The following is a 72089-nucleotide window of genomic DNA, read 5'->3' on the forward strand; positions in this document are numbered from 1 at the left end:
TATTTTGCTTGTTTCCTGCTTTCACTGACTCTTCTGAAAACCAGAAAAAAATGCATATCCTTGTGTGCAGTGTACTATATATGATGTGAGCATTTTCTGTACACAAACTGACAAAAAAAACCAGCCAGAGATGAGATCTTCTTGGGGCAGGCACTACCACTCTCCATTCCAAAAATTTTGCAACAAACTTGCTGCTCAGAAAGGGGAATGGATTTTCTTCAAGCCACTATACCACTTCCCTGTCATAGCTGGCCCTACTGCAGGCTAAGAATGATTCAAGAATGACCTTCACTTGTACCCAGCTACTATGCAAAATTAATTGGACTACTTAAATTCAACTAGCTGTGCTTACCCAAAGCTCAGTAAAGTTCAAGAAACTGATAAAACCTCAGAAAAATATGCAATTATAATCTGGCATTAAACAGTGAACTCTAGACACAGAAATAAGAAAGGAGCAATTGAGACATTTATTCAGTCTAAGAAGATATGCTGAAGACAGCAGCTGTTCATCTAAAGACAATTAGGCCAGAATATCTTTTAATTCCTAAAGAGATTAAATGGGAAACTTGAAGGTCTGAATATCAACTGAGCAATTTGCATGTAGTCACTCATGAAGTCACTGCTGCTGCTAGGTCAGTCTGTGGGGAACTCAGCATGTGAAAATCTCATTAAATGCTGTTTGGGGATGGACAAGGCTTTCTGACCCAAGAAGTCCTGTTCCTTCTTGAGGCTTGGTTATGTGCTCTACCATATTTGTTCTCCTCCCACTCTGTATCTTTTCCTTAAGAGACACAATGCTCTTCAAGATGGAGCTACTGACTGCCAGAAGGCTTCTCCAGGAAGGTGCAGCATCCATTAGAAGCCTGTACTAATTGTTACTCCCAGACACCCTTTCCAGGTTTGTAAAAGAAGCAAACTGATCCCAAGACAATACGGAGCATTTCACAGTCTCATGCAGTAAAGAAGGGATAACAGAGAACAGCCACTGTGTTAAAATAGAAATCCATCACTTTGTAGGGTCAGTGGTATTTTATGGGACTTTTCATGCCTGGAACAATTAAAAGACAGCTACAGATTGCCATATTTATTCCTTACCATTTCCAAGTTTATGATCAATTGCCTCATCTTTTTAGGTCAGCAGTGTTTGCCATGTACTTGGAAAAAAGGTGTGCAGGGGCAGCCAGAACCCGTGATATGTATTTAGAGGCTGAGGGTGGTTCTGTTATAATAATGTGATGGAATTATCCATCACATAAAGTAAGTAAAAGTATCTCTGACACACAACCCTGATCTGCAGCCACATTTGTGGAAGGCAGTATAAACACACTGCAGCCATTGTCCTGACAATTTATAAGAGGAAATGTAGACTTTAAAAGGAAAGGGAGAATGATCACATGGAGCAATTGCTTTTTGGATATTTGGGCCTGATTCTTGCTGAATTAACTTCACCACTCCACAAGCTCTGCTACTGCCAGATGTATAAAGTGGCTTTGGTGATTGCAAAGAGATTTTAATTTCTGCTGAATGACTGTAATTTGTTCAGTTCACTTTGTGTTTTGAGGCAAACAAAACTCACCTTTGCAAAAACATGTCTAGACAAGTTGGGGGATGAGCAACACAATCAGGGAGGTTTTCTCCATCCCTGTCCTCCTGCCTCTCTGGGGAGACTGTGCCTCAATCCCTGGCACATCTCAGCGTGGGTACCTTGGTGCAATGTTTTTGAGAGATAACGATATCAAGGTCGATTTTAGGAAATGGAGAATCAAAAATATAGGATTCTGTGAATCCTGTGACATATTTCATCTCTGATTCAACTATGTGGCTAATCCCAGTGAAGCCTCTGGAAGTCAGTCGATACAGGCAGCTGTGATATACTGAGCACAGAAGTCCTGCATCTAACACACCCTCTAACAGCAGTGCACAGCTGAAGTTTTTGATGAGTCAAAACCTTGGGACTTCAGGCAAATAATGTGCATTAACCATGCACATTATTCATCTTTATCAATTGAATCAACTAAAGATGAGCTTGAGGCAGTCCTAAAATTAGTGGAGAAGGTAGGTAAAGAGAAGAAAATGTATTGACATTATTCTCTTGGTCATATAAATAAATAAAATAGAAGAATTGTGATCTTTTTCTTGCCCTTCAGGCTGTACCCAAAATGCAGTTGCATCAAGGGTGGATTACCCTGACATATATTGCCAGCAGTAACACATGACAGTTGCTAGCAGGGAAAACAAAAAGAAGTTAAAAAGAATTGCAACATGTTTTAGAGCAGGCTTAGAGGAAGGGCTGACTTTCCCAGACTGCTGATATCCAAGACATTCTAGAGCTCCTGACTGCAAATTCCCCAGTTAACCACAGTCCTTTGTGTTGTTACTGACTCCTCTGCTGAGATTAACAACTGTTATTTATCTTTGCTGAATTAACTTGTACATTAAAAAAGGAACAGATCAATTAAAATTAACTAATGGAGGCAGGATTTGCCCTAACTTAACAGATAAAAATTAGATCAACATGACTCCACAAAAAAACCCCCAAAACACCTATTTTCCATGGAGACTTGTCATTTAAGATTGTTACAGCTTAGTGTAGTGTCAGCTGCACAAACATCACAGCATTTTTTTTTTTTTTGTGTTGCATCATCCCTCGACACCAAGTGCAGCCTAAGGCTGCCATAAACCAGCAGGCATGACCAGCTATTCATTGTCTTGGATCATTCATTTCAGTGGAGAATGCAGGATGTTCTGCTGGCACGAGAACCATTACCTTCAGTACAATTAAGGGTGACTTGGCTGTCCTCTGGGAGAACCCTGCTTCGGTGTTCATAGTAGTTTAGAATTACATCAAGCTACCATGGCCATTGTCAGCCTAGCAGAGTGTTTTACAGGTCATTTTCCCAAAGTTAAATGGCTTAAAATTGAAAAATAAGAAGTCCAAGGTTGCCAAAATTAGTTGTCAGTACTGGGATGTAGCCCTGATCTCAAGAGTTACTAACAGGAGTGCGTGCCACTGGTGGAAATAAGGCTTTTCCATGACTCTGCTCCAGGATTGTACCAGACATTATCAGTAGGCCACCCGCTGCTGAAAGTGGGATTAATTCTTACTATTGAAAAGGCCTTAGGGAGTCCTTCTTTCATGGATTTCCTCTCTCTGGAAGTAAAGCCCACTGCCTTTTACTCTGTTTAGAGAGAGAGCATAAAAGACAACGCTCTGTCTTCTCCTCTACAACTATATTTTCTATACTAGAAGACAGCTGTCATGTCTCCTTGCATTTTCTTTTCTGGCATAAACTATAACAATTCATTCATCTGCCACTCTTAGGCCACATCATTCAGAAGCCTTTTGCAATTCCTCCACATCTTTCTCAAAATACAGCTTCCCAAACTAAACAGTATATCCATGCTGAATAGATAATTTCCAGGGATCCCTTTTAATGTCCTAACCAAATGCTTGGTTTTCTTATTGTCATAACCTAAAAGTTTTGACTTGTGGTTATCTTATAAACCATGACAAACCCCAAGTCCCTTTTTTTGGAAATAGTACTTAATCTCTTTTCCCCATTCAATTTTTATGCAACAGATTAGTAATTTATGAATGCAGACACTCCATTAGCTTTAAGAACTTTTCTCAGTTTTTTCCATAAAATTCCAAATTCCATTTCCAATTTGCATGCACTTTCACATGTCTGTCATATGAGAGTTTAACAAGCACGTTCTCCACCTCATCTTCCTATTACCATTTCACACAGATCTAGAACCCAGGACCAATCTTCAAAGATGTTGCTCTCATCTTGGCAGTAAACCTCAGGTAGCTACAGTTTGGGTGCACTTGGCTGTAGCTCAGCTCTCCCTCTAGCTGTTCTCATTTATTTAACCCAAGTGCAAGGCCCCTGGAGAAAGGTTCATGACATGAACTTCTCAGTTTTGTGAATCTCCATAGCCAGACTGTCTTCTTTTAAGAGGGTAACACTTCACACAATCCAAAACAACAGGGCCTACAAATAGTTGCATTTACACCAGGTTTGTGGAACTATCCTTGCCATTTCTTTGCTGGTCCTAGACATATTTATTACCACATTAATAGGCTGGCTTGAGCACCTTCTATTTCATAAATGAACATAAAGTCTACAGGACAGAGCCATGATGAAGAATATCTCATTGCTGACATGCTCATTTTTTCAAACAGCAGTTTGAAATCAGTTGCATATCTACCAAACCAATGATAAGCCCTGACAATTCTCCATGTGAGTGGCACCCTCACAGAATATTTAAATGAACACAGCTAGAATTATAACATCAGCAATACCTTTGACTCAGTATTATAAACAGAATAAGGACAATCTTTGTGACAGAAAGTGTATAACTATGACATATACTAGACAGGATTCACTAAGAAATATCAAATGAGAATAAGATGTTTTTCACAGCACATCATTATCAAAATCACCTCACACTCCCATTTTCCTTCTCTCAGACACTGCCATGAGCATAGGATGCTGTCTGAAGCCCAGGTGTTACCTACGTGTCCAGGTGTCAACTTTCCACAAATCAGTTTAGTTTTGGCTATGTGTTACTGAAATATTTCAGGGAACAAACCTGCACTCATATTGGTCATTTCCTGGCAGGGGAACTGGAAGACAAGTTCAAGGAAACCAAAATTATCTGTAAGATGAGAGTTTGGTTTTCAGCACATGATGAACAGAAATGCCCTTGACCATTTCCCAAGATGGACTTCTCTCCAAACCACATGATCATTTTTATTGCTAAGAGTTCATTGTATTAAACAGGAAACATCAACTTTTTTTTGTCAAGATCTGATAAATTCCCTCAGTCTGTTGGGGTTATTTTCTGTCCTTTGCTTCCATAAGAAATTAAAGAGTCATCTGCCTTGCCACACTGGCTGTGGCACTCCAGCTGGACTTCAAGCTTGTTTATGCTACGTACATTTAAAACAAACTTGGCAGATGGAACGGTGGGTTCTTCCAACATACACCTGCCTCAGGTCTCCCGAGCTGTGACATATGGCTTGTAGGTAATTGACTGCCTCAGAAAATGATGCAAGCAACAGCTTGGCCTTGAGTTGGCCCAAAATTTTTACCAGTATTTTGAAATGCTTGTGTAGGAAAATGGCATCTTTCCTATTTCAAAAAACAAGCATGCCAGAGACACTTTCATCAGATGCTTTTAAATTTGCCATTCACAATCAAACCCTGCTGCATTTGGGCAGAGGGTATTTTTCCACATCAGGTGGCCATAAATGCCAGCTAGAATTAAGAAAGATGGTACAGGAACTTTGGCCTTGATTCATCGCTTTGTGATCCATTTAATACCAGACAAATTTCATCAGAGTTTTACAATAACCTGCCAGGAATTAGTGATGGGTAATATTAATACTGCAAAGTGAAAACTGAGCCCTGTAAAATTAATCAGTAATTCATCCATGTGTTGCCAGAGCAGGAGGGAACCATAAAAATTTTAATAATAAACCTAAATTTCAAAGATGCCCCATTGTTATAATGCTAATGCAAGAACCAATTTTTTCAGGTCCCCTTGGATTATTACAATTCCACCAGCTGATGACCAGGACAGGTTACAGCTCTGCTGGCTATTCCTACTGGTGCATGTGCTGCGCAGCGGGCACACTCCCAAGGACCAGAATGGGGCCAGAAAGGCAAACCAGCATAGCCCCTGCTGGGAAGAAGAGACCTGGTGTGGCATGGCTGAGCAGCCACCATGCAGCTATTGCAGCTTGCTCAGCACTGAGGTGCTGTGGGACATCACCCTGTGACTCCACAGACACATGCTGTGCCTCTGCTCTACACAGTTTATTGAAAAACAAATATTTTCTAACAGCTCAGGATTTGGTGAGTGAATTTGGGGTGCTCTTCTCTAAGGTTATCTTTTTCTAACAGAAATCAGTTCATCTGTATCAGCTTCATAACAAGTCTCATTCTTATTTTCAGAAGGTCTTGTGTCATTATGTACTACATGGACTATAGCAACACACAGATATTCTATATTTATTTGCTTAATAAACAAACCTTTATCCATAGCACAGAACTGATATGAAATGGCCTAGTTCTTTTTTTCCTGGAACTATTTCATGTCAGTCTCCGCAGCCCCAGCTGACACAGTGATGGGGAATGACCCTGCTTTACTCACCACATCAATTTACTGTCACCACTTCCGTTGCTTTGTTATTTTTCCCTTAGCTGCTTGTCTTTTGTAGTCTTTTAGTTCACTCATGTGAAAGTACTGGGGCAGTCATTCCAAAAGAGAAATGGAAAGCTGTAATCAAAATGAGTGGGATGTAATTTATCTATCACATAGATTGTCATCAGTAGTTTTGTGCAAGGAATCCACAGAAAAAGAGCTTGTACTGATACACATGGGTTTCTCAATTCCAAGACAGTAATGATTATTGGGTTTTGACCTCAATTTGGATTTTCATTTTCCTCTTGAGAAAAAAACCCTCTTCATTTTCTTTCCAACATACTCCCTGCCTTGCTCATGAAGAGCAAGGCTGAAAATGTAAATATGTTCAGTTTGCTTGTTCTTGAAGGTTTGATGTTAGAAAAAACTTGCTGATTAAAGTTCTTCTTCTTCTCTAAGTATTTTCAATGAGTCTCACCTGCAATGCTAGAAAGCAGTGTCTGGAAAGCTTTATAAGCCATATAAAAAATTGGCTCCTAGTGATGCAGTGTGAGGGTTTTTTAGCTTTCTGAAGGACCACATGAGTTTGACCTTTCTGAAACAAGTTACTACCTATGTCCTTTGATGTCACCTTTCTGGAAAAAAGATAGCTCAGCTGTGTAAGAAGGTCCTTGGTGTCAAGAGAGATGGCTGACTGGCTTTCCCAAATGCCCCTAATTTGCAGTTTTCTCCCCTCTTTCCACCTGAAAAATGCAACTGAGTGACAGGAATACTCACAAGCAAAACCATGGCTCACATATATAGGCATATGGATACATCTACAGATATCTATAAACATATACATATTTATTGACAGGGGTTGATGAATCAAGGAGCTCAGTAGAGGTGAGGCTGCTGCAGCTCCATGTCCCCAGAATACACAGTCCCAGTATCAAGAAAATAGTTAAGGAATGGAGTTTAATGAGAAGTGAGGCCAGGCAGTGCTGATCAGGTGCAGGGCACAGCCAAACAAGTGTGCTGACCACCACTGTTCACACAGAAGTGGCTCCTTTTGTCTTCACCTTTACACATTTGTTCCTGCCCAGACCACCTTGATCCTTCCCATACCCCACCTCCCTGAACAGCCCATAAAAAGTCTTGTACCATCTCCTAATGTGCTTCCTCAGCATCACACAGTGTCTCATACCCCATCAGCAGTGAGCCTGTCAGTCTGAAGAGTGCTTTGGAGAGCCTCTTCCTTTGGCTTTTTGGCAGCCCCTGAGGCTGAGAATTCCCTGTGACAGCCTGGGAGGGCTCATATCTCTCCCTGGTTTCCTGGGACTCCCTCCTCTGCCATGTTGCCCAAGGACACTCTAGCACAGTGCACATCTATAGATTTACCTGCTTTTCCTGTAGGCTGCTGCTGCCACTCGGATCATGTGCAGTACAGGAAGAGTAGTCAAGATCTTCCTAGTATCAGGAGAACTGAATAAAATTTGTAGTGAGAGAAGTCAGCATTCTCTGATTCTGCACCCCCTTTAGAAGCTTATCTAAACCAAATTTTAAGAGTTTTCAGTTAGTTCTATGATAGCAAATAAACCTTAGCAACAGTAAGTTCACCTTCACTTTGCTTCACTTACCTTATGATGTGCTTATCTTCTTTTCTGAAATAAACTTTTAATTAGCAGAGTGACCTTGTCTAGGTCACTTCATCTCTCCGTGTTTCTCTTCTCCCTTTTGTTCAATTAAGACAATAAAACAATGCAGCCACATGGGTATTGTGAAACTTAATTAAGTGATGTGTGTGGGACACTCAGGTTCTGCAGAGGAGAGCTCCATAAGCATAGAAAATTAATGTTAGGATGAGTGTTGCATAATAACCTGACACAGCATCTGTAAGTGAACAATTTTTTTAAGAATCACTTCAGATTTTCTTATGCTTATTGCTTATTTCTTTTGCTTTTCTTATTTCTTATTGAAATAAGTTCTGCTGCAGGGCCTTCAGTGTTAAGTGGCCAAAAGCATAAAAGAGAGGAGTAGCTTGCAGTCCCAGGTTAACTGCTCAATTAAATAGAATAGCTTATAGCTGGAGTTAGTGATCTTGAGGCTGTTTTCCATTCTGAATGAGTCTATGACAAGTTCCACTCAGTTTAATGCTTAGGTTATGTATTCTCACCTAATATTCATCTAAATCTTCACATTCTTCTCAGCACTACCATTGGAATAGCAGGTGCAAATTGACCCTAAAATCTGAGCAAAACAGAGCATCAAACAACCTGAAAGCTTTTTAAAACTGATTTCTTTTACAAATCTGGTCAAGGTATATCTGATGATCTAGGTATACCTATTAGATTTCCATTTCAGGAGTATCCCTGCCACAACTTCTGTCAATGCACTTTGTTCTCAATTGTCTCATGCAAAGCTTGGGTGAAGCTCAGTAGGTACAGACATAAGAAAGAAATTAAATACCACACCACTCAAAGAAAGAATGGTGTTCTACATAGTAAAATCAGAAAAAGAGTGTGTGAAGTTTCCATATTTTTGTAGCTTACTATATGTATTCTATATTATTTTTACAAGATTTTAAATGATTTTGCCATGAGTATCTAGCTGTGTAGTTGAGTAACTTCCCTGATTATGACAAAAAAAAATCACAACCAAGAAATGAAGTTCAGCTTTTCAACGTAAGGCATAGCAGATGCCAGGATTCTAGCGATGCCATGGTCCTTAGAAGCCAGGTGATGCACAGTTAATTTTTAGACAGTTACCAGGCAACAGCTGGGACTAACAGAAGGCCACGAACAACTCCTTAAATTTACTTTCCTGAAGCTGAGCTGCTGGATTTATATTTCAACTATTTTTCCATCAGAGGTCTTAGCCATTGAATAAAGATCATGCAGTACATTGGTTAGATTAGATAAGTGATTTTCTTTAGCAGGTCTAAGTACTCAATAAATCTGTTCCTTTGTAAGTATAATATAAAATTGCTCTTTCCATTTTCATGTGCTTAGAGCTAAGAAATTCTGAAAGAAGTGAAGAAAAATCTCAGAGCCATTCTGTGATATTGCAAAAAATATAAGCCTGCGATTTTGCTTTTTGTTTGGATTTTCTTTTACCTGTCATTTCTGTTTTGACATGTTTCCCAAACTGCTGCTATCAAGCTTTCTAATAATTAACATTAAAACATGAATGATGGTTTAGCACACAATGAAACATTCAGCTATGCTACAGTTTTTTTCTAATTCATCCCCTTGCTTTCACCAACAAACAACTGAGTTTGATATGCTTACAAAAGAGAAAAAATTGCATGTTTGCCTGGAGTAGGAGAGAACTCAACTTGAGGATCAAGATGTACTTTCCTCTATTATTGTTCTATAGTAGCACTAATTTGTCAAACTGTCTTTTACATGCCAAAACCCACACTTCATACTCCAAGTCATCCAGAGTCTGAGATCAACATACAGAAGAAAAAATTAAATCAGAACAAATGGAGGTTTCCTTCTATTTTAACATTTCATGATTTAAAAAATGGTGTTTCATGCAATCTAATTGCTCTTGTGCTTTTAGTATATAATCATCATCACAATATCTCTCTGACAGCACCGTCAACAACTGCAGCTCCTCACCTGACGAGGTTTCTATATCCAGCAGTGTGAGCTCATCTCTAAGAGGAACAGCATTAAACCATTGCCACAAAAAATGTGAGCCCAGTGTTTCAGATGAAAGACATGAAAATCCATATCATTTTTCCTCTTGAGGAAAATGGAAGCTAGGAACAAGGAAAGACTCTAACTTCCCTACTTCACATACTGTGTATTACCACTCTGCTACATGTCACTGTCTGCAGGTCCTCAGTACCGTGATTTTATTTCTACTATTATTTATGACTCTTACTGCACTAGCTTCTACACATAAACTATCCTGTTCACTTGCAAACCCAGTGTGTTCAGCACTGCAGGAACACAAAATATCATGTTGTCAACTTGTGGGGTTGAGTCATTGCAAAGGGCTTAGAGAGCCTGTACCTACCTCCCAGAGGTTCTTTTGAATGTTTCTGTCATTAGTGTCACTGTAAAGCACAACCTGCTGCACAATATGTGGGATGCTTGAAGGGCTTGAGTGCTATAATGCACAGGAATTGGCTGCTTTGCTAGGCATCTTATTCAAAGCTAAGCTGAGATGATGCCTCTTACTCCAGTTTTCTGTAGCACCTGGCATTTTACAAACATTGATCCACTATGCCTAACATTTCCCTTATATAGGGATGTGTTAGCAATGCCACAATGTGTGGCTCAAAACTGAAATAGGCAGTGGTTTAAAAAAATATTTTACTGCCTGGAAGTCAACATCCATGAAGCTGACCATGAGTCCTTGAAGATCAAGCTCTGGCTTTATAACTGGTTTGAGCTGACCTAAATCTGGGCTGTTATTTAAAGGGATAGCTCTACCTTCTGCTCTCTGGCCCCTGCCACATTTTCTCACTTGTGCCAACACAAGATGTTGTGTGGATGCACAGAAGGTTGGATCAGGGAATTTACCTAACTGAAAATACAGAAAAGAAACAACCAGGCAGATGGTTTAGTCACATCAAATGGACCATGGAACTGATCTCTCAGGTTCAATGCCCCTGCATTCCACTTTGGAAGAGCTGCACTTGAGGTAGCTGGGGGAGAAAAAGCTGAAAGGACTCTTAGGTGTGCTGTGCCTGTGTGACATGGGTTGGATGAGCAAAACCCTTACTGTGCACGGAGGGTTTGGGCTCTCCCTGCCAGAGTGGCCCAAAGCTCACACACAGTCCATACTGGAGAGCTCCCTTGTGCACTCTCAGCAGGAGCACAGGCTCAGACTTGGCTAACAGGAGCAGTAAAGGGGGCACTGGTTGCACATTGAAGTGGGGGAGAGGCTTGGGGGAAAGTAGCCCTCCATCTTGGCTGGAACGGCAAAGAGATCCTTTTGCCTGCTCTGCTCTCCTGCTCTGTGAGATGGTGAAGTTCTCTCACTTCTGCTTCAGTCCATCAGCACTGAGGATCACTCTGTCATCCCTTCTCAAATAATCCATGCTTCCCATCACTCCCCACCTTCCTTTCTCTTGTACAAGTAATACAGGCGTTCTCCTTTGCCACAAATGTCCCCTAAGCTTCCACCTCTTCACCCCTTCTTACCGAGGCCCCGCAAGCTTCTGTGCCTGGGATTGCTCAGCATTCTCCAGCTCCAGGCTGTATTTTTGATCTGCCAAACTCAGGGCAAATCCAGAGCACACTCCAAATCCTTCTATCTATGTTGACTGGAATGTGCTCAAAATGCTTGCCAACATTCTGACTCAAACTCTAAATGGCCACCCAAGAATGGAAGGGGTCCTTCAGCACTCCTATAAGTCACAAAGAAAGATGAAAACTTGAATAAAACTTCTGTGAAAAAAATTGCTTTGTCCGATTAAAGCAGATTTCAACTAATTGGAAACAATACACTGTGGGGTTTTTAAAATAATTTAACCAAAATGTTCCCCTTTGGCTATGTTTATCATTGAAACACAGCCATTTTATGAAACAAAAAGACAGCACTTGCCCTGGTTTACAGCCAATATGCTGAAGGCTTCAGAAACAGTTTTATCATCATTTAAAACAAATGACATGGCTGAACATTTTTAGAAAACGAAGAGGAACTATGTAGGACCCTTTCAGTAGATGAGTCCTCTGACCAGTTCACAAAATTTTTTATGCCCACGTGGATCTGAACTAGTTGGTTGTTTCTTTTATTCTTATACTACTAAGGAAGGACAACAACTCGAGGGGGGAAAAAAGATGTCATCAATCTTCCATTTTTTTTTCTCTTACTTGTATAGAACACTAATGAATTTATTTAATTTCTACCAGTCTTTCACACTCTATTGTGATAAGCATCTATTAGTTTTTGGAAGTGGTCATCTCTCTCTTCATAGCGCAGAGATGCACAGCATCCTTCTTAGGACAGAGGCCAGATTCACCTTTCCTAAACTGTAACATTTACTTAAGTTGCCTGCCATCTGAGCCTGAATCATTCTTCTGATGGTTATCTCGTTCCATTAACTACAAAGAAAACACAGGTCAAAAGCAATCAAAACAGACATCTCACTGCAGCACTTCCTTAGGGAGGAGGCACCAGTGTCTGTGGGTACTCTCTTCAGGCTTTGTGCTCTTGTTTTTGTGTGCTTGTATTAGGTAGACTAGACTTTGGAATTTGATGATAAAATGGCAAAGTCTGGGTTGGAGGAAATATGAGAACCTAAGGGGTTTGGGAAATTATTTTCCAGCAGAAAAATCTTTTTTAAAATGAACTTGATGTTTATTCATCTTCAGAAGCCTTGGAAGGCATTCAGGGTCACCTACACACTGGGAAAGGATGTTACTCTTTTATTCCATTGTAGCACTGATTAGTTGTGTGACCTTGGGCAGATAACTTCCCAATTCCACGTCCTGTGCCCCTGTTCACCTTTTAACTCATCTGTCTGTTTAGATGATGAACTTTCTTCTACATGTGGTGTTATACCATAATAAAATGTGACAAGGCAAATCTGTGTCATGAAAACCAGGGTTCTTCCAAAGAACCGCCCTTTGCCAAGGCTCTTCCTAGAGAGGGTTGGTTGGGAATGTTCTCAGCAGTAACAGGACAAGAGTTAGAAGGAATTCAAGACTGAAAGCTCTCTGTGGCCCGAAGGTGACTTGGAGGCAAGGCAAGCTTTGGGTAAAGGAACTGTAGAGGATTAGCGGCATGTATTGCACAACATCTCATAGAGTCCCAATGGAACCTATGCTACAGGACTGGGAAGCAATGAACACCCACTGATTTGCAGAGAAAAAGAAATGAGGACTTGTGATGAGTGGCTGTACAAAGTCTTCAGATTCAGATAAAGCTTTTAGATCCTACCACGGGACATTTTAAGAAACCACACACTCTGTGTGTGTCATGCACAGACTGAGGCATCACACCTGATCAAAGAAATTCCATTTACCTAAGAGTCTCTGCACCTCTAGCACTACCCATGAAAGTAACACAAATGTAATTTTTCAGTCCAGTCCCCTGAAATCTGAATAGTCTTATTGTCAGTGGTTTTGGAGACCTAAATGTCAGTCCCCACCCCTTATAATCTACAAAAGTGAGATGATGCCACCAGTTTTCCTTCCCCTCCAAAGCTATGTAAAATCTATCACTTTTCTGTTGGTCTAGACTCTGGAAATTCAGAAACTGAAAGGAGAAATAATTTTTAAACCCTTCCAGGCTATCAGGAGCTGTACTGACTCCAGACTACAATAGGAAAGTCTTACAGCTGTGTTGACCAGCTCTGACAAGAGCCTGTAACACTTTACTCTGAAATTGGTTCCAGTTCCCCAGGGACAATTTCTTTGAAGCTGAGTGCCATTTGCAAACACGGACTGTTGCACCGTCCTTGAAAAAGGCACATGGAAATACACCTCAAAACTTTATGAAGCACTACAGTTTGCTCACATTAATTTTTGAAAATTCTTGGCATAAGAATGACCAAATGTGTTGATATGTGATCAGTGATTAATGAACTGCTCACCAATGAAAGACAGGTTCTTCATTCTGGTACAGCAGAAGTCAGGGACATAGGCTTGATGAGTTAATGATATTTCTTACAGATTTGTTTTCTGTTATTACATGGCTACAATACTCTATCATATATGAAAAACTCATGCATACAGAAAAATTCCATGAACACTCACCCTCATAACAGTTGTCCTTTTAAAACATTTTTTTAAGTGCCTGAAACAAGTTAACTTGTTTATCACTCAGATGTTAAATTTGGCAGTTAGTGTCAGAATTTTACAGCTTGTCTACATGAATAAGTTAATTTCATGATCATCTAGAACAGTAGCTACATTAACGTTGTGCTGAAATTCAGCAACTCAAGTTCTTGTCTTTTAGATTAGTTTTCCTGTAAAAATGATCTAAAAATCTCCTTGAGTGTGTTTCCTCCATTAACTGCCCACAATTCAAAAAAGATGATACAAAGCACTTGAATTTTAAACTGTCCAGTTAATTTAATAGAAAAGCATGCTATTTCCTATTAATATTCTACATGCCTACATTCTCTAATAAGCAATCCAAAGCACTGCAGGGGCAGTTAGGAAGAAGAAGCCTTGGTACACTGGATCCTTTGAAATGAGCAGATTATTCTGACATGCTCAAATTTTACATGATGCACTTAAAAGCTTGTTTGTAAGAAGCTTTCAGCACAGTGCTCAGTGAAACAGAAAAATTGTCATCAAAATTAGAATAAAACAGTGGTATTTAGGATTACATAAGAAAGCATTATTATTGCATCAGCTTCTGGTTTTAATGACAATATCTTTTCTAGAAGAAGCTTGTTGGCCATTTGGTCATCCTACCTGCATTTCTTTCCATCCCCATCTCTACTGTGACTACCTTCACCTCTCTCCCTCTTCTTTCAGGCACATGATTTCACGGTGGCACAGATGCCACATGGCTAAAGCTTGCCCAAGCACTCCAGCATGCAATGATATGCAAGTCAAGAATTGAAATTGAACTTTAACCTATGAAAAGAGCAACGTGTTCTCTGAAACTGTAATTATATATTTTTTCTAACATTACTTCAATCACTAATTGCTGTGGATGACCGAATGAAGTAGCAAGGAACAAAGGAAACAGGTTCAGGGTAAAAAGAATATGGCCTTGACATATTGAGTCCCATCTCTTGAACCCCATATAACCACACAGTAATTATCCAGGTCAAAAGCAAGTACCAAATTCCTCTCCATGGCACAGATCCCAGAGTACTCTCTACCACACAGTCAGCTTTAAGCTGCAGTTACACAGAGGAGCAAGTATGTCACCAGTGACATAGAATAATTGGGGCAGGGGGAAGGGGAACTTACTAGTGGCTAAATAGAACTGCTAGTCAGGCTTTAACAGCTGTGCTGAATAGAACAAGGACAAAGAACTCTGACAATGTGATGGTCTCACCTAGGAAAAAATTCCTCTCTGACCCCAATCTGGTAATCATTTTATTCACAAGTGGAGGACACGGTATGCCTAAAGAATACCACAGGAGATCAGTTCCCTTTGGACATAAATCCTGCTTATGGCTATGATCAATGTCAAATGCATTAGAGAGAGAAAAAAAGATTCTTTTAAAGCCCAAATAATCATCAAAGTAGAAATCTGTTTGTTCTTATAGAGTACAGATAAGCATTCTAACATGGATTGATAAGCAGTAATGTATCACAAACACAGAGCCCACCAGGCCAGTTTCAGATCCCTCAGATGTCTCAAGAACCACTGGAGCAGTAGAGTATCTCCAGCAAGCTCTCACAAACCTGATAGTGTCCCTCATGTTTTACTTCATACCTGCCTCACAGGAGCTGTACCAACAGACATTTTGTAAGGGACACTCAATGCTTCACTTCAGCCCAGGTAAATAAAGCCCCCTACATTCTACCTATCTAGCATAACCCATTATCTCTCAGAAGAAGATGTACTGAAAAGAGAGCAGGACTCATGCAAACAATAAAATACCTGCTTGGATTTCCATTCCAGGTCAGAAAATATTAAATTAATCCATGCAAGATAAGGAACCATCAGTCAAAAAAAAGCTGATAAAAAACCATCCCAGCACAGCATTAGACACAATATTTTTCTGGCTGTGGGGTTAACATTACAATAAACTGAGGGAGAATTTAAACTCAGCTGTCCAGCATCTGAGGATTCTTTTCCACTGTCCAAGGCTGATGAATCTCGTCCAACATCTGAAGAGAAGCCCATGCTTGTGAGTGCCAGGCACAAAAAGTCATCAAGTCCCTGAGGATTTCTGCTTAGGTTAAATAATTTATTTTACTTTAAACTCTTCTTATTAACTGCAACTAAATAACTTGGGAAGTCTCATCCAGCCCAACAGTTCTTACAGCACTCATTCTCATGCATGTCACCATTCTGCCAGGTGACCAGTGCTAAAACAAGAGGCCAAATAGAGCAGTATCAGATCTTAAGGACTCAGTGGTGCTGGACCTCCACAGCTGACTCAAGAGCAGGACTACAGTGGGTGCAGAGGATTTGCTGGGAGGTGAATCTCAGAGATAAATAAGAAATCTGGAAGACCAGACTGGCCTTAAGCAGAATATCTGTATTTTTTCTTCACCCACACAAATGACTCTCCTGGTGTGGTACCAGATGTGCTGGCAGCTGGTTTCCAGCTAAAATATGCAGCAGCCAAAGTGAACTGACCAGCGACTTCAGTCTCCTGAGATGTGAATGCATATCACCTGCCTTCATTTCACACTAAAATGTGTTTTTTACATTTATTAGTGATTTACAGGCCAGTGTCACCATTACTCTGTGTCTTGGAGAACAGCCCATCATGTGTTTCTACATCCAAGTACAGAATCCTTTTGCCACTGCTGGTAACTCTGCAGCAGACGTACAGCTTGTAAGATGTGTCCTTTGTGAGCAGTGACAAAATTGAGGTCACTCTCATTATAGAAAGTAATCTTTAAAAGAGCATATCACTGTCCCGTGGATGATGACATTTACAAGTGTTTTGCTGTTTCTAGTGAGTGAAAAATATCACATATACTGGTAATTGTAGTGGAAATACACTGCTGCTGGAAAATCAAAATCCAAGACAATATAACCTCTGCCATGAGGCTAACAGCAATACATCGTCACACATGAGTTTCATGCCCAATAAATCCACTGGAAATTAAACACAGCTGACAGTATTTCAACAAGTGTTCTAATTCTCTCATAATCAAGCACATTAACAACACACCATATTCATTTTCAGTGGCTTCAGCTTTCCAGCCTTGCATATTAGAACAATTCAACACATCTGGGACTGAATTAATGTCACAAACAATTTCATACACTTAGAATGATCTTCTCACTTTGCTTTACATAGAAGACAGTTCTCAGAGCCAATGGTCAGTATTACAACAGCCAGGGGCTCAGCCACTTGGACCATGGGATTCACTTGGAGAAACCTGGTCCTGGGGCTGGTGGGGTCCAGCTGTTGGAGAAGGGGAAGAGCCTCTTCGTTCATAGACTTGCCAAGTTGGTGAAGAAGGCTTTAAATAAAAGTTAGAGGACCCTTCCAAACCAAGTTATTCTATGACTACTCTCTTCCTTGTTTCAGTCACCCTTAGAACTGAAGAGTTTCCATTAATTAGAGGCATATTCTCTGTGTTTATAGCATCATTTTTTTTGCCTGGTATATGTGAACATAATCACTACTCCATGGAGCTGATAGTTGAAATTGTGCAGATAGCAGACCACTTCTTCATAAAATTATTATAGATATTAATAGGAAAAAAGGGCAGAGCAAGACAAAACCATAAGGAGTAAATACATCTGTTTTGCAATGGAATCTGGGATAGGATATGAGGCTATGCAAGACTATAACTGCTCTTTTAATAAGTGTATCAACTGTAATACACAATTGGGTGGGGGTGGAGAGGGTTTTCACTAGATCAAATGCTGAGGAGATGTATATAAAGCTACTTCCAGTAAAAGATCTGGACACTGCAACTTTTGAGTCTTGCCGTCTAGTGCATTAGCCTGGTTAGGCTTCATCAAACAAAGGATTTATGTGGCTAAAGCAGGAAATAGTTCCAAAGGCAGACCCAAATTCCCGCACCTAGTTGCTGCTTAACCCTGGACAAATTTAATAATCAAGATGATGCCTTATGTTTCCTAAGTACCAGAGTTTGCTGCTCCTTCTTTCTTCCCATAGCCATGAGACACTATCAGTGGCCCAGAGTTCAACAGGAAAGCAAAGAAGAAGTTTCCCCACCATTTTTGCTTTTATTGTTCATTTCACAGCTTCCTTTCTACTTATCACTACACCCTCACTGCACAAAGGCTTTGACTCTTTCAGTAACTTCTACCTTTCCTCCAAAATGCAATTACTTTAGCTGTTAAACTGACCTGCACCCCTCAGGAGTTAGGAAGCAATTTCTGTATCCGTCCATGAGGTTACCTGATGGAGCAGATATTGCAAGAGTACTTAATGCCTTCCTTCAGACTACTGAATTTCATTCCCATGAATGTATATCTACTAACAAGTCACTTTTCTAGAACAGGTGACCATTTTCCTCCAGTACGATGCTGGGTAATATCTTTTTCTCTCTGTACAGCAAACAAGTAAATGAAGAATGCAGATTCCTTGGGCTCATACAATTGTCAGGACACTTGCATTTAAACTTCAGGCTGTACATGTACACATCCTGCTGCTCTGTGACATCTCCAAGAGCACACAGAGAGTGCCACTAGAGGACTTTTTAGAGCACTACTATCCTGTCTCTACCTAGTAATTTGTTAAGTTTGGTCTTTGATCTATAGAAATGTTGTTTGTGAATCTCACAATATTTTTAGCTTATCACCAATCTTAATTGTTGTTTAAAACCCTGCATTAATCCACTGATATTCTCTTTCCTGAAATTACCTTCTTTGCACACTTCTTAACCTTTCAGTGGATCTCTTGAAATGAACTATGCAGGTGAGGAGACTTTTGGAGGCAGCTTGTACCATTATGCAGCTAACAGCTCTTGTCAAGTGCATTGCAAGACTTCTGTCAGTCAATGTGTCAAGCAGTAGAGAAGGTGTGCTATGAGAAAGCAAAGAGAAACCCTCACCTCTGGGAAATGCTAGCCTTGTAAGAAAAGTATGGAAATGGTTTTCTTTCAATTGTCAGTTTCTGTGCAATATTACTGCAAAATAAATATTTTCCTTTATAAAATAAAATATATTTAATGGTGAAAAAATTATTTTGCAGATCAATAGATCGAAGCCTAAAGGAAAGTGATAAAATCATCTTGTCCAATCTTCTGTAGAAATCCATCTCAGGAATATCATTAACCAAAAATCTTTGCGTCAACCTTATAACTTCTTTAAAAGTAATGACATTTTAGAATAACAGTTTGAATGATAAGAATCTTCCACAGCTCAATTATCTCTACTATCCATACAGCATCAGCTTCTGCACTGTCACATCAGGATATTCTATCCAATTCTGACCAATTACTTCCCATGAAAAACATCTCTCCCATGTAGGATTGTGCACAAACCACCTTTCAGGGTTTTCTTGGGTAAACAGAACAGATTGAGTTTTTTAGGTTCTCACTAGAAGGCATACTGTCTGCACTATCCTGTGGCTGTTTTGTGAATTATTTATCAACTGAAAAATTGTGCCAACTTGCTTCAGTACTTTGCCTTGTTACTATCTGCATACCCTAGGAAACACTCATTGATAAGCATGAATGTTATTCTCTTTCTCTTAGGGCAAATCAGAATGAAAATTCCTTCTGAGATAAGGCTGAAAGGTAATTGTTTTGGGGCTACTTCCTTATACTCTTATAAATATCCACAAGTTTCAATAACTGATGATACTTTTTCATTTTCTTTACTAACACAAATGAAGCAGCTATAAAAGAACAAATAACCCCAAACTTTTATGAAAACCTCATTCACTTGAAAGTTAAATGTTGGACTTCAAGAAGAGTCATCAGACCAAAATCTGCGTGAGAGAATTTGTATATGAATTTTAAACATACATATACATACCTCTATATCTATCTATATCTTTATATAAACGCAAAAAACTGGAGACCGTATTTGCCCTCTGTCTGTGTATGCAGCTCACTAAGGAGCTCTCTGATGGAGACATTTGAGCAGAGAAATATTTGGAGGCAATGCATAAGATTTTTTTGTTTGTCTGTTTGTTTGGTTTTTTGTTTTTTGTTTGTGTTTTTTTTTTTTTGTTTTGGTTTTTGGTTTTTTTTTTTGTTAAAGACGTATTGAAGTAAGGGGGAACAGTGAAGGGAGGCAATGGTAAATCTGTAAAAATTGGGTGGGGGACTTTGTGTGAGGCAAAATTCCATAGTGACTACAAACATCTCATTTATTTAGCTGACACCTTCTGAGTAGGTACATGGTTGCATATGTAGCACTTCCTCATAGTTTTCCCCCAGGATACAGTTTTGTTTGCACTCCCAGTGCTGTGAATTTATAACTGAGGCATCATTTGGGTTATTGCATGTCATAGGAACTGTATTTTCACAGATGGCTCACCTTCCTTGCCAGATGTCTGTTTTCTACAATGTCCTAATAACTACTGCATATGCTAACTTCATTCTGTATATTATAAAAATATTGCCTTTAAGGGACAAATCTTGCATTTTTCAGCTATTTTTGTAATTACTGAAAAAATTACAAAAGCATGAATTGGATTCACCCAGCACTTGCAAGCTGGAAATCATCTACCACTCCTAAAAAATGAATGCTTCTGGGCCACTGGACCTGAAGCAGTGGAGGAGGCAGGCAGGAGACGTGAATTACTGGATTAAAATCCTGTTTATGACAGACTGTAGATAATTTTGCAGCTATATGCCTCCACATCCCATTTTAGACTTAGAAATCTATGATTCACCTTCTGAACAACTATCACAAAAACATCACAATTATCAAACAAACCCTTAATTTATTGCTTCAAAAGATTACAGTCTGGAAAACCAAAGGAAACAGACAATGCCTGGGGGGCTGAAGAAGGAGCATGTAAACAGCACAGATGGGCTTCAGAGATATTGTTGAGCAGCATTGCCAAGTCCAAACATTTCAAAACTCTGAGTCAGGCACCAAAAAAGCCTTGAAATTTACTTACAATTCACGAGATGTGAAAAATAACTTTCACTAACGCCTGCATTATAGTGCAGGCACATTCCCTGTCCAAGCGCCTGTCAGTCGTCCTCCCCCAGCAGTTTTTGGGTCCATTGGCTAATAGCAGCTATGTTTGAGGGAAGAGCAGAGAGCTGAATGTTGTTGGCTCCTTAGAATAGAGTGGGTGGCTGGGCTGGGGACCAAGGAGAGGAAGGCAAGGATAACTGGGGCTTTGTGTGCACTGGCCAAACTGCCCTCACCTGTGCAGCTCTGTGCATTCCACCTGCAAGCCAGGCAGGACAGGATGGGAGCTGTAGAATTTGTGTGGATCTGGACATGCAGAGGAGCAAGGGGATGTTTGGGGAAAAACATGAAGGATCTCATTCAAAAGGTAGAGGAAGGATGCAAGGCAACGCAGCTTTATAGCACAGGGTGTGAAGAAAGCTGTGGGCATTGTGGCAGCGAGGTGTGCCAGAGCCCAAGAGCCAGCTGGAGCTCCACAGCCACAGAAGTCTATCAATATTTTAGTCTTAGATGTCCATGGCAGGGATCAAAGCATGTGGTCTCATTAGCTCTTCCTCACACAACTGTTCTGAAGGGTTTAGTGCCCCTGCACCCTTTCCCAGGCTGTTGGATGCCTCCTCCACAGCACAACCAGGGGCTGTTGCTGCCTTGTGATTCCCTAGCTCATTTGCCACACATTCATGCAACTGTACCAAAATTTGCTCCATAGTAAAATAAGTTAATGAAGGTGAAGTGGTCTGGAAGAGTGGTAGAAGAGAGCAGGGAGGCAAATGGAAACCTCCTCACGCTGAGATGTTACTTGAGCCAAGGTACCACGAAGTAAATCCTGGAGATATTCCTTAACAAATCACCAGCAAAACCCAGCAAAATCTTTGTTTCTGAAACTTGTGTTTTCCACACGCGTGATGGGAGGTGAGTGTTTTCCCTTCCTTTTCATGCTGACAGCTCATGCTATTGCAAGTTCACCAGCTCCATCAGCCTGAGGAAATCTGAATTCCTCCCCCTGGCCCCCCACTGCAACAACCAATGCACATCAGCAGAGAAGAAACACGGCTCTCTGGTGGTGAAGTCCCCAGGCTATGAACACGAAAAGATTTGTCAGCCTGGTGTCTTTCAGCAGCACACCTTTCTCACATGGGTTCCAGCATCCTGTTGCTTACTTTATTTTTGACATATTTTGAGTTTCTGTTTTCCAGAGCATTAGAAGAAATTTTTTGAAAAGAAACAAAAAATGTCTAATTGGAGCATAGCAATCTCAAGAGCTTCTCTGGAAACTGTAAAAAGTTTTTTTTATAAAAGAAAACTTATAAAAGTTTAAGGGATTTTTTACTTATAAAAGGCATTACATACAGATCTGATACCAAGAGTTGTGTAATGCTGTTATGTTTTCTCACTTTCAAGTATAGGGGCTGAGGAATGTGCCCTTAGACCTGCATTATGGCTACAGTGCTATGCAAACAGTCCTACTAACACCCGTCTGTCACACCTCACCCACCTCTTCCACTCCTACACCAGGTTCATCCTCATCCCTTCATCTCAGGGAGAACTGACCTCAGAGAAGCTCTGTCAGATAGGTAATGGCTCATAGTCAGCTCAGTTCCAGCAGCAGTACATAAATCCAAAATAACTCAAGAAGCGAGCAGAGATGTTTTGAACTTGCTTCATTGTAGACAGGTAAAAAGTCATGGCCATGTGAGGATTTAATAGGTATCTTGCTTTCAGTTGGGATGCAATCATTGTTTACAGATTTTTGCAGTGACCCCATATGATCATCTGGACTATTGTCCTCCTTTATACATCAAGTTTACCAGATTGAACAAGCTCTAAGAAGTGTGCTGGAAGTGAAGGCTCCCCTATGCCACTGCTGAGGCCTGTGCAAAGGACGATTTAATAGAAACTCTATTTCTATAATGAAAACAAATAGACATTAAAGAGTTTAACTGGAGTTCATAAACAAGTACAGGCTGACAGCAGCAAAGTAAAAGGATCTGTCTAAAAGCATTCAAGACCACATGTAATAGGATGGATTGTGATAATCTGATTTAAAAGAAGAAAATGCGGACTGAGTGACTAGCCATTACTAAACATTCAGTTGATCTTGTCTCTCTCACAGCTTTTACATATATTTGTATATTAATACTCATAATCATATCCTCTCCCTTATTTTGTCTCCTTTTTACAGTAACTGATGCTTTTCCTTACAGTAGTGTTCCTGTAAATGATAAAAAGATAGAAAATATAGATATAAAAGAATGATGATTTCTCAGCAGTTCCAGCCTGTGGTCTTGGGTTGGCAGATTAATCAGGAAATGTGATGCTGTTCCAATGCCAGTAGACTGTGCTGGGAATTGTGTTGGTATTTCTCAGGCTATTTTGAAGTCTAGCACTTTCTCAAAAACTTGTGTCTTGCTGTAGAGTGGTTGGGCTGTGGGTAAATGTGTGACAAGCTGGACCAAGATGACAGCAAAGTCCTACAGAATCTTAGCAGAAATCAAACTAAGTGATGACTTACAGTGAGGAATTTCTTAATGTCAGACATAGGCTGAGATTACCCCCTTAGGAGGAAGAGACAAGCCTGGCCAACACAGCCTATCCCTAGTGGCAAGGGCAGACAGACAGGCTTTCTAGTGGAAAGTCAGATAGCAGGATGCAACAAAAGCAAAAGAAAAGTGAGCAAAAGCATGTCACATATAGGCAATCCCATGTGATCCTTAACTGTATGGATGGTTAGTGAAAAGACAGGAGAAATCCATGTGACCTAAGAAATACTGAGAAGTCAAGAGTCTGATGACACTGGCAAGGGATAGACAGCCAGCAGAGACTGAGATCTGGTATTTTCTTGGGCATAGTCGAGGCCCCACTGTATTCAAGGAGGTTGTACCATGAATTTCATTAGTGATGGGTTTACTCCCAAGAACTAGCTTTTCCTATATTCCTATTACCTTAGTCAGCACTGTGTTTAAAACCGTACAAGGCTGTTTTCTGCACTGAGAAAAGAAGTGCCATGTGTGATGAAATGGTAAAATAAACATTAGTTTTCTTGGCTCTCCTCCATAATACGTATTCCACTTCAAATTAAAAATTAAATTGAGCCTCTCGGTGTGACTGTTCAAGCATCTTGCCCAGCCATCCGTCTCCCAGCTGTGCAGTGTGCCACTTGGATCTCACTGCCAAGTGTAAGCACTTGAACAATCCAAGCCAGGTGATTACAGCATAAAGACTCTTCTAATTTGTATTATGCTCTGAGTATTCTTTTATGTAGATGATGCTCAATTTATTCATTTCAGGGCTGTATATGTGCAGGCTCCAACTCTGTTTAATAGATTAGTTACATTATTATATAAAAAGCTTGGAAGCCGAGAGCCTCACAATGTGAGTGACAGAGCCAGGAACAAAATTAAGGCACTCCTTTAGAATCCCAAATTCACCCCACAGCCCTTCCTGCTTTTACTGTATTATATAGCTAACATTTTCACCTTAAAACCTACTATACTGGCCCTTGTTTGCAGCACTCATAATCCCCTGGGATACCGTTTGAAAAGTTTTAACCTGTACTTGGTTACTGACTGTGTACTAAGGTAAAACCATAAAAGCAAAGCATGTGTTTGTTGCAAATTCTTTCTATGATTTTAGGTTAAAATTTTCCTTGATTGGAAGTGGTATGAAAAACAGAGGTCAAATAATTACTGTGAAAAACAACAAAGAAGTCTACATGATTTCATTCTGCTACACAATGTCAAAATCTTTCCTGTTTATATGTCTGCATTTTGCAGTATTTGCTTTAAAGTCTTTGTCCTCTTAGAAAAGTAAGATAATGAACAGATTATATTGCTCCATTTCAAGGAAGGAAACAACAAAGAAAAGCCAACTGGAACACTGGATTATATGAATAAAGGCAATCTTTACTGACAGGGTTCTGATCCAAATATTTATTTATTTCCTAACTCATACAAAATTGATGCTTGTAGAGGTATTAGGTTAAAAGGGTTGGAAAATTAATTCTTCTAATTATCCACAGAGAACATATAGTACTGATGAAGCAATGAAAACCTCTTTGACTTCTTGAATAAGAAATACATTGCACATAATTTACAGAAATAAGATCTAGTGTCATATAGAAAATGACATTTTAGAGCAACAGGATCAGCAAGGACATCGATACTTGTCTCTGCTGTGGCTGGAACGGGTCGCCCTTCACCCAGGTTCACCCAGTGGAAGGGGAGGCTTCCCTTCCACAGCTCCACACAGGAAAGCCAACTATTTCCATTGCCAGGCATTTCACCTGTTTGCTTGCCAGTCACCTCTCTCCTCAAGGCTCATACACCATCCAGTTCTTGCACGATCGTAACACATTTTCTACACTAATGAGTTGGACTGGATTCAGACCAGAGACCTACATGTAAAAGACTAAAAACAGAAGGAGGCTCTGTTCTACTAGAAATTTATTTTGCAATCAGATGGAAAACTTGGCTTAGGGGAAAAATGTTGGATATCTGAAAGAGATGAATAAGTCAATCCTGGATAAAAGTAGTTCTAACTTTTAACATAAATGAAAGTGCTATTAAAGGTTTGTATATGTGTCATGCCAAATTCTACAGAGACGAGAAATGTAATGAAACAGTATCTAAGTCATTATAAATTTTGCTATTTACACAAAAGAGGAAAAAGAATATTTCCTTCATAATTTGTCATGTTTTCCTTCATACCTTGCATACTTATTAAAATGTAGGGTTTCAAGTACCCATAGAAAAAATATGAACGTGCAGAGAGAATAACCACAAGAAAGAAAAAAAAGCAACTAAATTCTATAACTGGATTTAAAATAATTCAGTCCTATATAAAGAGTCAAATGCTGTTCTTTTTTCCTCCCTACATTAAAGTTGTACTCATATTCATAACAACAGAAGAAAAAAAGCACAGTTGCTTCATAACACTGGACACGGCTTTCCAGAAACAAGATAGCAATTACTCAGAAATGCTATGGAAAACATTAATCACAGAGTAACTTGCTATTTACATTAAAGATGCAGCCTCTAAAATTAATTTTAAATAAAAAACCCTTCTTTTTCGTCATAGGACAGTTTTGTCAGTAACGTGACGTCTCTGTTCTTTGCTTTTTGTCCAGCATCATTTCCTTTGAGATATATATCCATAAACTTACAGATATACATCTGAGAGAGATGTATCAAAAGTTAAAACATGTCTGGATGGAGAGCCCGGCAAATTTTATCTGAAGCTACATTTGCAGCAGACAAACCCCCAAAGAAAAAAATGCCAGAATGATATATTTGAATGAAATGACATTCCCTGTCCGTGATCCATGTAGGAACCTAGGTGCCTCAGTCCACAGAAGCAGAGCTTACAGCAGCAGGGCAGGTTCCCCAGGGCCACCAGGCTGAAGCACCCAGCCCTCGTGGGAGGCAGTGGTTCCCATCCCTGAAGACTGCTAGGACAGGAGCAGAGCAGGGTCAGCAGTGGTGATGTGGAGAGCTGCCACGCTCCGTGCAGGCTACAGATGGGATCCCAGTCCCTCGGCAGGCCATGCAAGAGCTGGATGAATCCCCAGGGCAGCTGCCATTCCTGAGGACAGGAGTGCAGCACGAGGCCTCGCCGATGCTCCAATGCAGTCCCAGCACGGCCATCGCATTGCCCATCAGCTCTGCTCTCACTAGGCTCTACAAAAGGAGTCACTGCTGTCGTGCTTCTTCCACGGAACAACGGCTGAACCCGGCAGGAACTATTGAGCCCCTCAGCACTTCTTATTCTTACACATGCGGGATGCTAGCGGCCAACCAGCTCCAGTTCAGAACCAGGAAAATCCAGCCGGAGGATTTGCCCCCTAACAGAGCGAAGACAGTCTGTGCCTCCATCAGTCAGCACTCAGCTGCCCAGTCGTCATTGTCACTCGTGGAAACCAGTGCAAATTCACAGGAAAAGAGTGTCCGCATCAAGAGGGTAAAAATCCTTCCTCGTGTTCAAGAAAGGTACAAGCATTTACCCAGCATCTCTATCAAATATCGTAGAAAAGGTTACACAAAAATATTTAAATATATGGATACAGATACATAGATATTACACTTGCATAAAATATGTATATTCAAAACCCTTTGGGCAGTTTCACATTTAGCTGAAAATGTATGCTTTAGAAATATGAACAATTTTCTACTCTTTTCTAGTTTAAGTAGGAGGGGAAAGAAGCATCAGCCTTATTAATACTGAATGCTAAGTGCAGAAGTTTAGCTGTAGCTGTAGGGTTTTGAAGCAATTGATTTGACAGAACCTCCAAGCATAAACTCTGTTTTAAAAATCCACATCTATTCCCTAGATTGCTTATTGTTTCATGAAAATGAAAACCTACGTGTCCTGCTTGTATCAGCTAGATCTCCTGAGACCGTTCAATTAAACCTCATAAGCTTGCTATACCTCAAGATAGGGCTGTGTACTGGGAATATGCATGAACCTTATTGCAGTAATTCTGTGTGATAATAGGAATTTACAACTTCTCATATCTTGTCTAATTTAACTTTAGAAATAAAAAACCTTAGATGACACCACAAGAAGCTCACAGTTCTGCAAAAATTAAAGTCAGTATGAAATTTTACTAATAGACCATATAATTTACACAGATTTACATAAATACAGAGATATTAAAATATTAAATCAAAGCTAATTAACAAAGGATAGAGTTTTACATGATAATATTTTAACTCTAGTCATACTTTCGCAACTACCTTCAGTGGCATGAGATTATATAAATAATACATATACCTGTATATCCATAATATATATATAAAGATATATATATCTATCTCTCCATCCTTCTTTTTTTCTTCAAAAATAGGGCAATTTTATAACTGCAATGAGATGTGACAAGCAGTACACTTCTGGGGAATTATTGCATGCCTTGAGTGCATAAGGCAGAAGGAAGAGTATCTGACTTCAGACACTAAAGAAGTGGAATCATCAACCAGAAACGCACTGGAGTGACTTGGAACATCTTATTGCTTTTATAAAACTCGAAATTATACACTGTCGGTTTGGGATGGGGTGGGGGGTGGTTTAAAGGCACAAAATAAAGGGGAAAGTAATACCTCTCTATTTAGTGGAGATCAGCGGTCAGGAAGCTCCATTAGTGCTCACTGAACACTCCTCATTGTCCTAAATCTATTCCCTGTGGTGCAATACTGTGCCGCAGTTGCATAAGGAGGTTAAACACAAGAGTTCATGCATCCTTTATTAGGGGGAAACAAAACACAGCCGATTTCCTTGCCCAGCAACAACGAAGCACCCATTATCAGCAAGAGCCAGCCGTGGCTCCCGCAAACACCCCTGGCTCGGCCGGCAGCTCTCCACGCTAACCTCAGCGGGTGGAGCGGCTCCTTGGGCTCCCTGCTACAGCTCTTCCCCAAAACGATGGAGGCACGGATCCAAACTTAACAGCAATTTCCCATCACACCAGGAAAGATCAGGAAGCGAGAAAACTGGGTACCAGAAATACTGCCCTGAAATCTCTGCATTTTGGGGGTATTATAGGAGTATGGAGGACTTCTGCCACTCTCTTTCCCAGTTTTACACTGGTTAATGACATTCACCCACAGATTACAGCTCCAGACCTCCTGGTCTACGTGTCTGGGATTTTTTTGCAGTCAGCCACCCTGGCAGACAGTGTGTACGAGAAGAAATACAAAGGATACAGATTATTAAAAGCTGTGGGCTATTACTATATCCTCAAATCACTTTAAATGATAGAACAGAAATTTAAAAAAAAAGAATAAATCTCTCGGGATCACTTTTTCTTTGCTGCAATTTTTAGATGTTAGTATGCACAGTAGAGGGCTGCCTCTGCCACGATATCGCACTGTATGTTTCAAAGTTTGGATACGGCATGCTGTTAAGGCACCTTCAAGTAATGGTCATTGATTCGATCCCTAAGCAAAGACACATTTTCTGTAAACCACACTGCATCCTCCAACACACACAGCACCAGCAGCCACTCACACCCGCCAGCCAGAGACAACAAAACTCTCTGTGCTTGCTAGGGATAAACTACACCACTTCACAGCAGCCACTTCAGAAACAAATATCTGCCAGGGTTTGGGAGTGGACGTTTTCAACTATATTATTTATTTCCCAAGGAAGGGCATAGGATAAAATTAAGTGTTGTCTGTCCCTAATTGTCTACAAGATTAGGAGGGTTGAAAATACACATTAGCCTAAAAAAGTAGAAGCAAGGTCTGTACTGCTGCAGGATTCCTAGCTGGGAGACAAAGCTGTAAACGCAGGCATTCAGTGCAGGGTGCCTGGTGCAGAACCGGATTGTTTCAGGACCAACAGGAGGTACACAGACAACCTCCCCTGGGAGGGCACAGGCAAGTTACTGCACATTACCCCTCCCTTCCACACAGAACAGCAATGGGTTTGGATTTCATAGTTCATGGCATGGGGAAGGGGGTGCTTTTCAGGATGAAGGGAGCTGATGGGAGAGGAAAGCTCAGGCACAGCTCTATGCAGACAGCTGACTCCATCCTCCAGAGAGTGAGTGGGTCACTCAGTGCTGCAGCTGGGGGCACAGGGCTGTGGGGTCAGAGAGTGCTTGCAGTTAAGCCCAACTAGGGATGGCCATTTCTACACCAAGCAATATCCAGCTCTGGAAAGGAGTGAGAAGGGTGGGACGGGGCATAGATCCCAGCACAAAAGCAGAGACCACAGTGTACCACCAGTCTGCTCCGACAGAAGGGTCCCAAGGCACCCACCAGACCTGCCTCTCCCCCCACAGCCCAACCCACACCATGTAGCAATGACATAGGGCGTGGTGGCAATCCCAAGAGCAGTGGAAATCCCAATTATCCCTGTACTTGGGGTAATAATGTCCAGAGAAAAGGGACCCCCTACCCCTGACCCTCTCGTGCAGGTGGATGACTCGATATTGAGCAGCTGTGTGCAGCTCCTTCTCCAGTAAAAAGGTGCATCCTTTCCTCACACAGTCAATGAGAAACGCAATGTGATCTGTCATGCGCTTGGATCATGGGCTTGTTCGTTCATTTGAATTAGCAATGCTTTCTTCTTCTTCGGGGACTAGAGTAATCACTCAGGTATTTACAAACATCAATCAGTGCCTTCGCGAGGTCTCCCCCAAACCATCATGACAAAATCACCGTCTGCAGGAGCCCCACGCCAGCTGTGTCCAAACAAGCCTGTGCTTGCTGAGAGCTGGGGGCTGCCGAGGGAGAGGAGCGCTGGATCTCCGAGTCCTGGGGGGCTCTTCCAAGCCGGCTGTCTCTTCCTTGGGGGGCCTCTCCCTGCACCACTGTCCCAGGGTGCTGGCTGCTGCTATTGCTGCTGCGGGCACAGTGGTCCCGTTCATACTCCTCCTGAGCCTTTTGCATTTTCCGCTTCTTCATCTTCCTCTTGTGGATGTGGAAGGTGGTGAGGGAGAGGAGGATCAAGCAGAAGATGAGGGTGACCAGGACAATTAAAACCAGGGTGGATGAGAAGGACTGAAAGAGTTGACCCACTTGCGTGATGCAGGTGCTGCTGGTATTTAAGGTGGCAGATGTCCTGTTCAGAAGACAAGGCGGCAGGGACAGCCTCAACTCTTTGGAGAGCTTGGCACTCATTGAGGAGGCTACGGAAGATGAGGATCTTCCTCCCCTCTCTGAAGACGTCTAAATTTCAGTCGGTGTCGGGCTGCTGGCGGGCGCTAGCTGGAAATGCCCGGGGTGCGGCCGGCTCAGCCTCTCGCTCGCTGTGAAGTAGCCGAGCAGCCTGCAAAGGGAGCCGGACACATCAGCGCCCCGAGGCACCCACCCCGCGCAGCTCCCCCGCCCCGAGCGCGGCTGCGGCAGCCTCCGCCCCGCGCCCCGCTCCGAGCGGCCCCGGCTCGCTGCCGGCACGGGGCCCCGCGCCGCCGCTCCGACTTGCCCAGTTCCTCGGCACCGCCCGGCCGCTCCCCCAACTAGTTGCCGCGGGAAAGGAAGCGAGGGAGCGGCGGCCGGCTGCCGGAGCCCCGCGCCGCGGCGGCTCCGGAGCCGAGCGGGTCCTGCCCCGCCGTGCCGGAGCCGCTGCCCGCCCCGGCCCCCCCTTTACCTGCGCGGCGAGGGAGCGCCCGGGCGCCGCGGGCGCTGGGGGCTGCGGCAGCGCGGAGTGAGCGCAGGAGCGGAGCCGCCGCCGCTTCGGGGAGCGCCGCCCGCAGCTGCAGCCGCCCCGGCCGCTGACGTCAGGCCCGGCCCGCCGGCCGCGCCCCTCACGGCCCCGCGGCGCCGGCACCGCCCGGCCCGGCCCGGCCCGCCGCTCCCGGGCCGCGCAACGCCAGCCCTCGCTGCCCGCTCCGCAGCCGCTTCCCCGAGAGAGCCGGACGTGCCGCCTCAGGCACCGGCTGCGGCCGGCACCGTGGCCCCTGGCCCCCGGCACGCAGAGGCGGCGCGGCCGGAGCGCCCGCACCGAGCCAGCGCCTTGGCCCCTTGGCTGCCGTGTGCCCGCCGGCAGCCGCGTTCCGCCGTGCCACAGCCGGGCACCCAGCCCCGCCGTAGCAGCGCCCCGTCCCTCCGCACAGCCAGCGCAGCCGTCCTTGCTCCGGGAGGCTGGTGTCGGTCTGTGGGAGCGAAGCGGTGCCAGGCACTCCTGGTGGGAATATGTGTGAAAACTTGCCTCACCAAGGCTAAGTGCATCCCAGGCGTTCTAGTCAAGAGCAAACAGGTATGAGCTGCCCATTAATGCACCAGAAATCGGATTATTTCTAAACATAAGAAAATCTATTATTTGAAAAGTACTTTCAGAAGTGCTCACAGGGCAGAAAAAAATAATTACCATTAGGATGGAGCTCTTCACATTTCCAAAAGGAACAAACTGATGTCATTGTGTCTGGCAACATGGGACAAGATCAGAGGGCCAGGAGGTTCCATCGGTTCCATGTTGTGTGCTCTAGACTAACCCCATGTGCTGGAAGAAGAGTTGCTATAAAGCTCTGGTGTAAGTTACAGGACTATAGGGAGAAAGTATCCATCCTTTCTAGTGGCTAAAAAGCCTGGAGGAAAATCTGTACAGGGTGAGCTGTGACATGAGTTGGAAAAGTCTTCAGTCAAGAACAAAGATCCGTTAGATCTGCTGACCCTGATGGCCGAGAGCCTTTCACAGGGGTGGACAGAAGCTTGCTAGCTGAGCATTTAAGCACTTTGCTGCTTCAAGGCAGATTTCTTCTGTACCGTCTCTTGTTTCTGATAAGCAAATGCACCACAGCTTGTGAAATTTGGCCAGGCACTATTAACTCTGTGATTGTTCTGGAGAAAGATTTACACCACACAGAATGAACTACATTAAAGATGGTTGGGATAAACCAAATAATTTCCAACTTAATGCTTCCTCTAAAACCAGAGGAATAGGGGTTTCCACTACTCCTTCCCCTCCCCAGAATAATACAGCTTGATGCTGGAGGGGTGCAAAGCTGCACAGAGAGGAAAGATGTTCAGTCCAGTACGAGAGACAAGCCCTTGCCCACTGCTCCTCTCACTCAGCTCCCTCAGGTGCATAGCTGGTGTCATTGCTAAAACACCTCATGCTGTGGGGTTGGACTAGGTGAGTGTTAAAAATCCATTCCAACCCAAGTTATCATATGATTCTATGATTGTCAGCCCAGCATTCCTTGCACACGTGTCTAACCCCTCTCTCTCACACACACACATCCGTAGCCTCACTGGCATTCTGCCTGCACTTTTTTCCTTCCTCCTTGCCTTCCTCCAACGTGCACGTCTGAGGTCTGCATTAATCAGTGCTCTGTACTCGCTGCCTTAGAGGAGAAAACAACCACCACAGGCTGAAACAGCACATCAATCCTCAGGCCATTCCCTCTGTCCTCCCACTATTCTTTGCAAAGCTGCAGCTGAAAAGGGGGGCTGCAAAACAGGGTGAGGGACACGGGGACCACTCATCATGGCCTGTGCCACTGGAGAATGCTTTTGATCCCACAGAGAAACAACCAAGGTATAAAGCAGTAGTGCTGTGCTCCCTCACCAGGCTCCACTGAATCCTTTAGCCTAAACTGAAAGTGGGAAAAGTACAGCATTTAATCCCAAAAGCATGTGCAAGTTTGTGAAGGTACAGCAGTTGATCTGAGACTGCTGATTAGAAGTTGCTAGATAATTAGATATAATTCTTTTTAAAAAACCCAAACAGCACCATAAGAATGGCCTTTTGCACAGAAAACAGTATTAGGAGATACAATAAAGTTATGAACATACCTTAGAATGTCAGCCCTGTTTATGGCAGAAATAACCAAATTGGGGATTAGATGAAGTTCAAAACCAAGGAATTTTCTAACTTGAGATGTGTTTATTGTGAAAGTGAATAGCTAGGACTACTTCTTTATTGAACTAGAATATATTACTATGTCTTCAGGTTTTACATGTTGGGAGAGGCAACACAAAGCTACTGCAAGTTAAATTACCTTAAATAAATAAAAAATCCTTTTTGTATTAATTTTACCTGTTGTCCATCGTCTTCAATTATTCCCATTATACCTTGCTTTTAGGATTAGAAAAGAAAATGTGTCTTGTGTATTAGTATCACAATTATTCCGAGGTTTTTCCTAAACTGTAGAGAGTGAAAAATGGGTTCAGGGGGTGGACAGTAGTACAGACTTCAGCAGATGTTTAACTCCTTCCCTGCTGTGGCAGCCCCTTCTCTGTGTGGTCATGTACAATTTTGCAATATTTCTGCTTCAGCTAAAATGAATGAAAAGCAGAGATTGTTCTTGCTCTTTCTGGCAACTAATTTTGCAATGTTTAACAAGACAGTCAGAAGAGAAGCATTGTAAACTAAAAGGGAAATAACTCTGCCATGATTTTACATATACCTTGGTATTCTGGTTCACATTGGCTGTGAGCCAACCAGATGGATGAAATACCCATGAGCATAATACAGAAAATTCAGAAACCAGGGAGGAAAAAAGTCTGTGTTTATTCCTTTGCTCTGATTAACTATTATAATTATATTTGAATATATAAATTAAAAATATAGATGATGTGGTCATGAAAAATCCTTACTTCATCTGGCATGAAAATAAAGGACACAATATCATCAAGAGTGCCCTCTTTCAAGAATAAATTGGTCATTAGTTATAGTGAATTCAAGCATCCCATATAAACAGTATGACATTTATGGGGATTAGCTTTCTTGCTCAAACAGGATCAGCCAATGTGTGATAGAGGACATTATATTAAGGGGATAGATTTTGAATTTTACAACAAGGTTTGTACTCATTAGAACCTTGATAACTCCCTGTTTTCTCTTGGTTCCCATTGTTAAGAAGCAGACAGCATACATTGTTCCAAATCCCACAAATGGACTTTCATACATGAATTTTTTTTAGTCTATAATTAGAAAAGCTGTTCTTGCAGATACTAATTCCTCAGTCCCTGTATTACAAGGCCCTTTTTCCAGTAAGGCACTTGCCTAATGAGATAACCTCTGTGAGCAAAGGCTGTTCATGTAAGTAAAGGTTTGATGGTTCAGGCCCTTGCCTATTAATGACCCTTCTTGCAAAAAAATTTATTGTCCCACCAGTGTTTAAATTTAGCACCTGATTGCATATAGAATAATGCATGATCCCTTTTTCACCAAGATTGATGTCATCATTTGCCAGCCAGCCCAAGCACTCCATGAATGCCAATAACCCTGGTGATAATCTGCAATCTCCACATGGGATTAGGGCCATCTCTGTAGAATTCTTCCAGGACTTTACATGCTCCCACTACAATAGGTGAAACCCACTGATTTAAACATGGCTTGAAAGCCTAGTACTGTAGATAGAATGAATTTTATCACCAAAATAAAATAAATTTCTGTTTCATATGCACTGGTAGGTCAGCCAAGATCCTGCAAAGATACTAGAGGTGTCCTTTAGAGATTCTGAGCTAGAATAGCTTTGCTATGGCTGACAATTCTGCTTCCCAGGCTACCCAGCTCAGAAGCAGATATTCTTTTTCTTTCTTTCTCCCCACATCTTTTAGAAGAAAGTAGTCTGGATGATATGGACTCACAATTATTTTAGTTTCAGGAGATGATTCTTTATGAAGCTTAAGGAAAATTTTACATATTCATTTTCTATTCTTACTTTTGAAAAATATTCTTTTCTTGTTCTGGTAAAGAAGAAACCTCCCACATGTGATGGTGAGAATTTAAAAAAAGAAAAAAAAGGATGCATGTGATGCCGACCAAGGAAGGTTACTAGGCTTTTGCTGAATTCAACAGCGTGTTAAATGGTACTAGGAATAGAACATCTGTCCAGACTATGAAGAAATCAGTAGACAGCCTTGAGCTTGCCTGACCAAATACACAGATCTATTTATAACATCAGAATTCCAAAGCTGCACAGGCATACATCTACTAATGCCAAGTGGATCTGAGTAAAATTATTGCAAAGGGAGGAAGGAAGGAAGGACAGTATTTTAACGGTAACTATGCACTAAAAATTCACTAAAATTTACTTTATTTGTTAGCCAATACATTTTAGAACGGCAGGGTCAGAGTAATGAAATTTAATAAAATGCAATATTTTTGCTTTTCTTAATAGTTTCTTAATGGAGATATCAGGGAATTTGAAGGAGCAGACTTTGATTATATTTTTAAATGGAGTGGTTGGTGAAACATCAACTGACTGTAGCAGTGGGTATCACCGAGAGAAAAAAGAAATTTTTACCACTTAGTTAGACTGGAGTGAGGTTTAAGTATAATGATCCACAATTTAAATCTGACCACATGTTAGCAGCCCCTCACATGCTTCCCCTAACACGGTTTGAATGCATTTCAGAGCCAATTCCACACACCAGTCCCTGCAGCTTTTGCTATGGAATAAAGCCCTTATTCAGTCAAACCCTGTGCAGGGTCAGCCCCAGCCCTGGAGAACACTGGGCTCCTGCAGCCTTGAGCCTGCATCCCTCCTGTGTGAGCCAGGGCACCAGTGGATGCCCAGGGGCAATCTCCAGGTGAGAAGAAGGAACAACCTCACTTTCCCTAGGTCATCCCATGGGCCAAAGGCAGAGCAGTCCTCACATACATTCATGTGATCCTTCTGTACATTTACTGAGTGTAGAACAGCAACACCACGAAAGGGACACTCAAGGTAACAGCCTGGCAGCTGCTGTCTGCAGACAGAAGGCTGGAAGTGAAGGGCCTTGAATTTGGGTCTTTCAGCTCCAGGCAGCACGTCTCAGCCTGAGACAGGAAATTTTCTTCTTCATTCCATGCACATAACAACCCTCCCGCTCCCCATAATGTCCTGGCTTTGTTCCAGGGAGGAAATCTAAGAAAGCTGGGAAAGTGTAATGGATGACAAAGCCATTTACCTCTAGCTCTACTAGAAAAAATCCATGCTCAGTCAACTCCAGCTCACTGTGCTGTTCATCAGCAATGTACATACCTCAAATTTTGCCCAAGGCCTTTTATATATATATATTTTTTTTTTTAATAAACTACTGTGTGATGAAGGAAGTTAGCAGCACTCATTTTTATTCTGCTCTGCTGTTAATCTCCTGGGCCCTGAACATCCAAGGGACCTTGGTTTTATCCCCACTTTTCCACTATTGCAATAGTAAAAGAAATTCTGATACCAGCAGCTGGAAATGCATTTTTCTTGCATTGTTGCATAGCTGAAAGTCTTTGTGGGCAGCCTTGTTCTTTCAATTTGTCTGACACCCTGCTTGTAGCCAGGATTTTAACCTCTTCTCTTACAGAATTTTGAATGAAGTTTAGAAATTTTAATTAAAAATAAAACTATTTTTTAAGCTTTGTAGTACTACAGCTTTTTCCTTCTGAGGCTGTAGTTTGAGGTGGGCAGTGAGAATCTTAATTTTTAGTTAGAGTATCATCCCAAAAGCTCACAAGCACAAAATTTCTTCATGCCCATACCTTCTAAACTAGGACCACAAGTGTGAAGGTCCTATTCCATGAGGTGCTGTGCCCTGTAGTCAAATCCAACCCAGGCTACATATTTTACCCAGGAAAGGTAAAATTAAGAATGTCATTACCTGCCTGTTGGATTGGATCAAGCGCCTTGCAGCAGCAGCAGCCCCTCACAGGTGCTTCTTTCCCTCCCTCCCAAAAACCCATGTGGTAAACGGAGCTGCCCAAGCTGCAAAGCCCGTGGTCTGTGCCATGGCAAGAGCCCTCCATCCCATGAGCTGCATGATCACCTTGTAAAACAGAAAAGGCCCTGACAGACAGATGAGCTCAAGGTTTTCCCTCCATTGTCCCTGGCATTTACCTGCTGTCATGTACGATGTGCTTGTGAATAATCCTTTGTACAGAAATAGCATTGTTTCAGAAGGGCTTATTTTACCAGTGGTAATCAGCAAGAAAGCAGTTGTTTACTGGGATTTCATTTTAAACTTGCTTCACCACTGTGTTTATTAGACTCTACTGGAGAACCATGTAATCTTTTATTACTGGGCTCTTCGGTTTTCTCTCTGTGTCTTTCTGCTAAGTTTTATTATACTCTTTGCCATGTCAAGTCTGAAATTAGACTGAAAACACACTGGGAAAGCAACAGAATGATCTGATTTTAATCAAGAGGTGCTCTGAGAGAGCATAAAACTCTCTCCAATATAAAATAAAACCAACTGGAGCATCTGGAAATAAGGAGAAAATATCATTGCAATAAACATTCAACAAAGTTAGCCAGTTTTTTTGAAGCTCTACAGGAACATGTTTGGATGTAGTAATGTCCTTGCATGATAGCAGGAGGCTGATTAGCTGTTTTGCACTCCAAGAAAGTATTGATACCATAACTTTTCTTTGTGTGCTTAGGTAAGACTACGACAAGGAATCCTGTTTCTTACTTCTTCTGACCTTTACACTCCTGCAGTTAAATTAGGTCTCTAAATAATTGCTATGATACAAATATTTTTCCTTGCCTTGAGGAGTAAAGCTTAACTAATCTACCTCTCAGCACCTTTGTGGGTCACACTGGAGAAGCATCAGTGTAAAAAGGAAAAGCTTGGAAAGCAAAGGGAAGACTGAGTTGACAGAACAGGGAAGACTGAGTTTACAGGATGGGGAAATTTGGCAAAAACATTTTTATAGAAGAATGCATTTTGTAGAACATAGGAGTGCAGGTGGAGCATAGGAGGTACAGTGCAAAAGTGATGGTCATAAATAGCTATTATTTGAGGAGAAACATATAAGTGAGAAGAGAGATTTCAAGAAATTGAAATTGCATAACAGAAAATTATACAACATAAAAATATCATTTGTCATTTGAATCACAAGCCTATACACACATAGTGTGGTTTCAGCTGCTCTAGTTAGAGGAATATGTAATAATTCTTACAAGAATACACATTTAAAAACTCCATAAACTGTGATAGCATGACAAAACAGAGAAATGTTATAGTATTTCCCAGGTAGGCAGGTATCATCTGCCACTTTCAATCCTATGTCTGTCATATTTACTCCACAGTTGGAGGAAGAGTAGGACATTTACCACAAAGTGTGTGTTGAAGTAAGGCATAAACTCTCAGGAACAGGCACCAGGAGAATAGGATGTCTTCCTAATGAGGGGAAACGTAGAGGCACATCTGAGATGGGATAAAAAGCTGTCTTACATGAAGTTTTTTAGGAAAAGAATAAAAGGGGAAGGGAAGGGAAGGGAAGGGAAGGGAAGGGAAGGGAAGGGAAGGGAAGGGAAGGGAAGGGAAGGGAAGGGAAGGGAAGGGAAGGGAAGGGAAGGGAAGGGAAGGGAAGGGAAGGGAAGGGAAGGGAAGGGAAGGGAAGGGAAGGGAAGGGAAGGGAAGGGAAGGGAAGGGAAGGGAAGGGAAGGGAAGGGAAGGGAAGGGAAGGGAAGGGAAGGGAAGGGAAGGGAAGGGAAGGGAAGGGATAGACTGTAACTTGTCGAATAAAGTGATTGGGAGACCTGGAGATCTGGTTTATGAGCAAATGAATAGGTCATTAAAGAAGAATGAATTAAAGATCAGAGTGTAAAATGCCAACATGGTGCAGAGCAAATGCTGGGAATTGTAACCTTGTTAGTATAGAAAACTATGAAACAAGTTGCACAACTAGGTTCTCTTCTCCAAGGTTGTCAGATGTATAAAGATTGTGTACATGACTGCTGCATCCACAAAATATAGCATTCAAATCACCTTGAAAGATATCTTTTTTGTTAAAACCAACAAGCATTTTTTGTTCTATAATTGGGGCAAGTAAAAGGGAGCAAAGTGGGCTCTGTACTTTTATTTGAGGGATCTATTCCCTTGGAAAGATAGACCTTTAAGGCAGTATGTATTTCTGTGATAATTCACCAAGAACCAAGTTTTGCACCTGTAGGTAAGCAGACCACTGACAGAGGACAAGACTTTTACAGCATAGTTAAAGGAATGACAAAGATATCCTGTTGTTTAAAAGAAGAAGGAGTAGAAAAAGGAGAAGAATAATGAACAGGGAAGAAAAAGGGCAATCCACTATTTCTAAACAATCATGTTGTAATATTGAATGTCTTACATTTCTCCTGTGGGAGGACCATGCTTTCACTTCTCAGGGCATCTTCAGTTTCTCAGAGGACTACACCTTGTGGTCTTCTGAGTAACCACTCATGAAAATCTTTATTTTTTTATTCTATTACTTATGACATTTGATGGCAGAGAAACAAAGGAGTGGAGTGCTGTTGGTGGGGTGTTTTGAAGCTAAGCTATTGTTTGAGTCAGTGCAATGGTTAGATTGCCTTTCCAGATTAAAACAGTCCTGGAAAAGCAGAAAATGAGGTTAACTGTCTAATTTCAACTGAACACATTTGTGTATTTCATACCAACTAAAATGTTCTGACTAAAAAAAAAATAGACAAGTGGCTTTAACTTAATTTAGTAAATGCATATGGCATTTTCACATTTAAAGAAAAGACTAATTAATAACAACTGTCATTTAAAACCCAGCTACTTTACAAAAGTACATTTCTCCATAGATTTCTACTTTGGTTTTTACTATGACTAGATGAGGACACAACATCAGTCGTTCCTCATATGGCTTGTGTTCCAAGCCCCTCACCAGCCTCGTTGCTCTCCTTTGGACACGCTCAAGCATCTCAGCGTCCCTCCTAAACTGAGGGGCCCAGAACTGGACACAGTACTCAAGGTGTGGCCTCACCAGTGCCGAGTACAGGGGAAGAATGACCTCCCTGCTCCTGCTGGACACACTATTCCTGATACTGGCCAGGATGCCATTGGCCTTCTGGGTTTGTTTAGCCTGGAGAAGAGAAGACTCAGAGGTGACCTTATCACTCTCTACAACTTCCTGAAGGGTGGCTGTAGTGAGCTGGGGGTCAGTCTCTTTCTCCGAGCAACAACAGATAGAACAAGAGGACACAGTCTCAAGCTGCGCCAAGGGAGATACAGGTTAGACCTAAGGAGGAAGTTTTTCACAGAAAGAGTGGTCAAACACTGGAATCATCTGCCCAGGGAGGTGGTAGAGTCACCATCCCTGGATGTGTTTAAAAGGAGACTAGATGTGGCACTTAGTGCCATGACCTAGTTGAGGTATAAGATAGGATGGGTTGGACTCAATGATCTTGAAGGTCTCTTCCAACCTAGAAATTCTGTGATTCTGTGATTCTGTAAATACTTCATTTCTCGTTAGACTAAGCTTCATTTGAGCTCTTCCAGTCTATTATTCAAATTGTATCATATTAAAATTTATTGATACGTATTTAATTGGAAGATGACAGCATCTCTTATTAGCTACTTAAACCGAGACCAACAGCTGAAAAATATCAGCATGAAAGCTGTACAAACAAAAATCTTGCAAACCAAAGAATCATGCTTATTTGCTGAGATCTTACACTGAACAAAATCACTTCAACCCACAAATAACAATCGTGTTAGTGAGTAATTAAAACAAGGGACAAAGTCAGGACTACAATATTCTATTCCTAATTCAGCTACTGACTCACAGTGTGATTTTGCTCATTTACCACCTATAAAATGGAAGATGTGATAATGATAATGACAGGGATAATAATGCCTACATAAAAGAAGTGCTAGGAGTCTTAATGTTTGAAAAGAGCTTTGAGATAGGGCTGCTATATAAACACAGATTATAATTAACAAGGGACTGCAAGCTTGCACAATTGGTACTTTCTTTGGGCTTTCAGAGGCAAAGATAGGCGAACTCTGTATATTTGAGATATCATGAGTCCTCTGTTTTAAGAGCTTATTTGGGAAATTATGTTTCACAGCTGCCATTACACTGTGTTGGAGCCAAGCTTTTAAGAAGTCCTAACTATTTGCCAGTCATTAACACAAGAAACTTTAAAGGCAGTTCAGAATAATCTTATCACTGTGACTACTGGCTCCAGCTTGTCTTATTGTATTCTCTTCTTCGTAGATATGTGTAACAACGCATTTACATGAAAGACAGGAGAACATGAACACATGAACCTGGAGAGGAAGTTCAGTGCCTTAGTGAATGCTGAGTGCCTGAGGCATAGGTGAGCTTGGAGATTTTCTTATGCTATAAATCCATGCCCCCAAAAGTCTCTGAAAATGGTCAAACACAACCCCAACAATCATTTTCCTGACCAGTTCAGACATCTGCTCTGAGCACAGTGATATTCCTCTGTTGTTGAAAGCCTTTGAAAATAATGGGTTGCATTAGAACAGAAACCTAGTAAAAATATGAATAAGATACTTTGGAAAGATGAAGCCTCCCTTGCTGAAAGGCATATCAAACAGTAGCTTTGGAAAGGTAATATACTCAACAAAGTTAGAATAATAATGAGAAGCAGATGTATAGATTATAGAACTTTGTGGAGCACAGCGCAGTATCACTCTGTAAAACAAGTCAAAGGCATCTGCAAAGGTACATTGGTCTCTTTTTCTTATATAATCAATTAGATGTTTTTAACAAACTAAATAGCTAAGAAGAAGAACAGTCTGTAAGTAATCTTTGTGTGCAAACAAATTATTAATGCAGAGGAGCAGCAAAACCATCTTTTAATAGCTTGTTTTGCAGGAAAAAAATTGTACAGGACTAGATTTGTGTAAGGCTGGCAGACTACAGGAGCATGAAGTGATACTAAAGGGGTCTTGTAGGTATACATTTTTCTGAGAGATATTCCAGTACATAACATTACCAATCCATTTCTATTACCCCGCAAAACATGGAAATCTCTCAGACCTTCATGAAAATAAAAATCTTCTAAGTAAAAGCTATAAGAAAATGGTTTGATTCTTCTCAGCTAGTTATGTTTTATTATCAATAATTAGGTTAGAATGTTAGAAGTCCCCATCAAGTCAATGTCATGATACTGACACATTAAAGAGGGATCATACTTTACAAGGGCACAATTTGATTAAAGGTAACAACAAGGTAAAGTGATTTAGCTAAGGCCACAGAGAGGGTCAGTGGCAGAAAAAGAGCAGCCCCTGGACTGCAACATTTGCAACGTACTTATGGAGCATAAAAACAATGCTTCCAGCATAAATTGATAGGCCACTGCAATCTTGGAAAACTTAAAAAGCTGTAAATAACTTTCATCCAATCTAGCTGCCCTGTCATATTAGCCTTCATTGCCCCACTTATCTCTGTTTAGCCAGGTCTCTGGAGCTGCATCCTCCTTATTTCATATCTCCATTTTATTTTTTACTATTTCAGAGTTGAAGAACAGTTAGTAGGTGACAGGAATAACCACAGGGTCCCATGAAAAGTTACGGGGAAGAAAGAACAGGATGGGCACAAAGCATGTCACCTAGTGTTGCAAGATTTCTTACTGCTGAAAGAGTTCATTTTGTGACAAAGATTCCAAAAAACCACTCACATTTCTGTGGAAGCAAAAAAACCCCCATAGAATGCTGCAGTTTTCCTCTTCAAAAAAAAAAAAAAAAAAAAAAAAGATCATGTGTCACTGAGTAAGAAGGATTGGGAGGAAATGTATTTCATGAAGATTCTCTTCTGTAGCTGCCTTTTAGTCTTTTCTGAACATCTATCTGAAATGCTCAGCACCATTCTCAGCAATAGCCTAGATACTGCTTGTGTGAGGGTTGTTTTTCTGTCCTAAATTGAGCAGAAAGTATGGTGCATCTCTGATTTGTTAGTCACATTACTGGGCAGCAGGATCTTGGGAGAGATTTCTGAGGACAGCAAGTGGGATAAACCCAGACAGAACTGACATAAAACGTGAAATGTAAAACACAAAACTTCTGTGGATGGAAAAGAGCCATTTTTGCTCTTGTACTAAACACAGTGTTTGACAGGATTTTTGCCCATGGAACACTGAGAACTATGGGAACACAGGAGGACCCCAAATCCACAGTGATAAGAGCAACAATTCCCTTATTTGCACCCCTATTTGCAATGAGGGTTCACATCATTTGCGCCTCAGAACCCCTTTGCCACTTTTGTTTTTCTACATTAAAATAACTTTGATGGGCATTGCTTGCAGTAAGAAGGAAATTGTTTCTTCTCTTTCAGAGACCTTCCAAAACCACAAAGAGGAGCTGCAATGAAGGTTTAGAGACTGTGGTTAGGCTGTGTCCAATGCTTGTTTCATGCTGTATTGATCCTGGCACTGCTCTTCTCAGCTTAGAAAATGGTAGATTTCCTATTTTTCAGCCTCATTTTGCCATGACCCTCCTGAGGAAAGCTGAGTAGGAGGCACAGAAGTGTGTGTCAATGGAGAGTGTTCATTTGTGAGGGTGGCTGGGCAGCATCCAAATGAGCAATATTTTATGATATTTTATATATTTTAGTCTAAATATTTTATAATATTTTAATTAAAAATAGTCAATATTTTATGAAAAAAAGCCTTACAGAAGATTCACTGCCTCTTCTTTCTATTCAGACTGGTGCTCTCATTTTGCCTTGCCAGAGCTCATTCATTAATACCTGTCTTGCTTCAAGCTTCATTCACTTTCTTTGTATTTGTTTTGCTTCAAGCTTCATTCACATTCTTCCTAGCGTCCTCAGCAGGCAGCTGTCCTGACTGCTTCCATCCTCTTCTTCAGTGTCAGTCTCCTCAGGAGCTTCCAGGCCCTGTGTGATACCAAGTCCCTGTAATGTGGATGGGAGAGCTTTGTAGGCTGGATGTGTCATGTGTCCATCACTGGATCTCACACACAGTGAGATCAGTGGTAATCTCTCCATTCTGGAAATTTTGTATCTGCAGCCTAGGACACACTTCCTCAGATTTGAGCTGTTAGAGAAATAAAGTCTGTGATTTCAAGACAGTGGGGTCAGGAGGTGGGGAACACAATTCATGTAAATGGCATATATACACTCAAGAGAATCTCTGCAGCTGAACAATGCATACATGCTATTTCAGGTATATTAACATGCATACACTTATATATGGTTTGGTGAAAATGTCCTAAAGTTCAAGAAGAAGTACTGAAAGCATTAGCTACACCATTTCAGATTCCCATGGTGGCTGGCTGAAATACATTCTTGGCTTCTTGTTGGGTATCAATGCCAGCTGCCTGGGGGGCTGCTGAGCCTCCAGTGCTGCTCTTGCACTTTTAATTACCATTGCCACCACGGAAAAACTATTTGGCATACTATTGCATAAGTGACTAAGGACTCCAAGAATGTTCACACATTTATTCTTCAAATCTAACAACTTTCTTTATTGTGTGAAAACTGAAGTGTTTCTCCTATTTTTAGCTCTTTGCAAATGTGTCCTGGGGATCTATTCTGGCCTGGGCTTTCTTCCCTCAGTGACCCCCTTGGGCTTCTGAGTCATTGCCCTGCAACCATATCAAGATTTCAAATGAGCAAATGAGCACTGTTCACACCACCATATTCTGGTTTCTCCATCTTTGGTTTATACTGCCTGCTCATCCTTATTTCCTACACATAAGGCAGATTTCTCAGCATCTTCAACTTACTTCCTTTATGGATGGCATTTCTCAGGTTGTCAGTTCCACATCGTCTCCAAATCCGCACATCTTGTTCTACATTTCCTTCTGTAAGATAACCGCTACCTCCTATATATAGCAGAAACAGAACAGCTCAACATATTGCCACTTGTCACTCTTATCCCACTGTCTCTCTCTACCCCTCTGTCCCATTTGCCATCCCTGGTTTCTGTTAGCAAACCAACGAGCATTTCATCACCAGTGTTCCTTTGTTAACCTTACAGATTACTCTCTCAGTGGGCACTGAAAGCTATCCAGAAGTCCTCATGAAGGATGCCCACACATTCGCCCTGTTTCATTCCCATTTTCTTCACTTGGGTAAGATGAGCCAACATGGCCAAGTTTGAACTTCTTTTTTTCTGCCTGTGCTCTACCTATTAAACTGTGCCTGTCCTAGTGTTCAATATTTGCCCCTCACCAGAGTCTTAGAACAAAAGCCAGAAAAAGGTTGTGTACTTACCATTTCTTTTGATCTTTTTTTTTTAAATTTTAGAAGCCACAGTAGATATCTGTTCTCTAAGTGCAATAGGCTCAATCTTCACTGGCATCAGATCAATAGAGCTACACAGTTTTTAGCCCAGTAGAAGTTCTCTGTGTCTTCAGCTTCCAGTACACCTATCACTGCATAATCTGAGATCTGCAAGCATTTCATGTCACTTTAACAGGTACCACTTGTTACTGAGCACACACATGCTCATGGCTGAGCTGAAATCCAGCACGCACCAGCTTCAGTTCTGTGAAGGTGGTTTAAGTTAACACATTTTTTAATCTTACAGCCAGGAAGGGCTAAGAGCATGCATGCACACACTTATGAAGCCTTAGCATATGAACAGCTATTTATTAAGTGGCAGGACCCAATCACTTTCAGTTAGTGCCTGTATTTTATAAGCAAACTATCCTGTCTCTTCTATTTCCATTGGGAAGTTTAAGGTCTGTACCAAAGTGCCCTCTTGGAGGTTTCTTTGACTCTGGCTGTGTTTCTAATCCTTCAGACTTTTACTACCGCAGGCTTCTTGAGGAACACATAGCAGAGAGCATAAATCTCCTGTTCTGCTTTGGTTTAAATATGCTCCTCTCGTACTGCTTTCCTAGTAAAACCTTCTACCTTTGGGTACTGGAAGAGACAAATGAACGGCTGTCTCTGAAGTGTCAATGTCTATGCTTGACTGTGTTGCCGAGGTGACAAGAACAGGACAGGTTTGCTTCCTTTTCTGTCTGCAAATGTCAGAGATTCCACAGGCCATTGTCTGTAGTCGAACTGCAGAGCACATCTATGTGCGTCAATAAACACATTCACTTAGATTATGTGGTTTTGCTTATTGTAGGTGGGCACTTACTCTGTCCCAGTAAGAGAGAACAGGATAGCACAGGAGCCCTTCTTCTCTGCACCTGCTCCCCCAGCAAGTCTGGAGGAAACTGCTTGGGAAACATTTTGAGTGAACACATTTTGGATGCCCAGAGAATGTACTGGAAACAGGATCCTCTTCATGATGGAGAGGCAAATCAGACCATACCCCACAGCAGAGTGAGGTAGGGGGACACTTTTTTTGGCCTCTCCAAGTCTGATCTTGCTGGAGACAAACTTGCTTTGATGCCTTTCAGTCTGACACCTGTCCACTCAGAGCAGAGCCAGAGCACCACCTCCAGATACAGCAGAGGGACAAATGGTTGAACAAGCACCAGCTCCACTCAGATTTGCACTTCCAGCAAGCTTAAGCTGTGGAGCACTTCCTGTATACTCCGCTACAGGATTTTCACCTTCCTTGTTCTGGAAGTGATGTTAACTCACCTGATAATACTCTTCTCAATGTTCTGATAGTAATTTTGCCAGAAACTTTTCATCCCTGTTCTAGTCACCTGCTAGAACAAAAAAAATAAATCTCTATTATTCAGAAGTTTGATGAGATTTACTAGGAAATACAATCATGTTGGGAGACCATGCTATCTGATTTTCACTAAAGAATTTTTGAGATCTTCCCCTACACATGTACATATGTGATCTCAGTTATCTACATTTAAAGCAACTTCTGGAGGCTCAGTCCTCTACCTGTTTTCTTAATTGTTTGAATCAGTGTTCACATTTGTGGAGCCTGAAATATTTTTACCACTTTTGCTTTCAATAATGAATATAATTTGGAAGTTATTTCCAAATGTTTGTTTTATAAGCTGCTGTTATACACTCGTCTTAAAGCATATCCTGTTTTGTGTGCTGTTGTTTATAACGTCTTTGGAAGCTGAAACTTCAATATATTTGCTGACCAAAATGCATTTCTTTCTGATGGAAAAATACATATTGTATTATGATGCTAGGATTACTGACATCTGTTGGGCTCTAAGCAACTTAGCAAGATCAAAGGAAGAATCAGATTTTTATTTGCACAAGAAGTATTGCCAGGGCTCTAGCAGTTAATGCTAACAACATTAGCAGGGGGTATCTTAAATGTCATGTCTTAAAACAATCTAGCTTTCAGAGATTAGAATGATATCAAAAGCGTGGGCCATATAATCTGCCTCCTGATAGTACTGATGTCTGAATCACTTCTTCCCAGCTTTTGTGAGGATCCAGCTACCTCTCTGGAGAAAACAATACATGCAAAACCACAGAAACAGTGCAAGCAACTTCTGCTCTTGTTGCATTTGACCTTCTACTCTGCTGCACAATCCACTCAGCTGCATGTCCACTAAGTGGACAAATAGAGGCCAGAAAAAACTCCCAAACAGACTTTCAGACTGAGGTGGAGTCTGGGTATGATTCTGTATTTCGCCTGTGAGATTATTTTGCAAGGGTATCTGTGGTTAATATGTGCTATGGTAGCAAAGAGAGTTTATTTCTGATTTGGAAGGAGCCCTTAGAACTGCCAATTGATAATGCAAAGGAAATGTTATAGCCAGTTAGTTAACTTCCTCCAACCTTCGTTCCAACGCAGGGGAACATATCTGTGTCTGATCAGCCAAAAATTACACACCCTGAGCTCAGATCCTGCTTTGATCTTCCTTTGATCATACACTTCCCAGGAAAAAGGAACTTGCTTGCATTTAGGGTTTGACTGCAGAACAAGAAAGCAGACACAATGAACAGGAGGGAGACAACACATTGTATTGATTCTAATTAGTTAGCAGTTCAGTTCAGATAAATATGTATGTATAAATGTATATATATACACACACACATATTATATATACATTATATAGATACGTGTATATATATATACATGTATATATACACACACTATATATGCATTATATATAGACATACATCTCTGTGTATATATATATATGTGTGTGTGTGTGTGTGTGTGTGTGTGTGTGCGCATGTGTGTGTGTGTGTGTGTGTAAGTGGAAATAAACATATATAATTTAAAGACCATGGACACAAAAAAGGGATATTTTCTAATATTTTTGAAATCCAGTGCTCTACTGTGCTTTGGTTTACAGTCAGTGATATATTTAGAGAATATTGTTGCAGTGGTTTCTTTCCATAGTTGTATACCTCATCTTTCCCACATGAGGGTACAACTGAGCAAGATGTAAATTCACTTGTGGATGATCAAACATTATAATGTGAAGTAAAGCCACCCCCTTCTCCATCCTAGATGAAACCACTGTTAAATATGGCTTCTCAGCCTGGAGTTGTCAGTGAGATCAGTAGTGACCATTTTTTGCTATTATAGTTATTTTGTGGAACACTAGAAGAAAAAATAATTTAGGAATACTACTGTGTCTTCCTGGCTGGATGGTGAGGTAAATGAGAAGCCATGCTTCAGAGAACATCTGCCATGCCTAGAACCCAAACCAAAACACAACATATTCACAGGCACAGAACCCCAGCAAAGCCCTTGTCCTTTCCCAGCCCTTGTCCTTTCCCAGCCCTTGTCCCTTGCACAGCTGTGGACACCAGTGCAAAGCTCTGCTCAGCACTGTGGAGCAAGAACAGCAACAAAATAGATGTCCGAGTTACTTATGCTGCAAGTCAATGAATTAGTTAAAAATGTAGTTTTTCAAAGTAAACCTTGATTTTTTCAGGTGAATACACAGATGAGTCCATAACGTCTCACACTAAGATTCTAGGACATGTAGCTCTGGATGAACTTGCTCTCCAGGCCTTCTAATATTTATTTCTCTTAGGAGAGGAGAAAGGTGTACTTCTTCATGCACTAAAGTTCAAACCAGTCAAGGGAGTCAACTGCGGCCCTTAGATAACCTCACCTTCCTGCCTCAAGGCAACCTAACTTTACTTTCTTAAATGTCTGGCTAATATCTTGCACCAGAAATGAAAATGTGTTTGCTGATGTTTGGTAGTGGCCAAATGCACAGGACAGCAGAGGAACAGAGTGGTCAGTAGTATTGCCCTTGTGGAAATAAAACTCAAAGTAGTTTCAAGAGGCATTGCTTATTGTACCTTTCAAACTTAGACACAGCTATAGATTTAGTCAGGAACAAATTATGGGGCAATTGCAGCAGTGTTTAAACAAAGTATACCCTGATTATCTTCTGATACAGGCACATAGCCATAAGATAGTCACACTCTGGTAGCACATCCCTTTAATACTTCCTGACAATAATCTATTGGCCATGAGAAAACAAACATATGATACAACTCATTCTTCCTGGATTCTCTTAAAACTACTATAACATTCCTCATAAATTATCTTGCAAAGTCTTGAGATTTAGAAGCAGCAGTGATGGCCACATTCCACCACATCTCCTGCACCATCAAGTGGTTAGAATCACACACCACGGGTGTATGGAGGTGCTGAGGGGAAGGAGACAGCTATGCCTTTATCTGTCCTCCCTCTGCCAATGCTGAACAGAAAAGCAAATGTGGCATTGTCTCAGCATTGATAAAATAATGAAGAAAGTTCTTAGTAATTACAATGATATACGTTTAGCTTCTAGCACTGGAAAAAGACAAAAACAATAGAAAAAGTCTTCTTAAGAAATAGTCACTTCATTTGCAGAGAATAATGCAATGATGAGCAATGAGAGGCAGGATTTATAAAGAATAGATCTTGCCTGACAAAGACAATACTTTTTTTATGGAATTACCAAATCAATGGATGAGTGGAACAGAATAAATATAACACTCTTGGATTTAAGCCATTTTTTTAAAACAATTGGTCTGATCATCATCTGCCTCAAAGCCAGGCAGTGACACTGACATAAAACTGGAGAGCATGAGAATGGAAGATCGCCTCCAATGCTTCCCGAAATCATTCTTAAAAAGCTTGACTGAGCTTGCTTGTGCAAAAAAATATCTCATATGCTCTGAAGTCTGGAATGAAAGACCAAAACAAGACTAACAGACAAAAAGAAGAACACCAGTTTATTAGGAGGACAGGTAAATATTTAAGGATCACTGTTTGGTTTTGCCTGATTTAATACTTCCAATAATCACAGAATTACAGAACAATCTTGAGTTGGAATGAGCTAGAAAGAGGCATAAACAACATATGAATAAAATTCATAGATGTTATGCTAAACTGAGAAAAGACAAGAAAAACAGAGAGACCAACAACATGCAGAGGGATTACTTAGTAACATGGGCCAAAATTAACAGAACAAGAGTCACCTTGGAAAAAATACCATAAAGGACAGGCACTGAAGAACAGAAAATTAACTTGGAAGATGATTTCTATTAGCGGAAGGTTCTTTGATGACAGAAACGTCATAAGGACTAAGAGGATAAAACCCAGCAAGTTACTTTTAAGCGTCAAAGAAATATGGTAGTAGAAAAGGTCAGTGTAGTTTGTGCGTGTGTATGCAAAGATGCAGAGCTGAGAGAAGCAAGAATCATTCTCTGCAAGACTGAGATGAAATGTGTGAGGAATATTGCTTCATTTCTAGGGAGATTTTCACAGACTACAGGGCTGTTTAAAGAACTCCAGCACAAATAAGAGCACTGAGAGGAGCTGGTGCCCAAGGAGTGATTAAATTAGAAAGGCATAGATTGAGCAGTGACATTGAAAAGGTGCAATTAGCAAGCAAGAAAAGAACAGAAATAGAGGCAGCAACAGGAACAAAAAGTCAGCAAGAACAGGTTTACAAGAGAGTCTCACAGGACTTTTCTCTCTTTACTGATTTTATGATGGGTATAACAGACTTAACAGCCCGGCTTGGCGAGAGATCCATGCCAGACTCAATGTGCTGAGTCTTCTTATTTCCCTTACTCTTTTGGTTGTACCTTGGGCTCAGTTCTCAGTGTTCTGCCTCTTGCTCTGATTGCCCTGGCCTTGTTCCCAGTCAGGTCTCTCTTGACATTGAGCCATATTCTTTGTTGGAGATACTATCCTATAACATGGAGGTCACCCCTCACTCCCATCAGGACATATTTCCACAGGACCTTGGTTGCTTCCTAGCAACACAGTACTTAGAATGGTTTCTGCATTGGTATTATTTCGAGATCTCAAGAGATTTGTCTGAATACTTCTCATGTTGTCCTAATTGAGATTCTCTCCAAGCCTATTCCCGGCATGAAAGAAGATGCAGAATTTGCAGGTAAAATTGTGTTCCTAATGCAATAAGGAATGGAAGTCTGGATTGAAAATAAAAGGGTGAAACAGGAGAATGATATTAAAATCTCTCAGAGAATATGCTGGGGTAAAAGAGAAGTTGTCCATAAGGAGGTCATCTATGGAGTGTTTGGCACCAGTCACTAAACATAAAGGCTGACACACGAGAGAAGATGACCAAAGCATCTAGATGCAGCCAAGGTTAAAGCAGACATAGGAAATTTTCTAAAGGGTTAGATCTATCATTGGTAGGTCATGTAAAAAAAAATGAAGAAAATGCTTTCTGTTCATCCAAAAACATCCAAACATTGTCTTATCTTACTCCCTCTGTCTCAAGACACAGCCTTTATGGTCACAGTACACATGAAAAGTCAAAGATTTCTGCTGCAAAACCACAAGAAGCTTCTCTTAAACATCTTTTCACTGGAAATAGCTCCCTACATCCACAATCATCCTTTTATAGAATGAATTTTAATAGGTATCTTTTTTCTTTTGTTCCTCCTGACTGCTTCAGTTTTATTGTGGCTTTGCCTTTGTTTTCATTTTCATACTCTTTCCCTTCTACTGCATTATGAATTCTCATTTTACTGGCTGAAAGTTAGAGCTACTGTACATATATTTAGAATACATGGGGGTGTGTGTGGATACAGCTATTAATAGATACATAAGCATTACGTAGCTCTCATTACTGTTCCAATATTATCAATTTTATTCACCATATGTCATGCTATGCAGTTCTCACCTTCACTAACTTTATATGGCTGCTTGCACATGGTCCATTAAAAACACATACAAATATCTAGTATTTCAGTATTCAGGATACCTTTTCATTATGTTTTTTGGCCCAAATGTGATAAAAAGGATCTGGTAATAAAAGAATATCAGACTAATATGGCTGACATTTGCCCTGAAGAGGGAATTTTATGATAACTAAAGCAGCATCAGCATAAAGCTGTTTTATCACATTTCAACAATGGACAAAGACATCAGCATAGAGAATCAGAAAACAGGTTACATCCTGTTCATCAAAGAGAATTCATGATCATTTTCATTCCACAGCATTTGTCCTCATTTTTACATCATAAGGCCATGGAAAAAACTAGTCTAGTGCCATCCAGTACTTTATAAATCATAGCATTTGAATATTTTGTTCTGTATGAATGGTTGATCTACCTAAAACTAGCACATCTTTTTGTATTTTAAAACTTCATTTCACGTGAAGACACTGGACAGAACACAGCATACTGCCATAATAGGCAGGAACTGATGTTTTAAGAATTCAGCACTGCAGGTAACAAGAAGTTAAAAAGCAGGAATAAATTCCCTTTTGATATAATTCAAAATCTCACAGCCAGATACTGTGTTTCATTTTGATCTCTATACACTGCACTTTCAGCTCCATTTTCTAAGGCATTATAATCATTCAGCCATTAATATTTCTCCTCCCTTTCTAAACCTCACAGCAGATAGAATCAGCCCCTGGGGAACATCTCCAGAAAAGGAGATGCTGTGGCAGCACAGAGCAAAGAGGTTTCCCCGGAGCACCGTGCATGGTCGTAAAAGGAGGGAGGAACCAGCAGTTCTTAACCCACATCTTCCAGCAGCTGCATACACGTACCTTGCTCTGCAGGATACAGTCACAGGCATGTATCACCCCCATTAGGATCCAGACTGCATCTCTCTGATTGTCATGGAGACTGTTTCAAAGTCTTGCCGTGCTCCAGCAGCAGCAGCAGCAGCAGCAGCAGCAGAGGACAATAGCACTTGGTCTTAAATGGCTGAAAAGAAAGCAACAAAGCACAGTGTAAAAGGGAAGGACCTGTGGCTGAAAGGGATATGAGTACAGCCAGACACTCTTCCCACTGCTGCAGTGGGCTAGAGGTGCAGGTTAGAGTAGAGTAACCTTGCAGAGGTGTATAACTGTGCCTTCAAGATAAGCAGAGGAAGAGCATTCTCAAGGATAGTGCATTTCTCCTCCTTCTTTCTCCCCCTCAAGCTAAATTGCTGGGGTGTTTTAGATTAAATGTGTTAATTAGGAAACTATTTAGTTTATGAGGTCTTCTGCTTTTCCATTCCCGTGGGCACTGTAAACATACTGAGTTTTGGAGTAAGTGATATACAGTGTCTCGGAACGAGAGACAGGCAGAGGCACAGGCAAGTGCAAGGAATTAATAGATTTGGTAGTTTGCAAGACCTGAGGCAAAGAAGTGATTTTCAGAAAAGTGAGGTGACAGTTTTGTGTCAAATAGCAAATTTGCTAAAAATGGCAATTTATGACCAAGCTATTTTCAAGTCAGGTCAGTTCTCAGAAGAGTCAGGAGTAAAAGGTACAACTGAGCAACATAAAATGCAAGCAAACATAAAATGCAAAATTCAAATGCAAAACCAACTGGGTTTAATCCCATCTCAGAAAAAAAAATCATAAGATCAAACTATCGCTGTAAGTGTACTTAATAAAATAGAAGTATAAACCTCAGAAAAATTGGTTGGTGTTAAGATGTTCATATTACCAAAAAAAAAGGTCACAGCATTTCTCCAAGGACTGAGCAAAAGCATTATGGATAGTTCTAAAGTTTTGATCTGAACCTGTGCTTTGAAAATGTGAAGGACACTAGGACTCACAAAAGGGGAGTAAAAGGTTACACTGAAATCAGAGAAATAGTAGAGCTAAAGGTGCTTCCACAAGCTTCTTCTACTGCATTTAGAGCAAACGATGTAAGAAGATCTGCTGTGGAATAAACCAATACACTGGAAAATCATGCTCAGAGTAAAAATGGAATATTTTCCTTTGGAAAATGAAAAAGATGAGTATAATCAGCATGCATGCAATCTCATGGTAATAAGCAAAACAGGCTTCAAATCTTCTAAGAATATGTTAGGCAAAATTCTGTACCCTGAAAACTTCACTGCTTGTTCTTACAAAAGTACAATTCTTTGGGGTGAGAAAATTCCTGTAACATCCTTTCTTGAGTAAGACATGGAGGATCAAGAGCATGAGATAAAGCAATTCCTATTGTCTTCCAAAAGAAAAAACCCACAGAAATTATGAGAGTGACAACAGAGTGACATTTCTAAGAAAATTGTTAAGATCAAGGCACCCTGCACGAACCCAACAGCTTTTCCAGCTTGTTTGGAAAAGCAGTTGACTGTGAGAAAAGTGAAAGGAAAAAAGTTGGAGAAAAATTAGTTTAGGTGCTACTTAGGAGTCTGGGAGCCACATAGGATTAGGAGCTGTCTGGGCTTCTCAGTTTGGGGTGCTGGACCAGCCTGCAAAGCAATCCCTTTGCTCCCAGGGGCCATCAGAACTGGCAGGACACCACCCACACCAGCACAAGCATTAGGTGATGATGCTGTACTGTGTCTGTGCTTATGTGGAATGCTTAATTCAGCTGAGAGAGGGAATTCCACCTAATGAACCTACAGCTCATGATTAAGGTCCGCTGCCTTGAGCAGGAACGCTCCAGCTGGTATCTGCAGACTTGTGCTGGTTGCAGGACTACTGCACTTTATTTGCACACAGTGGAGGAGTGTGAAAATGTAGGCAAGAAGCAGTTCTGGGGTGCTGAATTTTGCACTCAGCTTTTTCCTTTCTCTGTGCTAGGTCAAGCAGCTGAAAGTAGGTTGTCATGTTTGAAAATTCAAAAACTCACTCATTTACCACTCTGCTGTGCAGGTTTCCATCCCTGGGAGCAATGCCTGAGAGAAGACACTGCAGATCACAGAGTGTGATGGGCAGAAAAAAACACTATGTGAGAGGGTCAGGTTTTCCATGTGAAATATTTCATATAATTCTGAGACAGATTTCACTTTGTGGGCCTCTTCCTAAGAGATCATTTTATACACAGAACACAAATTCCCCTAGTTTGTCTTGTATGTAGGAAGTGCCCTGTAAAATAAATATCAGTTACACAGCAAATTGCCTTTACTATACTGTGTACAATTTTTTTTTTAATCCAGTCAATTACCTGGCTTCATGCAGAGAAAATTAGCAATACAATAATTTCCTCTGTCTCTCGTGGACAGAATTATACCATCATTTACATGTCAGACACCTGTGGGGTGCCCAGGAATGCTGTGAAGCTTTCAATGCCTGTCTGTTCCCAAGATTTTTGACCCAAGCACAGAGCTACAGCCATTTTGTTGAGGAATAACACACCTCCCCCATGGTCACAGCCTTCATTAACATGTAATATATAATGTTTCAAGAAAAAAATTATTACTTTTATTCTCTCTATTCATAAAGCATAACTGCTTAGACAGAAGGAGATTATGTCAATAAACATTTTGGCGCCTCTTCTCTGTGGTAAGGGTAAGGGAATTGGTGTTGTTCAGCCTGGAGAAGAGAAGGCTTTGGGGTGACTTGACTTGGCTTTCCAGTGCCTGAAGAGAGGCTGAAGAGGCTCTTCAGTGCTTGAAGAAAAGAAAGATTCAGCGAGACTATTTCCAAGGGTGTGTAGTGACAGGACAAGGAGGGTAGGCTTAGATTAGGTATTAGGAAGAAATTCTTTATTATGAGGGTGAGGGTGGTGAGCCACTGGAACAGATTGTCCAGAGAAGTGGTGGATGCCCCCTCACTGGAAGTGTTCAACACCAATTTGGATGGAGCTCTGAGCAATGTCAGCTGGGGGAAGGTGTTGCTGTCCACAGAGCAGGGTTGGAACTAGGTGATCTTTCAGGTCCCGTCCAATGCAAGCTGTGCTATGATTCTATGAAATAAAAACTTTGAAGAACAGCACAAGAAGGCTACTAGACATCAAACAAATCCATGTGAAGCAAATGTCATCAGCAAGATACTGAAAAAGACAATATAAGCTGATCAAAATGAGATTTGCAGATAAGCAGTGTGATAATGTGATCAGATGCACAAAATACTGAGGATTTTATGGGTTTTGCCTTGCATTTTTCTGAGAAATCAGTCAGCAAGAAAATCAGTTTTCTTATGCATTAAAACCTGTTTTTGCAGCCACCACAAAGCTCAAACCCCACTTAACTCTGAGATTTCCTCAGACAAGGATAATATATGCCAATTGGTCACATTTCTAAGGAAAAAAAAATCGTAGCTTTATCCCCAAAGTGAACAGTTTTGAGCAAGTCCTCTCCAGGAGTTTACACATACTGGAGGTGCCTCTGCAGCCTGAGCCAGGTCTGTGCAGGGGCTGCCTGCTCCTGGAGTTCTGGTGTGCTTCCAGTGGCAAACACACACAGTCCAGGAGAGGGAGATGACTGAACCAAGTGACAGGGATGCAGGAGGAGGTGCATTAATCTCCAGTCCAGAGAGATTCACAGACCATTGTTGACAAAAATGGAAGAGCTTTTAGAAATTTTTCAGCATTGAAGGCAATGATAATTGCATTCCTACCTCCAGCACGGTTTGGAAAGGGACTGATTCTCTGCTGTACTGCCTTGGGGTAATGCAAGAGCAAATAAACCTGAAGAATTCTGGTTTTCCTTTTTAGCATGCACCCCACACACTGGCTGCTCAGGACTCATAGTAGAAGGTCTGCAGACTGACTCAGGAATCAGTGCTTTGTCTCCATAAAATATCCATGGCAAGTAAATATCACTGTCCATGTACAGCAGATGTGCAGTGTGAAGGCTGGCATAGTCCCACTGTAGTCAGCAAGGCTGGAGAAGGAAAGCAAAAATCCTTTGAGCCAGGACAAGCTGGGGACTGGTGCCTGCTGCTGGGGAAAGATGCTGCCTCCCACTACAGCCAGGCTGTCCCCAGCCCTTTCCCTTACCTGGCCACTGCTGTGGGGCTTGCACATTTCCACCTTGGCTCTGACATTTTGATGGCTGAGCAGGATGAACAGGGCTGGCAGAAGCAGACCTTCCCCTTTAGAGTTTGCACAGTAACTTCTTGAAAGCAAAAGAGAAAAACTGCTATGCAAATTGCACACAATAACTTTTAATCTTTCCCTTTTTTTTCCTTTTTTTTCCTTTTTTTTTCTTTTTTTTTTTTTAGTTTAGTTCTTAACCCTAGCAATATTTTTAAAACCCAGAACTTTTGCAATTTCACTGCACACACCAACACTTAGCTTCTTCCCCCAAACAAACAGATTTATGATGAAACACAGCAGCTGTTAAAATGTTATGCACAATTAGCAATACTGGAAGCTTGTTTTCCACCATATTTCAAATCAATTGAGATACAGGACAGGGCAGATTTCTGGGCTGTTAATAGCCTAGATGCAGCACAAATGGAAAAAGTGGTATGATTGCTTCAGGTAGATTTTTTTTCAATTGGTTTTGCAGTTCTGATCATCAGTGAAAATAAGATGTACGCTCTATGGTCCCTGTAACCTAATGCCATTAAACAAAGCACTGGAGCATGTTTTCATTACAAACTACTTTCAACTCTGGTCAGCTCTAGCTTGAAAATCACACAGAAAGTGAACTGAATGACAGAAAAACAACAAAAGGATTAGAGTTAAGGAAAGGTTTTAGGACTTTTTAATTTCTCTTGGGGAGAGATTAATAGTATCAGGACCTTCTGGGCAGTGCTACTGCTACGGGCGACACATGGAAAGAGGCACTGCTGGTAGGCAGCCCACAGGCCACTTAGGATTTATTGCTTAGGTCAAACCAAACTGTAAACACCAGGAGACTAATGGGGAGACAGCTTAGGTCTCTGCAGCACTGGTGTCTTGGTGTTGATTAGATTAATTCCTCAGCATGTGGGCTGCTGTTTGGAACCAATTTTTTTCCTAAGGTGGAAACCTGAAGAAAAAATTTTGAACGCAGGGAAAAGACATGTGTCCCAAAGCAAAAGAAGTGGTCAGAAGGTGTGAGCAGAGCAGAGATATAGAGGCTGCCTGCAGCCTCCCTGGATGCTCATTCTATATAATTATGTAAGGGACTGTGTCCCAGAGCTGGAGCACTGCTGACAACACCTCATCCCATCTCACCTCCCAGGGGTCACAGCAAGCTGAGCCATGGTCTAGGGAGGTCTAATGTACACACCTTGATGGGGAGTAAACAGTTTAAAGCAAGAAAACAAATTCCCTTGGTATAGTAGACATCCACCCAAAGCATGAAGCATTTTTTGGTAATAAAAGTGTTCATGACATTTCAATTGCTGCTGAAACCAGAAGGAACTGGCATTGTGTGAGGGTGCTTAGATATGGATGACAACTAGCAGGGGTTTCTGGGGTTTCATCTAGCCAGGGAAAATCCCTGGAATCTCCTTCATCACCAGCACTTGAAGGCAGCCACTGGGGCACCACATTGCCACCAGGCCATGCTGTTTAGGAGCATCTCTTGCATTTTCACATTTGCATTTAATCCCACTGCAAAGAGGATTGATAGAGAGGTGAAACGTGTACAGCTCCCTAGCCCAAGTGCATCACTACTTCACTGAGCAGCAGGATGCCCAGTGCCCAGGGATGGGGACAAATTCAGACAAATCTAAAAATGGATTTTGGATCAATCCATGATCCAAAAATTCATCAGATGCAAAGCTCTGATGAAACACCCAAACCTTGTACTCGAAAACGTGCAAATTAAAAGTTCAATCTTATCTCTAAGTTTTTTATTCCCATTGCCTCTCTGGAAGAGCTCTCAGTCCATTGAAAACTGTCACGTAATTTACTTCAATAATTGCATTGATGTTTATTTCCAGCATTTGCAGCTTTTTGTGGCCATTGTTTGCTGCTGGCTTCACAGATGATTTTTTTTTCTCCCATTCATCTTTTTCCGTAGTTTCACTTCATAGTCACAATCTGGCAGGATTTGTCTTTTCCAGACTCTGCCTTCACTCCCATCTTGTTCTTTATTATTTCACACCATCACAAATCCTTCATTTGCATCTTGCAGGCAATGAGATTGTTATGGATAACTGGCTTTGCTGCTCCAAAGGCAGAACTTCATTTAACTGCTCTTTTCTCCTTTTGTCCTGCCATGCAGATGACGTGGTTTTTAGGACTGTCCTTCTAGACTTTATGACTGTGAATAAGTTTGAGTTTAGTATTACCATGGTGACAGCTTTTTCTACCAACCATTTGGATTCAGGTTATCCTGACAATTTTTGGCACATGTCAATCTATGCTGATGTTAATTCCTGTTTTGTTGGGATATGTTTGGAAGTACAGCATCCATGGGGAAATAAGGAAAATAATGTCCTTTTGTAGCAGCAACGAATGCAGACTGGAATCTAGTTCTTAACAAACATGCTGCAGGGTGGTCGAGCCATGGAGGCAAGAAGTTCTGAGTTGAGTTCCTGGCTGTGACACAAATTGTATAGAGAACATTCTTCTCTATTTATATCCTAAACATTCCACTTCAAATAGAGATGGTGCTGGCAGGATTATGATCTAGACTGTTAGTATTATCACACAGAAAACACCAGTATTATCACACTTCATCTCACCTGATTTTTTCTTTACTGTGCCTCTTTTATTCAGTCATCTGGGTTCATTTTACAAGAAGATTGGTTGATAAACTCTACAACTTCACACCAAAGATGTGCAGAAACTCTAGCCACATCATGCCCAGCCTGAGGCCAGAAATCAATTGCCAGCTCTTTTATGCAGCCATACTGTGTGTGCCTGGAAATTCCCAGCTGATCCTCTGCTCTTTCCCCTCATCTCATCTGTACCCGTCCCATTCCCTCTGGGTCACACCCATCTCTGGGAAGTTCCAGATGTGACATGGCCTCCCAGAAGCTCTGCTGTCATGTTGGTGTACATGTGACAATTCTTGGTCACAAAGCAAGTGTGAGGGATGCAAGGCCTTTAATCTGAGCCCCTCTACCACAGCAAGCCCAAGAGTGCCTCTTTGTCTGTGTGGGATCTCACTGCATCAAGGAGAATGCTGAGCACCACCTCTTTTGGGTCTCACTGTCCATGTTTTCCCTGTCAGGACATTAAAGCCTGAGGTCTGTGCTCAGATCTGTACGGACATGAAAGCAATGGTCCAAGGAATGAGTGTCACACTGTCCATCAGATTTAATGTCCCCATGGAGATGACTTACATTTGCATCTGAAACTGGTCTCAGGTGCATGTTTCCTTCTGGCTTGTGCACCTTCTCCTCTATCCACTGCTGATAAAGTCAGCAAGTTTCCCCTCCTTATGCTCTGCCAGATGCAGTCACAGTTTACAAGCCTGCATTTACTCCAGAACAAAAAGACACTGTGGAATATTTTGAATTAGACACAAATATGCCTTTCCCTAGATGTTATGATCACCCTGAAGATATTTATCTTTGCCAATTACCTTTGTGCATTTTGCCCTTTGACTCAGGATGGTGGGGGAAAAAATCCTCTGGGGTGAAATGAAAATAAATTGAAATAGTTTACAGATTTTTCTTTAACAGAATCTTAACAAGATCTTGCTTTACAAAATTTCTAAAGAGTCTTGCCATTATTTGATGATTGCAATTATAGTATGGGGATTGATTAGTTGTAGAAAAATAATTATACACCCAATTAAAGCAAATTGAAATAGACTCAAAATGTTGGCACCCATTCCTGCTGTCTCCAGTAGTAATAATTAATTTGACCAGGATGGTTATATCACAAAAATGCTTGACTTTAGATTAAAAACCATGTAATTCATTTTTTGGCATTGCAACAATGAATTTTCTGGAAAGACTTAATTGTGGGGCAGTGCTGACTGGGCAAAAGGCAATATATGATATCTGATTGCAAAAAGCAATAGTTAAAAATAAAACAGAATTGTTAAATCCTCAGAAAGATCGTTTGGCCCATTTGCATAGCTCAAAGATCTGCTGCTTAAATCTAGCAAGCAAGGCTGGACCTCAGGATGAAGCACACTTCTCTTCAGACCCCTAGAACAGGAAATCTTTATTAAAGGCATTGCCCCCCTAACACAGCAGTAGTTTTACTCAGGTGTGGCTCAGGGCTGGCACAAGAGATGTTCAATGCATTATGATTTGAACAGGAAATGTGTGGTCTGATCAAAGTGTGAGGGAATTAAACAGAAAGATGCCAAAGAAATGTCAGCAAGACCACACACACCCCAATTCCAGCAAACATATCTAGACTGCAGTGTCTGAAATAGTAGCCCCTGTGACTGTGCCAAGAACCTTCTCTCAGTTATGTGCCAGATCAGAGGACAGGAAAAGCACAAAGGGACAATCCTTAACCCTCTTCCTTCTGGTTCTTGCCTTGGGCCGTTAAAAAGTACGATTCAATCTCACTGATGTTCCCTGCTGCAGACCACACGGGCGCTGGGGCACAGAGCACCCTGGGCACAGCTTGCCCATCCTGGTGGCACCAGAAGCCAGGCAGTGACAGGTGTCTCTGAGCTGCACGAGGAGAGTGACAAATACCCATTTTAGAGCTGGTGTCTTTCAGAAGAAATCAGCACAAACCCCACCACTGCAGTGCAATCCAAAAGTTACACTGACTGCAAGGCAGAAATAGTTAAATAAAGCAGTGGGGTAATGTGCAGAGCTTGCCTGATGCAAACACAAGGGCTTCACATGGAGAACCTAAACCCCTCCTCTCCTGCACAGAACCATGTGGCAGCTACAGCAGCTTTTTCCCCTTCCACCTTGCCATTTGCCACCAAACACCACTATTTGCTCACACTCTTATCTTAACAAAGAAATTAAGAATAAGGTCCCAGCTGCTACTTGCCTTTCACACCTCCAACCCTCCTTCCAAATAAGTATATACACACTTGAATCAAGGTTCCCTTTCTGTTAAACACCTTGGCAGAACTTAAAATACCCTCTTAGGAATATCCCTCTGTTTTACATTCTTCTCCTTCAATTTTCAGATTCAGAATCATGTAACAGCTCTGCTACATGTTCCAGTTCAATAAATTTTAAAGGACTTGGAGAGCAATGGGTGATTTGGCCCCAGTGACCTAGCTAAACTACAGATGCATAAAGAACAGCAGTGACCAAAGCACCAACAAAACAAGTGTATAATCACTACTTCCTACACTAAAACCAAAGGTTATTTCAGTTCTGGTTTATCAGCAATTAAAATAAATGATTAGAGAAATTAAAGAAGTATTCAAAGCTCCAATGTGTTCGCAGACTTTGATCGAATTATTTTATTAGTTCACCACAAGCACAGAAAATAACACCTGCAAATTAGAGCTACTCTGGATTGCTAGATGCCAGCATAAAAAAAATTGCAGAGATACATTAACTTGTTAAAGTATGCTATTAAATGTCAAGGAGAATACAAAAAAAATGTTTAATTTATTGAATAACTGTATTTGCTGAAGGGCATCAACATGATAACATTAGCGTTTTACACCAAATTCATCCTGCAATGTAGTAGCTTTACCTCTAAAGCCTATTATAGCTCTATTCCCTAGGGCAGAGGCTGGAGAACTGCCATTTAATTGCCAGGGTTATAAATTAAAGGAGTGCTTGAGTCAGATGTCATCCAGAGCTTACAGACCGAGCAGAGTGGGTAGGAGATGCTGACAAGAAGCTTCCCAGTGGCTCTTCCAGCATTCTGAACATAATTGATTCTGCAGATCTTTTATGTGCATCTGCATTTGCATTGTATTTAAATTAAATACAGCTGTGTGCACTGAGCTGGGCAAAGCCTGGATAGCTAGGAAACTAAAAGCATGAAAGAAAAAACAGTGATTCTGGGTTTTTGGCTATTGTTTAGCACATTACAGGGGAAATGTAAGTCTAACAGCTTACAAAGTGCTACAATTCCCCCAGGTGTTAAGAATTATGTTACAACCCAAAGCAGGGAAGCATTTCTAGGAAATACGTGAAGACAGGATTGCCCAGCACATGGAAGGCAAAATCCTAATTGGCAGAAGCAAAATAGATCAAATTCCCTACTAATGACAGAAATCATCCTGGAATGTCAGCTCTGTGTCTTGTATCTACAGACAGGGAATAGTGACAAGCCAAAGGCATTGGTTAGAGCCCATCAAATTCACCCACAGGAACCAGTTTATTCATATTCAGCTGCCTGCTCCTGTGATTTAAGCTGTTTGCTTGCATTTTTTTCTATCAAAAAATAAAGGAAGAAAGAGCACAGTATAGTCACCAGAGCCCCAATTTTGTATTTACAGGTTACACTCAGAGAAGCAGTATTAATAAATACATCATTCCTGCTGCAGATGTCACCTCACCTTTCCCTTTCTACTCATAGTCTTGTCATAACATGAGCTTTTCTCCTTCTTTTTCCTAAAAGAAACAGTGTTTTAATTTAACAAAGTACTCAAATGGCAAGGTTAGGGATGGAAGTCAAGGTTTGTCAGTGGTGAGTGTTGAATGAGGCATCTGATTACAAGGCCTTTTGTTTCATTATGAAAGCAAATGGTATAACAGCACCTAAGTCAGAAACCAAGGATTTCTACCATTCACTTTTCTACCATTCACTTACTTCCATTTGTTTCCACACGCTTCCACGTGTGTTGGGTGCTGGTGGCACAGTTCACCGGAGGAGCTCTGCTCCAGCAAGGCTGAAGGTTCCCTCAGAACTGGTTATTTTATGCTGAGAGTGCATCACCAGTGAGAGCAATTTGCCATTTCTTTCTCAATGTGATAATTACAATTTTATTTCTGGGAGTTGAATACAAGACTTAAGAGCTTCCTTCCATTCAAGTTCACTTAGGCCACTTGGAGAAAACAGCTTTAAAACAACATTTTAAAAAAAATCTGAATCATGCTGATGAGCAGTGACAAATTATATAGAAACATATGAAATTCAGTATGGCTGGGGCAAAGCTGCCTCCACTTTCTACGAGGTTTGTGGATGCAAAATAAAAACTGGACATGCACAGCTTAACATGGTCACAAACATAAAAACTATAATTTATTTTCATTAATCTGAATTTAAAAAAAATCAACAAACAAAACCTCAGTAATTAACCAAACTCACATAAGTGCTAAGGACTATTTCCACAGAAGATCTTTGTCACTGCCACGTTCCTGTTTGCCATATCCAAGTAGGAGGCATCTGCAGTCAGGAATGGCCAACACAGCCCTGAGCTCTCAAGCACCAGCAGAGGAGGTGGAGGAGACTCCAAGCGACTACCACGAGTCAGCACCTGACATTCTGGATGGATAAATCCACCAAAGGGGAATATTGCAGAGCACAAGTTGTGGTATTTCTCTTCAGAGATGAGACTCCATCTTTGCACCCTGAGTGATGTATGGGAGATCAGGTATCACAACCTACAGACCCAAACTAAACCGTGGCATTCCCTATGGGAAAACAGCTCAATAACTGGGGCACTGGAGGCCAGGGGCGGTGTCCTCTTTGGTCTGAAATATTCAAACCCTCAGATCCTATCACAGGGACAGCTCCAGACTTTGTTCTGGGATAGCCCATTTTGAGTACAATGGCATAAAAGTCCACACAGTGCCCAGGAGCTGTTGTTCCACGTGTGATGATACATCTCTGGTCGCATGGGAAAAAAAAATGCAGGTTTGCAAAAATTAAAATCAAGGACTTTCTACATAGCCAAGATTAAAAACTAAGGCCAGCAATGCTGATGCTTGCACTTCCTGATGGCCAGGGTAAGCTAGCACATGGCCAACTCTTCATTTCACCAATCCTAGGACAAAAAAAACCTGAAACATCTCCCAGTGTTTTCATAATCTTGTAAAGCTTGCCAGGGGAGGATTTGATCTTCTGTGGCAGAACATCCTAAGTGACCTTCAGCTCACTAGTGGCAGGTCATTCTTGGCTCTGGTTGCTTCTTCAAAGAGTGCAATGTTATAATCAGTACAAAAATTTACTGAGAAATATAAGCTATTTCCAAATGTAGCAAATTAAATAACTCAATAATTAAAAACAATATGCAAGCAAATACAATATACAAAGGGTAAATGCTACAGTTTCGGTCAATAATTCAGAAACAACAGTTTTATCTCTTTCAGAAATTAAGCTAACCCAGAGAAACTAGGAAAATATGAGGGAACCCTCTCCTCCTTCATGAAAGTCTTGAAAATCTTGCAGTACCACAAAATATGCAAAGATACTGAAAGCCTCATTTTTTCCATAACAACTAGAGGATATGAATTGTGGGAAATCAATGGTGCAGACAGTTAGAAAATTGAAGTTTCTGCACTGTGGCAGACAAAGAATCCTGGTTATATCAATCAAAGACAAAATCTGAACTGAGGAAACCAGAAGGTGCTGAGGAAGCAAAGTTGCCAGAAGGATGTAACAGATGCTGAGTGGAGCAGCACCAGTATGCAGAGTTACCAATGACACAAGGAGATTTCGAAAAGTTTAGCCAAGATAACACTGGTGCTTAGTTGTGGGTAAATGGAATTTGACTAGCTGATGAAAATTTTGCTGTCTGCTTTATTGCAGGAGCTGGCAAGGATCACTCAAGCAAGCTCTGAGCTTGTGAATTGCCAAGACACACTGTAGGAGGCACACCCTACAGTCCCCCAGACACCCAAACCATGCTTCAGCAGTCCAGTCCCAGCATTTCCCATAACTATAGGCACTGGTTGGAAGGGACACTAAAGATCATCTATTTACAACTTCCCTGCCATGTACAGGGGACACCTTCTACTGCCTCCCTCCAATGTGGCCCTGAACGCTTCCAGGGATGGGCATCCATGACATCTGCTGAGCCTTGGCAGATGTTTTGAGCAAACTGAGGGAAATTGCTCTGAATGGCTGAGAGCCAACACGCACTTTTTGCAGGCTCTGAAGCAGCCTTGATAGCCCTGATGCATTCACCCATGGCAGGAGAGGTTCTAACATGCTCTAAAGCCTGCCAGGTGCATCTCAGCTTCATCAGCCCCTCCGAGGCCAAGAGGGAGTAGGAGGGAATCTGGAGGGGGCGGATGGCACCCCTCTGCTGCCTCTGGCTCAGAATCAGGGCAGCTGGCACATGAATGCAGACCAGCTGCTATAGGATGAATGTATAGGGATGCCTGCATATGCAAGTGTGCACACAAATGGGATTTTGCTTATAGGATGAAAGCTGTTTTGTTTCCCATCATGACAAAAGGTTCTCCTGCACAAGAGACTATTACTTTTCACTTGCTGTTCACCATTTACCCATTTAAAAACTTTCAGTTCTCTAGTCAGGCAGTAGAAGCACTGTGGCATAACAGCTCAGTTACACCATATGAATAATGAATTGTTGAGGTTTACCAGACATCAGCAGGTTCCTCCAGACTACCAACCACATATAAATACCAACCACATTTGCAGAAATCCCTGCTGATTCAAAACTATTTTCAAATAGGAACTGGCACATTCGTCAGATTTTTATACTCCCAGTAAATAATTTATTCAGCTTCAGCATCTGGCAAACAATAGAAGAGAGTACTAAAAGTCAGCAAAAGGAAAAAGAACTGAAAAAAACCTCTTTTTTTCTTTTTTTTTTCCCCACTGGAAATAAGATGAAGCAACCAAAGAGACATTTGGTAGCCAAAAAATATTGTTATTTGCTGAAAGGTATTTGATTAACCAGCAATAATGATTTGCAATTCTATAGCATTTCTCACAAAATAACCACCAGAGAGAATTTTAATGAGCTTCATCTCAGGGCTGGCCAGCAAACAAGAATGATGAACAGCTCAGTGGTGTTTTATCAGTCAAAGGAAGGGATGCAGCTGGCAGAAGCAGGTTTAATTTCTGATTGAGAGAAGTGACAGAGTTGAAACCTGAATTGATATTTTTAGAGTGTTAGCTAGACAAGGTAACTCAGAGATTGCACTACTAAGTAAACTGTACTCCATCCTCTGTCTGTGCCCACTTTCTCTCTCTCCCATAAAAGAACAAAAGTACAAACCTGTAAGTACAAGTAAAAGTTGCTAAATTGTGCAGTAAAAGCATCCTGGGCAAATCACTGAGGAATGGTTTCTGCTGCTGTCCTTATTAGTCAGTGTGAACATTAGCTGTGACCATTTTCAGAATTTTCCTTGGGACTGAAATAAACCAGACCAGAAGGGGTTTAGAGATCATCCAGCTCATCACAATGCAGCAAACTGCATTGGCTATGCCTCTTGAAAGCCTCCAGTGATGAAGAAGCCCAGGCCCCACAGCAGCCTTCTCCAGAGTGCTGCAAGCCACATGGGTAGCAAATGCAGTCTAACTTTCAGTTAAATGTCCCTTGTTGGAATTTTAGGTAATTATTTCATCTTTGTAATGGTTATGAATTACATTCGACTGCCATTAGTGCAGCCCTGACTTACATATTTGAAGATTATTTGGCCTCACTTCAGTAACTTCTCTAATTCCCTTTGTCCAACACCGTTCTTCCAGCCTTCCCTCAGAATTCATGGGTTTAGATTTCAGGTATTTTATTCTTTCCCTTGTCTTCTTTGCAGCTGTTCCACTCTGAACTTGTAGAATTGTATTTGAAAAAGGACACAGTGCTGTACCAGACATCTCAATGGAGCTGAGCAAAGTTTTTCTTCATATGGCCTGTGGCACTCTACTTGTATGGCATTGCTTGGTGTGAGCTGTTTCCTTGTAGCTGAAGACAATATAATATTTTTCCACTCATTTAAGTTTAAATTAATATTGATTGATTGATTGCAGGAATGCAGCTCATCAGCGTTCTTCACAGCTTGCTTTTCCACAAGATCATTCTAATCTGTTTTTGAATAGAAATCCAGATGTATACACCTAAGAATATACAGCCCAGCCTCCCTCCCTCTAATGCACAAAGTGATATTATAAAACTTTCTTATCAGATACACCTCAGCTGACATCATTCAAGGAATTCTTAAAGCACAGGCAATCAGAACAGAAATATTCAGGTTAGCGAGTTGCAGAAATCTGCACGCATAAACCTCGTGTACAAGAGCTACTGAAACACTGTTCACTGAAGGAACTGGAATTCTGTGTAGGGAATGGAAGATTCAGACAGGTCTAAAACTGGCAGCACAATACACTAGTGAGTAAAAAACTGAACAAAAAATTACAGATAATATGATGGTGAAATCATGTAAGCTGGTGAAAGAACAGGAACCATCCTGCTTTTATTATCCTCTCAGTCCAGCTCAAAAATAGCAGAATTGCTATATGAAAATAACCAGTAATTATTTTAAGTGAAAAAGTATGCATAGCCAATGTCCATTCCCTAAAATGGCAATTTTCAGACCAGGTAAAGCAAAAAGTGAATGCACAGCACATTTTCCCATGTAGTAAAATTTTAGCTCAGTCAGCTTATTATAGACAAAAAAAAAAAAAAAAAAAATGCTCTCATGCTTCCAGTTCTGTTCTGTAATAAATGTCTTCCTAGGGAAGTGTATTAGCAAATTCTGTCGTGTAATCCCAGCAAACAGTCCTGATGTGGATTTTTTGCAGAGGGGCTGGTACAGCCCTGGCAGCGAGCTGCTGATGCCCTCCAGGCTGTTTGTGTGGCACTGCCAGGGCACTGCAGGAAACACTTGTGTCTCATTGTTCAGGGTGTAGTGAGTGATGCGGAGTAATGAGACATGACACTGAATAAATTAATGGAATGAGATACAACAGGAAGAGTGGGACTGAGCCCTACAGACGAGACCTTTGTGTTGGTTAATCTGAACCTTTGATTTAATTAGATTTACGTGCAATGACAGCAGGGCATGAGGGCACAGTCAATCTCCGAGCTGCTCTCTGGGAGACACTGCTCTCCCAAGATGAAATAAAATGTAAAAAGGTCTTTCATATAGGGTATGCAGCAACTTTCTTTATTACACTTTTTATTACTATTTTATACAGTGTTCCTAATAAGTACAGGGCCTCACTCCTGAAAGCAGCACAGGACTTGGTAGCAAGCAAGAATATCACCTTGATTTGTCAGAGACACAGAAATAAAGATTTGATCCAATCATTATAGCACCTAAAATAGACACTGGCATTGGGTTCAAAAGAGTGATGAGCAGTTGCATCTGTGCACCAGCCAGCACAGCCAGGCCCTGGCTGTGCCTGGGGACAGTGGGGACATTTGCTGGCCATGCTCGGAGCACAGGGGACCAGCAGCTGCTAAAGACAGCCCTTGCTACACAGCAGGCTGAAGCACTCCACTCTGGTGCTGTACTTCAAGCCCACACCAGGCACTGAAGGGTCTCACACGGGGTCACACGTTACCCACCACACTTGAGTACCAGGCCAGGCACTGAAAGTCTGGCAACTATTCCTTATGGCCACTCCTTTTTCCTCACACAAGAATAAGGTGGCCAGCTGCTATTGTGAATTGTGTTGCAATTACCTTTTAACTTCTATTTAAAGAAAAGGTTTTAAGGATTGATGTTAATTCTTGCATTTTGTGCAGAGCAAACAGACATCCCCACTGCACTGGTGGGAACTTGGAACAGCTCTGAGGCTGTCCCCACCTGGTACCTCCTGGAGCTGAAATTCAGCATGTGGTACCATGCCTGCAAAGGGATGGGTACAAGGAGATGCCAACAAGCAATACCAGTTTATCACCATATCTTGATTGAAGTAATCTCAGAAACACCCTTCTAAATTGATTCGGAAATCCAAGTAAAAAACCACACAATTATATTCTTGTTGATACAGGGCAGAAAAAGATCTTCTCCTCTGCTAATGCTCCTTTGTGGTCCAGGTTGGACCCAGACCTAATACCCTACAGTGGCACATTGCCAGTGTGCTCACCCATATTCCTCTGAGGAGTGGGTTTGCCTCTCTGCTGAGATGACTGTGGCCATCTGTAGAGGTGGAAAAGAATGGGTCTTGTGAAGTCAGTGCAGGAAAAAGAGGCTAAAACCCAACACTATTCAGTTAAAGAGATGCTGGGACTATAAGATGGCAGGAAATCAAGAGATTTTTGCCACCACTTGGGAGGTGTTTACCTCCAGTGTGTATCACCTTTCCTTACAGGGAATGTAAGGAAAGGTGAATGTAAAAAAATGAATCCAAACAGATTTGGAGCATTTGGATTTGACGTTTTAGTTTGGATCTCTTCTTCATTTGCTCCTTACAATGCTCTTGAAACTACTGAGCTGAATCTGACAGGCTGGAATTTGGTCTTGCTAGTGGTGCATTTGATCCTTTCAGCTCATACTTTTCAAACCTTCACAGAAAAATGCCTGCTCTCCCTCACAAGACACCTTGCATGCAAGGCTTGTACCAAAGTGTAGTGCCTCTGGAGCATTTGAGCAGAACCTGTTTGCAGAAATGCGTCAGCAGGCAATATTCACAGCTCCCAAGTCACCCTGGTAAAGCTGATTTCTGAACTGTGACACAGGTTTCACATGAACCAACACGTAAGAACACAACAGCCTCAACCCCAGGCCTTCCCATCCCAAAGCAGGGCAGGTAAATTGCCCTTTTAATATTTCTGTGCACCCATCTCTACAGCAATCAAATATATTCTATTTTCTCCTTATTTTCTGAATTATCTTCAATTTATACAGAGTTTCTGCTCCTGCAGATCCATATTCTTTGTATTTACTACTTAACATGTCAGATGTTTTATTTCAGTTCTTTATTCTCAGCTCAAATTTCTAGTAGGTCTAGATCCCTTTGTAGCATTTATCTCTATTTATTCTCTGATCTCAATAATGCTGCTACTTTCATTATCATGCAGCTTCCTCTCTCTTTAAGATCATTAAGGAAAATATTCAGTGAAATTGGATCAAATAAAATCCCATAGATACTTCTCAATAATCCTTTTTGATTCATTAGAGCACACATTTTTTTTTTTCATATTATGCCATTATCTTCGTAGTAAAGTTAATCCAAGCTATTTTTTAACTGCAAAAATCCAGAACATACTGCATAAAATTATTTAAATCCAAATATGTTGCAGTTGCTGCTGATTCATTAACTAATTTTATAACTGCTTAAAAATAAAGGAGATTGTAAGACTTCTGCATTGTAAACCCAGGTAACTACTTGTTCGTAGGTCTATTATTGTCTAAATGTTTCATGAAAGCAATTAAGTTCCCATTTTCTGCCAGGTCTGGTTTTATCACCAAACAGAGACATCTAATTAGCATAGAGCAAGATAGACTCAATAATTTAGGGGGAATGTCATAACAAATCTTCATCACCCAGATTGCTGTACCACACCCCTCACCGATGTCTCTGAGCACATCAGTAAAAGGATCTGTTCATTCATGTTTAAATCACAAAATGCAAATATGTCAGGATACTCACTGATGTTAATGTGAACTTGCAGCTCTGTAAAGAAAAACCACAGAATAAGCAAGTGCAGAAAAAGCCTCTGCACAAGCCAGAGCACTCAAACACATGTGCAATAGTGTCATAAACAACCAAGTACCTGCTGCAAATGACAAAAGCAAAAAAAGGCAAGAAAAAATAATTAGAAATCTAATGGAAAACAAACTTAATCAACAGCCAATGTAGTGTTGCAGAACATATGGCTGAAGTCTTCATTTCAGGCAGCATTGGAAGCATTCAGGCACCCTGACGTATTCTGCAAGTGTCCATCACTCAGAGATGTCCCCTGCTGCACCTCACAAGGGCCACCTAAGGGCCTTCTCAGTCCAGCTCATTTCAGCACCAGAGGCATCCCATTTCTTTGCTGTATGTGGCACCTCCCCACTGCTACACGAAGATGACAAAAGAAGTACCCACTCTACCCACTCCAGTGGCATCTCCCCAGTCCTGCTGGGGCCAGAGAAGTGGAGACAGCACTTGGGGCAGCTTGGGGTCTGAAAGTCTGGCTAGAGCAAAAGAGGGGAGGAGAGGGAGAGAAATAACTTGTTATGGTAAGAGAAATAACTTTGGTGTCAGAGAAATAACTTTTTACATGGTAATTAATATGTTGTGTTAAAACAGTAATACATGCTGTTTATACACCATATAAAACTAGTTTTGTATCTTTGCTTTAAAACAGTTGTGAGACTTGGCCAGACCAAACATGTCTGTCATTCCCCATAGATCTCCATCCTTCCTTCTGGTCAAGACAGCAACTGTACATCAAAAGAGGATAGAAGTTCAAAAGCTATCAGAGATCTTGGGAAGTT

At 41.3% G+C, this 72089-nt stretch overlaps 2 protein-coding genes and 2 long non-coding RNA genes across 6 annotated transcripts; 1 reads left to right on the forward strand and 3 right to left on the reverse strand.

The window, feature by feature from the left end:
* Window positions 1-24734: 24734 nt before the first annotated feature.
* On the reverse strand, window positions 24735-33327 carry LOC135295134 (uncharacterized). The gene is made up of 3 exons (XM_064411232.1): window positions 33298-33327; window positions 30907-31497; window positions 24735-30585 (listed from the first exon to the last, which is right to left on the reverse strand). Exons 1-3 carry the CDS (start codon window positions 33325-33327, stop codon window positions 30493-30495), a joined length of 714 nt encoding a protein of 237 aa, XP_064267302.1. The 3' UTR covers window positions 24735-30492.
* C2H11orf87 (chromosome 2 C11orf87 homolog) lies at window positions 29961-30437 on the reverse strand. The gene has a single exon (XM_064411231.1). The coding sequence runs from the start codon at window positions 30435-30437 to the stop codon at window positions 29961-29963; it is 477 nt and encodes a 158-aa protein (XP_064267301.1).
* Window positions 33328-38634: 5307 nt separating the features above from the next.
* LOC135294271 (uncharacterized) lies at window positions 38635-53734 on the forward strand. The gene is made up of 3 exons (XR_010356405.1): window positions 38635-41287; window positions 43270-43390; window positions 52684-53734. It is a non-coding gene; the product is annotated as an uncharacterized LOC135294271 (long non-coding RNA).
* On the reverse strand, window positions 41739-53257 carry LOC135294270 (uncharacterized). Of its 3 annotated transcripts, none has more exons than XR_010356403.1 (5): window positions 53124-53257; window positions 52839-52998; window positions 46501-46568; window positions 44682-44780; window positions 41739-43848 (listed from the first exon to the last, which is right to left on the reverse strand). It is a non-coding gene; the product is annotated as an uncharacterized LOC135294270 (long non-coding RNA). The 3 variants fall into 3 exon arrangements; XR_010356404.1 differs by having other exon boundaries at window positions 46501-46571; XR_010356402.1 differs by lacking the exons at window positions 46501-46568; window positions 52839-52998; window positions 53124-53257 and adding an exon at window positions 45172-46052.
* Window positions 53735-72089: the final 18355 nt, after the last annotated feature.

This window comes from Passer domesticus, chromosome 2, assembly GCF_036417665.1.
Source record: "Passer domesticus isolate bPasDom1 chromosome 2, bPasDom1.hap1, whole genome shotgun sequence".
Taxonomy (NCBI): domain Eukaryota; kingdom Metazoa; phylum Chordata; class Aves; order Passeriformes; family Passeridae; genus Passer; species Passer domesticus.

What these genes read in the sequence shown, in the direction of transcription:
- LOC135295134 (XM_064411232.1), bottom strand. Translation starts at nt 33,327, where the DNA reads ATGGGAATAATTGAAGACGATGGACAACAG. An exon ending in TTGAAGACGATGGACAACAG is followed by an intron (nt 31,498 to 33,297) that starts GTAAAATTAATA and finishes GCTCTTGACTAG; the next exon opens with AACGCCTGGGATGCACTTAG. An exon ending in GGCGCTCCCTCGCCGCGCAG is followed by an intron (nt 30,586 to 30,906) that starts GTAAAGGGGGGG and finishes CTCCCTTTGCAG; the next exon opens with GCTGCTCGGCTACTTCACAG.
- C2H11orf87 (XM_064411231.1), bottom strand. Translation starts at nt 30,437, where the DNA reads ATGAGTGCCAAGCTCTCCAAAGAGTTGAGGCTGTCCCTGCCGCCTTGT.